The sequence below is a fragment of the Orcinus orca genome, chromosome 11 (assembly GCF_937001465.1).
Source record: "Orcinus orca chromosome 11, mOrcOrc1.1, whole genome shotgun sequence".
Taxonomy (NCBI): Eukaryota; Metazoa; Chordata; class Mammalia; order Artiodactyla; family Delphinidae; genus Orcinus; species Orcinus orca.
Genome location: NC_064569.1, coordinates 43,912,335 through 43,984,423, shown reverse-complemented (window position 1 = coordinate 43,984,423; position 72,089 = coordinate 43,912,335). Strand labels below are relative to the sequence as shown.

At 41.6% G+C, this 72,089-nt stretch overlaps 1 protein-coding gene across 1 annotated transcript; it reads left to right on the top strand.

Moving 5' to 3' along the window:
• Positions 1-14,833: 14,833 nt before the first annotated feature.
• On the top strand, positions 14,834-54,713 carry TESPA1 (thymocyte expressed, positive selection associated 1). Its single transcript, XM_033436107.2, has 11 exons — positions 14,834-14,992; positions 24,170-24,377; positions 25,522-25,564; positions 32,106-32,155; positions 32,722-32,775; positions 33,521-33,557; positions 33,831-33,929; positions 38,866-39,074; positions 40,639-41,435; positions 42,597-42,690; positions 54,147-54,713. The coding sequence occupies exons 2-11, from the start codon at positions 24,215-24,217 to the stop codon at positions 54,350-54,352; spliced, it is 1,752 nt and encodes a 583-aa protein (XP_033291998.1). The 5' UTR covers positions 14,834-14,992; positions 24,170-24,214; the 3' UTR covers positions 54,353-54,713.
• The last annotated feature ends 17,376 nt before the right edge of the window (positions 54,714-72,089 follow it).

The window sequence follows — 72,089 nt, the reverse complement described above, 5'->3', positions numbered from 1 at the left end:
CATAAGTTTGAGTTGATATAAAGCCTGTTTGACTTTACCCGTTACTTTTGTTAAATAAAGTTTGTACATTGCATTTATTTAAGGGTCTGCTTGGCCCACTGTCCCTTTTTGATGATGGTGGTTCATTCCCCCTAAAGTTATAATTAAGGCTTTATCTAAAAACTGTAGCTCAACAGTGGAGTTGATCGCACCAATGGCCAGAGGAGACCTTGTATAGATTATGTGTGAAGGACATCAGGCCCCTCTAAAGGGCCTGGGGCACAACCCCAATGGGGGACTTCCCTGGTGGCACAGTGGTTAAGAATCCGCCTGCCAATGCAGGGGACACGGGTTCGAGCCCTGGTCTGGGAAGATCCCACATGCTGCGGATCAACTAAGCCCATGCGCCACAACTACTGAGCTTGTGCTCTAGAGCCCTCGAGCCACAACTACCGAGCCCGCATGCCACAACTACTGAAGCCCATGCACCTAGAGCCCGTGCTCCACAACAAGAGAAGCCACCGCAATGAGAAGCCCGCGCACCACAACGAAGAGTAGCCCCCACTCTCCACAACTAGAGAAAGCCTGCGCGCAGCAACAAAGACAACGCAGCCAAAAAAAAAAACACCAAAAAACAAAACCCAGTGGGACGCTTCATTTCAGATGTTGGTGAAGAGACCTAATCAGATCCTTTCTTGGGAAATGCAAACTTAGGGACACGCAGACAGTGAGTTAGGAGAGCTCGACTTGTTTCCTTAATTATCCCTTTCTCCCTCTCTGGGCATCACAGTCCTGGCATTCCTGGACTCAGAATAATTGAGCTGCTGCTACCATGTGCTCTCCTGCTACTTTACTTCCCCACATAGCCTTATCGTAAACCTGGACTACTAAAGGAGATTTCTGTGAGTCTTCCCTTACTACCTGCCAAGGCCCAGTAAATGGCATGAGTCTAGGTACATTACTTGGCCAACAGGGCCTGCTCAGTCTTCATGCCCTAAACATACCTTACTATCTGTCCATTCACTCAGCCCATCTAAGTTCAGCATGCACTGTATTGCACCAGCTGTTGTGCAGAGAACTGGGAACATAGACATGAATAAGACAGAGTCTGTTTCCTTTGGGATTTGTATCTTATTGGGAAGTCCAGAGATGAGGCCCACGCCCACTCTACTGAAGGAGGGCCGTAGGAGTCCATTTCAGCCACAGAGAAAGAGCCATCTGCCACTTTCCTTTTCCTGTATCACACTTACTAACAGCCAAGGGCCCCCATTCTTCTGTGGTCAGAGTGGTAAGTCACAAGTCCTTAAGTAAAACACAGCATCTCATTGACACTAGGAAAAAGTCTACACATCTTAGTGCCTGTCACTATCTGATGCAAGCACTTCTCATGTCCATAATTACTACTTTATTTCTGAATATTCTATTCTATAGCTGCGGGAAACTCTTCACACTTCCCTGGTCTGTTCATGCCCCTTCTATACTTTTATGCCCCTTCTAACGTTATTTCCTCTGTAAGAACATCTTCCCCTAAATCACCCTTTTGGCTCACTCATACTTGATTTTCTGGAATCAAAACTTAGTTCAATCACACCTCTAGGAAACTTCATGATATACCTAGGAAGAGTTAGGTACCTGATGCAAGTTGAATTGTGTTCCCTCCAAAAAAAGATGTGTTGACATCTTAACCCCTAGTACCTTAGAATGCTATCTTATTAAGAAATGAGGGTCACTGAAGATGTCATTAGTTAAGTTAAAATGAGGTCATACTGGAGGAGGGTGGGACCCCATCCTGTATGACTGGTGTCCTTATAAGAAGACAGCCATGTGAAGACAGAGATACACAGGGGGTATGCCGTGTGAACACAGAGGATTGGAGTGATGCATATATTGGCTAAGGAATGCCAAAGATTGCTAGCAACACACCAGAAGGTAGGAGGAGAAAAAGAAGGATTTCCCACCACTCGCTTCAAGGGAGCATGGCTTGGCTAACACCTTGATTCTGGACTTCTAGCCTCCAGAACTGTGAGACAATACATTTCTGCTGTGTTAAGCAGCCCAGCTTTCAGTACTTGGGTGCAGCAGCGCTAGGAAATGAATACAGTGTTCTTCCTCTGTGCTCTCACCCCACTCTCCTTTTAAGTATCAGTGTGTCAGTCTATCTTCCTCTAGACTAAATTTCTCAAGGGGAAGGGCTGTCTTATTCACCGATGCTGGATCATTTCTAGAATAGTGCTTGATATAGAAAAGAGCCTGGGAAAATGAATGCTAAATGAACAAATGAAGCAAGGAAGAGGTACAGGAGATTGGTAACTATATGGGAAAGCATCCACGAGCCAGTCAGAGGTTTTTGTTTTGCTTTGTTTTTTTCTGGTTTTATTTTATTTTTAACAAATCTACCACCAGAATTTTTTTGCCTTCAGTTCTTTGGAAATCGTAGCTTCCTTCTTAAATGTGCCTCCAAAGGAAATAGTCCCGTATAAGAATAAGACATTTTTTTGTAGGAGGGATTATTACAAGCAAACTTGAAGAGGAAAGTTGATAACAAAGGAAGGGACCCTAACCGAGGGAACTCAGGTCTTGGAGAGGCAGAGTTGTTCTCCCTGAGCTAAGAAGACATGAATTAGGGGCCCCCAAAGATCTAGAAATAAAACATTATTATACTTCTCAAGACTCATCCTTCTGACTTGTCTTATTCCTTATGCTTCCAGGTCATGAATGTCCGTGCCTTTCTTGCCTCTGTATCTCTGATCCCTTCTCTCAGAATTCCTGTCCTAACTGTAATGGTTTTCTTTTTTTTTTTTTTAAATAGATTTATTTGTTTTTGGCTGCGTTGGGTCTTCGTTGCTGTGCACAGGCTTTCTCTAGTTGCAGCGAGTGGGGACTACTCTTTGTTGCGGTGTGCATACTTCTCATTGTTGTGGCTTCTCTTGTTGCAGAGCACGGGCTCTAGGCATGCGGGCTTCAATAGTTGTGGTACGTGGGCTTCAGTAGCTGTGGCGCACAGGCTTATTTGCTCCAGGGCATGTGGGATCGTCCCGGACCAGGGCTCGAACCCGTGTCCCCTGCATTGGCAGGCGGATTCTTAACCACTGCGCCACCAGAGAAGTCCTTTAATGGTTTTCTGAACAACTTTTCAAAACTTCACGCAAGGGTCACCTCTTCAATGATGCCTTTGCTGATCCCTGTCCCAAGCCTCTGTGCCAGCACTGCATGAAGTACAGATTTCTCAAAGGATCTGTCCACCTGCACATCTATACGTAGTTAGACCAATCATGCGTCCCTGCTCTTCTTCAAAGCAGGAGTTACGCCTTTCCATACTTTCATATCCATCTCATTATGGGGCGTATGGTAAGTGCACAACAAATGTTCATGGAATGAAGAAATGAAGGACTGGCAAATCTTGTCTCCAGGCAATTTGGAATACTTATTATGTTCCAGCCACGAAGACAAAAGTTGGCGGATAAACTGTAAAACAGTATTCTGTTAAAGAAAGTAGCCTTCTTTTCCACTTGAGACAGAGGTGGAAGAACTCAGCCACAATCATTGCAGGATAAGTGGCAATGAATATTTGGAGAAGAGACTTCGGAGTTGGGAAGAGGGGAAGGACTCCTAAAGGCAGGAGTAGAATCTCAGTCTTGAGAAATAGTTCGGTGCCATTCTTTCGTCTTTGGCCTGATGTTGGTGGCCACGCACAGCTGAGCTAGCCGGCAGGAGGATGGATGGGATTTAGGGAGGTCCTTTGAGTAAAACTCTCTTCTCTCTTTCTGATCTAATCTAATTCCAGGGGCCCAGATTGGATGGGGAAGACAAAACCACCCAGGCAAGAAGAGTCAAATGTCCTCAGCAAATATTGGCAGCGCTAATTTACTCCTCATTGGCTCCATACCCCAAAGGTGGGGGAAGAGAATTCCAGGCTGAAAATATAATTAGTCAGCCTGCTGGTTTGGGCTCTAATTTAATCTGGGCAGCTGTGCCAGCAGCCTGTATTAGCATGACACTGGGAGGCGGAGAATATAATTACTGAGCAATAGAGTAGGGGAGGAGAAGTGAGATGGTGTCCAGTTTGTGCCTGTGTTAGAGGATGGGGAGTGCAGGGTGATGTCAGTGGAAAGTGAGGATTCCCCTGGGAGAAGGGACGAGGAGAGAGACTTCTGTCCGTGGATGGACGGTGACTTTAATTTGGCTTTTGAGAAATTATGTGTGTGGAGCGCAGAATGTGTGCACGTGTGTTGGTGTGTTTTTTGGGGGGGGGGGTGGTGAGCTTGGTAGCTAGCGACTCGTCCACTCTGCATGACAAAGGTGAGCTTGAGAGTTGGCGGATGGGCCTTGTTAGCTAGTGTGGAGGGGAAGGGGACAGGGGACGGGAGTGTTGGAGCAGGTTGTGGTTGAATTCTGGACTGATATTCTCAGATACCTTTTCAGTGGGTCTGTCTAAATGGGGAAAGCAGAAGGATTTTAAATTTGTACACTCATTATCTATGTCTTGTCTTAGGCAAAAGAAATGTGATTGAAAAAAATACTTCATAGGCAATTTCATTTAGACCAAAAAGCTACCAGCTACTCATTTTACTTGGAGGATGCCTACTTTGTGCAGAGCTCTGGGTTAAGCAGCTTATACTTAAATGTCTTAAATTGTCCTTTGAAAGCTCAACAAGGTATTTGGTATTATAATTCCCACTTAACAATGGAGGAAACTGAGGCTCAGAGATGTTAATTATAATACTCACAGTCAGACAGCTAGTAAGTGTTAAAGGTACAATTTAAATCCAGGCCTGTCTGACTCAAAACACTATGCTATTAACCAGCAACCCAAAATAGGTGTCATCCTCTCCATATATATTTGGGGAAACTGAGGCTCGGAGTAGTGACATAATTTGCATTATCTCAAAACGTGAGTTAATATCACAACTGGAAACAGATCTTGGATCTCACACTATGCAGCCCTTTTGCATAAAGGACATATAAAGGAAAGAAGATACTATTTACCAGGAAAAGAACTGGATATCTTGAAAGATGTAGAAATAAAAGAACGGTTTTCCTCACCCTCAACCCAACGTTCTTTTCATCATAAGTAAAAAGTGTGATAACAGGGCTTCCCTGGTGGTGCAGTGGTTGAGAGTCTGCCTGCCGATGCAGGGAACGCGGGTTCGTGCCCCGGTCCGGGAAGATCCCACATGCCGCGGAGCAGCTGGGCCCGTGAGCCATGGCCGCTGAGCCTGCGCGTCCGGAGCCTGTCCTCCGCAGCGGGAGAGGCCGCAATGGTGAGAGGCCCGTGTACCGCAAAAAAAAAAAAAGTGTGATAACAAACAGCTAAATTCTTTGCTCACTTACTATGTACTGGGTGATATACTAAGCTTTATATACCCTCTCATTTCACTCCCACTACACCAGGGATGTGCACTATTATTGTCCCATGTTACATGAGAAGACTAAGGCTTCAAGGCCATGCAGCTCGTCCAAACTCACATCGCTGGTTAATGATGGCAGGGCAGGGATTCAAATCCTGACAGCCCACCACTCGCTTCATCACTGTCTTCCTGTGAAACACACTCTTCCTTCCAGCATCATCCCACCCTTCCCTCGGTGTCCTGACAGGTTTATCTACCCCCATAAAGTGACATAAAACTTCAAAACTCCACAGAGATCTTCCTTTATTTCAATCCTAAGCCAGTTCCCACTCGCATTTCAGCCTGTTATTTGGGGGAGTGGGAAGACATATAGATATTTATTGGGGCTCTTTTTCTTTACTCTCAGAGTTAACTTTTCCTGTGGCTTTTAACTTTTCCCCTCCCCTGCAATGTCCTGCAAATTTGTCCTCTGTTCTATATCCTAGGGGCCTCTTGTCTTTTAAGCAAAAAACAGAGGAGAAACCTGGTTCTTCCTTTGCTTTTGTACTTTGAGGTTCCATCACTCCTTCGGCTCTCTTGTTCCCAGGCAAAGATCTCCCCTGGGGGCCTTGAGAGCCACTGGGAGTAAGAAGGGAGAGAAGTCAGTTCTTGCCTCCCAAGGGAGGGAAGGAGGGAGGGAGGAAGGACAGAGGGAAGCTATGCTCCAGGGACTCTGGACAACCAATTAGCTGGAGGAGATGGCCCTGCCTGCCTGCCCAGTCCTGCTTGCTCAGCTGCTCAGCATTGGCCCTGCCCCCGAGAGAAGAGTGGTTCTTCTCTAGGGTCCCTGCCAATCTCATGGGCTCTGGCAAAGGAGCCAAGAAGGGCTCAGATCTGACCTGCATCCCAAAGCCCACAGGCACCACTGGGCAGCTCCACAGCCCACGTCCAGGAAGCCGGAAGAGGCGTCTCCCTACCCCTGAAATCCTCCATCCCTACAGCTTTTACGCCCTATGTTTTCCCCCCTCAGCCACCCATATCCTCTCCTCCCTCCTCAGAAGAAGGAGGGACAAGCTATAATTAGAAAAGTCTTCTGACTGAAAGTCAAAAAGGTGAATTTTGTCACTAGCTGTGCAACATCTTCCTCTATAAAATAAGACAAATGGCGTCTGCCCTTTATTGCCCACCATGCTGGGAGGAAAATGCATATTAAGAAGCTGTTTATATCAGTTACTGAGACAATGACAAGGGTTGCTCTTGGTATGGCCATGGCAATGAGTGGAGCAGAAGTGATACCGGTTTCATAATCAGACAGACCAGGGATGAAATCCTGGCCTTATACGGAGACCGCTGGAACTCATTTTCTTCATCTGTACGTTAGGAATAATAATGCCTGCCTTGAAGGGTTCCTTGCTGTGAGATTTAACTGAGTGGCTGCATTGTGAAACATCTAGAAGAGAGGTAGGTGGATAGTGAGAGCTTAAGAAATGTTTGTCCTCTCCCAGATTCTAATGGCCCCCAAATCCAACCCAGAGCTGTAGGCTCCTGCAGTTATCACTGTGCTGGTTGTGTCTTGCACAGGGGTGTCTGCCCAAGCGAGCAAATACAACCAAGGTGGGTGCTCTGAGATCGGGCAGCATTGACCTGGAAGAGGGTATTTTTTCCCCTCTCTAATCTATCAGGGTTGTCATGTGCTAGTCTCAAGGTTAAAAGATTTCTTGAAGCAGTTTAGAACTCCAATACCAGAGTTCTAGGCAGAAGAAGGTCAGTAACAGGAGTTAAAGATAGTAAAATCACTCTCTCTCACACACACACACACACACGCACACTCACACACCACACACAAACACATAATGCACAGACACAGCTTCCAGAATGATATTTCTAAACATGGTTCTAATTATATCCTACCCTACTCCATACATTTTTGGTATATTTTTGACTCTCCACCATTAAGAAAATATAATACTAAAACTAGTAAGTGAAAGTTGAAAGTTTGATAAGGAATAGGATGTTTACTTACTTTCAAAATATTTAAAAGCACTTATTAATTAAATAGGAAAATTATAACTTTACAATAAAAGACAAAACAAAAGGAGAATACTGCCTTGTGTTACCAATAATGGGAAAATTTATGCCATGGGCTTCCCGATGTGATGCACTGAGAAGGATGTTACATCACTTACATCATCCTGACCCATGAAAGTTGTCTAACCCAACGTTAATAACATGCAACTGCAAAAAAACCAACTTGGGGGACGCCCTGCAGGATAGAAGGACTATACTCTTCCCAAATGTCAAGGTCATGAGAGACAAATGGGAGTTGAAGAGCAGTTCCAGACAAAAGGAGACGAAAGAGACGTGAAATCTGTGTGCCGTGTGTGATCCTGCACATTATGGGGGAAGAAATGAAATTTGAATAAGATCTATATTAGATAATAGTATTGTATCACTGTCAAATTTCCTGATTTTGATCATTGTACTAGATGTGTAAAAATCAGTAGCTTTGTTTTTAGGTAAAGGGTAAAGGGGCATAACATCTGCAAATTATTCTCACATGGTTCAGAAAAAAAAAAAAGAGACTGTGATAAAGAAAAATATGTCAGTCAGGGTGACAGATGTCCTGGAGTTCTCTTTATTCTTCTTACAATTCTTCCATAAATTCGAAATTATTACAAAAGAAAAATTTACAAAATAAAACAAAGTTCAAACCCTGAACCATGACATCCAAGGATTTCTTAGATCTAGCCTCAAACTGTCTTAACAATCTTATGTTCCTCTCGTTCTTCGTCATACAACTCACCTTGGGCTACTTGAGTTTTCCCAAACATAACCTGTATTTTCCACCTTGGTACTTAATGTTTGCTCAGATTTGCCAGCATAACCTTCATTTTTTTCCTCAACCTTTTGAAATCCTATTGAACTTTTTGACCCAAATAAAAATTTACCCAATCTGAAGAAGAAACCCTCATTTACCCACTTTAGCCCCTAAATCCAGCCAGTCTCCTGGGTTAATTCATCATTTTGGGTTAGGTCAACCTTCTGAGCTGTGGGCTAGTTGCTGATGCCACCTAGTAAGTAACCACAACCGGAACTCAGAGAATTGGTATAGGCTGCCACCTGGTGGTCTTTAGGGAAAAAATTATTTGAAGAATTCATCTGTGAGTACAGAGGTTTGCGGGAAGGGAAACGTCAGGACACACAGATTCTGCTTAAAGTCTCATTTAATTCATCTGTGGGTTATCAAATCCACTCTACAGAAGTGGATTTTGAAGGCTAGAGTTAATATACATTCATTGTTTTTCCCAGATTTACTCAACAAATGGTAACTAGTATTATTAGAAACAGAAACTATTATACTGGAAAGAACCTTAAAGACCATTTATTTGTATCTGATCATTTTGTAGTGAAGAATCCTGAAATCCAGGAGAGATTCAGAGCAAAGCCTAAAGGACAGGCTTTTGGACTCCTCACTCTTTTAGCAAATGTAGGTCAAAAGAAACAAGTTCCTCCTGAGCGCAGCAAAAATGATAGTATGTGATTGTAGAACACTTTGGTTTAAATCTCATTCACACCCACCCTCTCATTTACTCCTACCTTCTAAGGTGGGCCTTGCCAGCTGCTAGGTCTGAGCTGGTAAGGGCAGGAGGGGCTCCAGAGGAGGGAACTGCTCCTCCAGGGAAGGAGGAGGGCAGTTGTGACGGGACCAGGTGCCTGCGAAAGATGAGATGTTTCCTGTAAGAGGTCGGTTAGAGCAACTCGCCTTTCAAAACTGGGGAGGTTACGCTCCAGTTTTACTTTCTCTTGTGTGTGAATCACTTCCTTTCAGATTCTCTCTGTGCTTCTCCCTGGTTCGTCTTCTCTTCTTTCTTCTCCTCACTTCTTCCTCTTTCTTTCTCTCTAACCCTAACAGAGAGAACTCTCCTTGGAGCCGAGACTCCTGCCCAGACCAAGGGCTGGGCTGGATGCTACACGATCTCCCTCTCTGCAGCAGTCCCTCTGATCAGAGGTTGACGGTTGTCCCACTTCCTCTGATTAAGTGACACGACGCGGATGAAGCATTTTGACATCTTTCCAGCAATCCTGGTGTGTTGTTCTACCCCCATCACTGGTGCTGCCCCACACCCTCCCGTGCCTGCCTGTCCACTCCGCCCACCGGGTCTCTGGTCCACTGTGTCTGGGGAGAGCAGTCTTGCTTTGGAGGAATGGCCTCAGGGCTTCGGAGCTTCCCTTCTGTAGAGATGAGCAAAGGACGTAGGCTTAGAAAAGAGGCCCCCGCTTCCTCCAATCTGTTTAACTCTTGCCCCCTCCTCACTGGAACCCAAGTTCTTGTGTTCTGCCTCTAAACCCTAACCCCACACTCAAACCCTACATATTTTCCCTTATACTAAATCTACAGCAGCCTCCAAATTCTACCTGCTGTTGTGGCTTTTCATGCCTATCCTTTTAAGGTTTTAGAGTGCTGGACCTAAAGACCCCAGCTTAAAACACTTCCCAAATCCGTGAGGTCACTTGCCTGCTGGCACTTGCTCCATAGTTTCTCGAAGGTTCAACCCACTTTAAATGCTCTTTCACCCAAACATTTTGATTGCATTTCAGTCATCCCCCTTGTTCTTTTCCTACCACCAGTTTTACCATTGCTATAAGTGTTGACTTTGTACCAGGTTCCTGATAGAGAGAGGAACCCTCCTAGAAGCCCTCTTTTCTTCTAGGTAGGGAGACCAAGCTGAAAATTATTCCACATTTCTCATTCCTGAAGTCCACAGGGCCCCCAAAGTCCTCTGACTCCCATCCTGTGAAATCCCCAGATCCCTTCTTCTCCACTCACATCCGTGGACCCCAGGCTCTGTCCTCCTCAAAGGGGTTATAAAACACTGAGCTCACTACGTGAATCACACTTGAGACCCCAGTGAGACCTTTAAATTAAACAGCGTGCTTCTAAATTAAACAGGCTTGATCAGATGAAAGCTAGGACATAGGCTTACCAGATAGTCAAACAATCTGTGTTCAAATCATCTGAGTATGACAAAAGACAGGAATGTCATTATTTAATCTAGAGAAGGCAGAACTGAAATGGATGTAGTGGAGGACAACTTCCCCATAAGTAATTTTCTTGGGATGTTCCTCCAAAACAAAACAAAACAAAAAGACTAAGACATTTGGGAAATAGAAATTCCTAAGAGAGTCACAATTCATATCAGCTTATTAAAAGCTTCGAGAAGTTGTACCTTAAAGAATCAGGTTTTTCTTTTGTTAACCATGTATTTTCCCAAATTATTTGATCACACAAGAGAGTAAGCCCTCTAGGAGATAGCATTTCATATTGTCTCTCTTTGTATCCCCCTGGATCTAGCTTATCTCTGGAACTTAGAAGGTACCCAATTAAATACAATTTAAATAGAATTATCATTTCAGATCTCTACAGGAACACCTTCTGCAGAGGGCTGTGACATATTGCTCTTTAGTTCTGCTGGACTTCCAACTAGGGAAGAGATAGCAAAACAAAACTAAGAACTTTCCTGCAATTAAGTTGAGTGATTCAGGGGAACGGGTGCGATAGAAAAGTTAGCAAATCCCATTTCTTGGAATCCTGTACTCACAGAGCACAGAAGCAGAGAAAAGGACAAGATGATCTCGGAGGACATTTTCTGGTGTAGAGACAGTTCAGAAAACTTTCAATGCCTTGACGAGTTGAACCCTCACCTTCTCCCCTAGGGTTCCATCCACGCCCACTCCCCAATTTTGAGCCTTTGGCACAGGAGGGAGACAAACTCACTCAAACTCCCACATTGGTAATTTGAAGAGACAGACTCGGTAGAAAATGGCTGTTTGCAAACCCGAGGGTGTGAAAAAGGGAAAGCTGAGAACTGAGATGGAAGCATGTCGCTTGCATCTGGGCCTGGGCAGGGAGGCCCAGCTGCTCGGCCCAGAGCAGCGGCTGTGAACAGCAGCTTCTCCATCCTGGGACAACCTCGCCAGGCAGCTGTCCTGGCTCTGCCCCAGGTCTGGCTGGCAGCCTGCCAACTAGCTCTCAGTTCTATAGCTTCAGAACTCATGCCCAGCCCCAGCTCATCTGTTTGATGACACCTCAGTGCTTACCTATCAGTGTTATCAGGTTACATGTCTGGAGGATAATATCATGCAAAAGCAATTTTTACTTAGCTTTGCAAAGGCCAACAGGTTTGTTTTTTTTTTTCCCTAACACATTCTCTCTTACCTTCCTAGTGATTTCTTACCAAAGATCCGTCACTTAATATTTTCGTTTTCTGTAATAAACCACACATGGGTACTTGAAAGAAGAGAAAAACAGTGTATGTACGTATTATAGGTTTCTAGACCCAAGAGAATCTTAGAAAATATTCCTCTGTTTGTCAGAAGAGGAAACTGATAGCCAGGGAAGATAAGTAATTGTCATATAGCTAGTGTTAAAGCCAGATGGCTTTTTTACTCCCAGTTCAGTGTTTTTACTAAATTTCATAAAGCACGGAGGGAGGCCACCCTAAGATGACAATCTGGCCATGTGATAAAGTGTTGAACTGATGAATCGCATGGGCAGCAGAGAGCTAACTCAACATCTCAGATGGTTTAAGGGTTTTTATTTTTAACCAAGAAAAAAAAAATGAACAAAATCTCCTAAAAACCTCCTGAAATCCTGAACTGCATCTAGCAGAAAAAGGACAGTTGGTCAAAGTTTCAGGAAGCCTGTGGAATATATGCTCAGAGAACTTTACAGTGTCAGCTGAGGCTCTTAATGTTATTAAAGGACAGAGGAAGAGTAGCTAAGAGAGAAATAGTCTACAACTGAGGAAGAAGACAAACAGAAGAATATTCTGGCCTTCTTTATCCTCCTGGGTATCATATAGCCTTCATCCTCATCTTTTTTTTTTAAATAAATTTATTTATTTATTTAGGCTGTGTTGGGTCTTCATTTCTGTGCGAGGGCTTTCTCTAGTTGCGGCGAGTGGGGGCCACTCTTCATCGCGGTGCGTGGGCCTCTCATTGTCGTGGCCTCTCGTGTTGCAGAACACAAGCTCCAGACGCGCAGGCTCAGTAGCTGTGGCTCACGGGCCCAGTTGCTCCGCGGCATGTGGGATCTTCCCAGACCAGGGCTTGAACCCGTGTCCCCTACATTGGTAGGCAGATTCTCAACCACTGCGCCACCAGGGAAGCCCCATCCTCATCTTTCAGCAACAGCTTATAAAGAAGCAAACATTTCTTTAACAAACAGAATCTCTAGAAATTTCCTTGTGAAATGGCTTCTTTAATCAGTAAGGTCACTTTGATGGATACAGGGATATAGCATTTCAATTGATAGATAAATTGAAAACGTTGTATTCAAGAGCCTTAAGAAAATAGCTGCAATTTGTTGAGCATTTGCCGTGAGTTCAGCCCTGGGCTATATGCTCTACATTCCTTTTCTCCTATAGCTTTGCAACCAGTCCTTTAAGGTTATCTTCATTTTGCAGATAGGAAGTTGAGGCCTGGAGGTGTTAATTCATGTGTCCAGGACCACAGAGTCACCTAGCACCAGGGTGCGACTCCAGAACTAATCTCCTAACCGTGAAACCACCCATGTTTATCAGAATGTTGGCATTATGGCTGGGACGGTCATTCCTGTTGCTGAACAGTCCTGTGGCTTCGGAGACGTTCAGCATCTTTGGTCCTCAGGCACTATATACCAGGAGCAGCTTCCTATCACGCTAAAAATTAAAATGCGCTATAGAGGTGGTACTTTCCCTGTCCCCAGCATGTTGAAAATAACTGTCAAGGAAATTAATGAATTTCAGAAACTTAAGGTTAAAAATAATTTTAAGAGTTCCATTAGCTAGTTTTTGTAGTTAATTTGTACAGAAAAAAATAATGTTAAAGAGACCAAGGGAGTGCTAGCATTGGCTTTTTTATCTGTTGATTTTGAGTTGATTCTCAGAAAAGCATATGTTTAAACGCACCTACTATGTACTGGGAAAATATGTTAGACATTTTTATCCCTACATATAAATGAATGTATTGTGTGTGTCTCTGTGTATTAGAGAGAGAGAGACATCAAGAATTATTATTTTAATACTACTTATCTTTGAAGAAAGTAATGTTTAGAGAACAATTTGCTGAGCAGAAATTTTATTTAGGCTTCTCCACGATACTATATATTGTGAGTATCCAATGAAGGTGTCCTGCTGGCAATTGGAAATGGAATTTGGGAACATGGTAAAAAGAGATCCAGCTGTAGTTATAGCCATACATTTTTTGGGAAAAAAAGAATGAATATGCGAAAGTCAGTCACAGTTACTTAGCACATCAGAGGTGTGTCTTGTACAATAAATATTATGATAAATATTTATAAGTAAATGACACAGGGAAGGAAACAGAATTAGGACCAGGAAAGAAAGATAGGAAATAACTTGAATGGTGCAACAACAAAGAAGAAAAAATATTAGGAAATATTGGAGAGATAAGGAGAGGTATTGTCAAGGATGCTGAATGCTGGTCAGAGGTGAAAGTAATAGAGGAATGGGAAAAAATTCTAGAGTCTAGTAAGTCTTCTTGGAACTGAAAGCCAATAAATTGAAGACATCTCCAGGATGTGACAGATTTTGGAAAACCTTCGGAAAGCAATCATTTATTTACAAAAAGAAATACTTCGAATTAGTTTGAGCATGAAAACAAAATATTAAGAAGTCAAGGGCTTCCCTGGTGGCGCAGTGGTTGAGAATCTGCCTGCCAATGCAGAGGACATGGGTTCGAGCCCTGGTCTGGGAAGATGCCGCGGAGCGACTAGGCCCGTGAGCCACACTACTGAGCTGCGCGTCTGGAGCCTGTGCTCCGCAACAAGAGAGGCCGCGACAGTGAGAGGCCCGCGCACCATGATGAAGAGTGGCCCCCGCTCGCCGCAACTAGAGAAAGCCCTTGCACAGCAACGAAGACCCAACACAGCCAAAAATAAATAAATAAAATTTAAAAAAGAAAAGAAAAGAAAAGAAACTTGCTTAAAAAAAAAAAAAAAAGAAGTCAACACAGAGAAACAGTTGCTTACAATGGTGCAGTATTTGAAAACAAGCTTCTGGGGAATTTACCAGAGTGTGAAAGAGTTACGAAAACAGATCCACTCTGGCTTAGAGCCCTCTCAAGGGTGTGATGGGGCTGTAAGCATCTTCTCTGAGATAAACGTGAGATAATTTTCGGGAGAGAGCCTTACCATTTTTAGACACCTCTCCTCCTGGAGACAGAAGCTTTATGTGAGGCAGTGGGGTTATTTGAGGCAGTTATATGGTTAGAAGACTTTCCTATACACATATCCTTAAATGAGCTGTACCTTCCCCTTAACAGGAAAAGATCTCCTGTTGTCTTGCAAAGACCACAGCAGCTCTGTGATGGGACGGGCTCCCTAGTGGTGAGCTCTGGGGACCGCAGATATTTTCTTCTACAGTCAGTCTGCAGAGCTAAAGAGCAGAGGATGTGGCCAGGATAGGAGGAGGGGACTGTACATATGTGAGTGTACGTGTGTGTGTGTTTTCTCATTTCCGCTTCCCCTTTCAAGCTGGCAACAGCATTTTAATGAAGACAGAGAGAAAGATACAATATGCAATATGATACCTTCTCCCTTTCCTCACCTCCATCCCAGCCGGGAGGGGCTGTGCCCAGCTCTGAGAACTGCTTTGCCTCAAACTCAGCTCTTTACCAGCGAACAGGTGAGTACAACTTCCACCTCAATTTTAAGACTGTACTGATTTAGGATGGTGCTGGGAGATAGGAGGAAACAAGTCAGAGAAAAATCAGGCTGCGAAAAAAATGGAAATGTCAGGAGAAAAGCTCCCACATCCCTGACTTCAACCTTAAAAAATACATCACTGCGCCTCTTGGAACAAGGTCTCTTTATTTTTTTTTCCTTCCTATTATCAGAGAGGTACTCTTTCTAGGGTCACAGAACATGGGGTTCCTTCGACGGCCTGAATTAATATTTAGGAATTTTTCATCTTTCTCATCTGAGAAGTTCCTCTCTGTGTCTTGCTGTCCTCACTTTTGCTGCGTTTCAATCTGATTCTCACTTGGAAAAGTTCTCAAGGAGAAAAGTTTGTTAGCTTCATCTGGGTCCCATTCTAGCATCCATAACTCTGACTCTCGGGAATACCTAGCCAGAATGAATTTTGCTTTTTGTGGGTATGACCACTTTCTTCAAAAGCTGTAGAAGAAAGTTGTTGAGGAGATAACTATAGCAACATGTACTAGGGTGAAAGGGGAGGGAGAATTTATACAACTGGACGACACCGGGCCGAATTTACTGGAAGGCTCAAGATCAATAACCCCCTGTCAGGTTTAGTGTTCAAGCCGTACATCTCAGAGATGGATCGATGAATCTATTGACCGCTTAATGACCTGTGTAATCCTGAGGAGGGATGGGGTCTGCTCCTCCAACACACCTGGTCTCAGTGGTAGCCAGGCTGAGCATGTCACCACCTGCATGAGTTTGGGGGAAGGTAGAGGAGTGGAAAGATCCTCTACGCTGGGGTTTTCCCGTGCCCTCCTTGCTACTGAACCCACCAGTGGGTGGAGGAGCAGAGGTGTGTCCCCAGTGTAGAACAAGGACACGATGAAAGAGCCCCCCAGAATTGATAAGACCCCAAGTGTTTGGAAGAGATCCCCAGTGACTCTGTCTACCGCAAATAGCCCTAAATAGAGAGGCAAGGGAACTTTCTAGACAGTACACAACAGCGCCCAGGATAGGAGGTTGGAGGTTGCAGACTTTCGACCTGTGTGTCCAATCTTGAGTTATTAGGCTTGAGTGATTAGAGCTAAAGATCTGGTCTAATTTTCATGTAACTTGAAACATTATTAGGAATAAAGTAAGATAGGTTTATTATCTATCTCTGCTGAGACTATCAGAGATAACAAGCTAAAGCTATCACAAGAGAGATAGAAAGAGATCTTACAAATGATTTTTTCTTCATGTGCATCCCAAGGAAACTCTTTACAACCATACTAAAGACACTTTCTCATAACTCCTTTGCTCTGCTGAAACTTAGATGGAGTCCAGTGATTAAGCATAATGTAGTAGCCATGGAGACCCAATACCATCATTTGGTTAATGATTCATATTCTGTTAGAAAATGGAGAGGAAGTTTGGTCCCAGCCCAGGTCATGATTCACACAGTAAGAGGAAATGATCAGACATCTATCTCCACTTGATAACTGCCAACTGTTCTGTTTACAGCCTAAAAGACAAGACAAAGGTGGGTATTCCAGTACCCACAGTACTGTGTGCCCTGCCCACACACGGGCCTACTGCAAAAAGGCTTAAACACAGGTTTTGAGAAGAAGAAAAGAGGGTGTAGATATTGTGAAAGAAAAAGAGGGAAGAATAAACATGAGTATCGGAGGGACAGAGCTTCATTACCAAGGAAATGAGACTGAAGAATTAAAGATAGGAATTCACAGAACTAACTCAATGATCGAGAAGTCTGCTTATTCTCACTCCTGTTTCTAGACAGAACTACCTGTAAACCAGTCCAGGCAAACTGATGTCTCTTATTCTTGATGCCTTGATGATGAAAGAATCTAGTGTCTCCCAACATGGACAGCACGTGATCCCTTTTTTCCAAATGTACAACTTTAATATTTCCTGTAGGAGTTTACAAGGTTCCCATAAAACTCATCCACATCATGGAGGTAGAAGTGAGTAAGAAAGAGGAGAGAAAAAGAGGCTGTAGATGGTCTTTTTTCGGGATTTATTCAGCTAAACTTATTTGTGGGAGGGAGGAGATGAAAAGAGAGAGGAAACGAGTTACAAAAGTGAGTGGGCATTTTTCTTGGTATTATTTATCAAATAGCATCCCTCTTTTCTCCTCAAATCAATTGAACTGCTCCCTTAGACCACAAGAAGTCTCAGGATGCAAAAATGCTGCACTCAGGGTAATTTTTGTTCTGATGTTCTTCCAAATGGCAGTGACATGGGAGAGGGTTAGAGATTAGCAAGACATTGCCTATCTGTGAAGGAGTGTGAGAGCCTGTTGCAGGGGTTGGGGGTATGGAGAATGGGGGGCAGTCAACCTGGCTTGAGGTGGAGTTTGTCCTTGTTGAAAACCGAGAAATTGGCTGTCCTGGGATTTCCCACAACCCCTTGCAAGAGTGGTGATGTCTATCTTGTCTGTGACTGCAGAAAAGATGCATAAGTTGCGGAAGGTCTTACAGGCCCCATCATGGAAACTCCGTTTCCTTTTTCTCTCCTCCCACGCTTGTTTTCACTCTCAGTCCCAGTTCACAGGCACTGCTGGGGTATAGGCACAGTACAGCCAGAAGAGAAGAGAGGTCTGTCTGATACACATCCCGGGAGGAGGCCCAGCGTGCTCAAGAGAAACCTAAGGCTGGGTCTTGGAAACCAAGAGTGAGGAGGAAGGCTGTGTGATATAAAGGAAGAAAGCACACACCTGGGACTCAGAACTTGTGTGTGTCCTGTTGATAACAGTTAATATTCTATGTGACTTAAGATAAGCCTCTCTCTCTCTTTCTGTCTCTCTGTCTCTCTCTCTGTGTCAGTTTCCTTCACTGCAAAATGAGTGATCAGGATTAGATGATCTCTCTGATCGCTTTAGGCATTAAGTAAGAACAGAGGGCCTATTTACCGCTTAGTTTTTATCTCTTCTCGACAGCATCATCCTTCTTTCACCGTCTGGACTTGACACACTTCTGTACCCTGCTCTGCCCACTCCTTCTCCATCCTTCTTTCCTTATTCCTGAAAATGTTCCAACTTTAGTGAATGGCTTAGACTGAGGGGAAATTAATAACAATAATAACTATATTTATTAAGCACCTCCTTTATACATCAGGGACTTAGTATGCATTATCTGAGTTTTGATTTTGAAACCCCAATAACCCAACAAGTTTGGTACACTATCTGTTTTACATATGAAGAAACTCGGGTTTAGAGGGGATAAGGATGTCACTGAGGACACATGCGCAGTAAGTAGGCAGAACTGTGGTTTCAGACAAGCTTTACTCTGATTGCACAGCCCCACACTCCTTCTACAGTTTTCCTCCTCAAGAGTTGGCCATCCTTCCTAGACCCCTTCAGAGTATCCCCTTGGTGAGACATCTGTAACTAGAGCTCATATTTTAGATTGGTAGGCCCATATGGTTGCTAAGATATTAAAATACGCTCATATCAAATTATGATAAATATTCATCACTCCAAGACCACTGAGTGCCCATCACTAACCCAGCTACCCCAGCTCTTCCCACAAGACTCCCCAGATGGCACCAAAAACTCAGTGCCAAGCTAGCCACACACTTGAAGGACCCAGTCACAGGACTGGGACTGGTATGACCTCTGAGTTGCCTGTGCCGCTCCATAACCATTGCTAAATGTTCTGAATGCCACAACAGTCTACAAGTAATGTGAACTTCCAGGCAGACTCTCTCCTCTGAGCTAGAACCTAGTTGGGCCCTCCCTGGCTGCTAAACCACTCTAAGCTTGAGGAAGGCAAAACTGCCTCATAACCATCTAGTTGGAGTCAAGAAGGAAAACTACACTAATAACCAAACAAAGCAACTCTTCCCTTACTAAGATTGTCGCAAAGTCAAGCATAAATTACTTTTGATTTATCTGCCTCTTCTATACTAGACTATAAAATGGAGAGTTCATCTAGCATGTGAAATAGAGAATCTACTAACATAGTTTCTTCTTCCTTTATCCTAAATTACATTTATCAGTGACACCTGCATGGTGATCTTAGGTTATTCTCTTACTCCATTATTAGTGGAAAGATGATACAACTAGAGTCAGACTAATGTGAGTTTAAATCTCAGCACCATAAGATCCTAAATATATGACCTTGGACTAGTCACATATCTCTCTGAGCTTCAGATAACAATAATTAGCTCCAAGGAGACTGTTGGGATTAAGTGAAGTAGTTTGTGGGACAGTTTTTTTTTTTTTTTTTAGATATACTTGACAATGGGACAGTTTTATGGATAAATATAAGGAACTCTATACATCTCAGTTATTATGAGTACCTATTGCTTTGAATTGCCCATGTTTATATAAAGTGAATCTCTGACTACATTCCTTAGAAAAGAGCCTGGAAGTAAGTGATGTTCTCAGTGTAGTAATAATCACATACCCATAAAGGTTTTCTCTGCTAGTAAAGTTACTGCTTCTGCTGATGATTTTAGTTGGAAGATATTCCTTTCAAAGCTCTGAAACAACTCCCTAGTCTTTTTTTTTTTTAAACTAAATTTATTTTGTCTACTTAGTTTTGGCTGCGTTGGGTCTTTGTTGCTGCGTGCGGGCTTTCTCTAGTTGCAGTGAGCGGGGGCTACTCTTCTTTACGGTGCGCGGGCTTCTCATTGCGGTGGCTTCTCTTGTTACGGAGCACGGGCTCTAGGCGCTCGGGCTTCAGTAGTTGTGGCTCACAGGCTCAGTAGTTGTGGCTCGCGGGCTCTAGAGCGCAGGCTCCATAGTTGTGGCGCATGGGTTTAGTTGCTCCGTGGCATGTGGGATATGCCCTGACCAGGGATCAGACGTGTGTACCTTGCATTGGCAGGCGGATTCTTAACCACCACGCCACCAGGGAAGTCCCCAGCTCCCTAGTCTTAAACCATTAATGGTGATTCCTCTTGTCTAACTTCAATCATGGCTGCTGCAATTTCTGCTTTGAACTATAACATTCTCAGAAAAAGAGAATTCTCTCCTACTGTACTTGATTGTAGTCAGATTCCAGAGCACTCAACAGATTGTGGAGAAATATTTTGGGAGTAAATCCCTAGAAAAATGTAGGAAAGAAGAAAAGACAGAGGACTGAAAATGATAGCAGAGGGGGAAAGGAGGCTTTGGGGTGGTTCAGGCAAGTAGAAACAGAACCAGCGTGGCATTCGTGTTGTTGTTTTTTTGGGGGTGGGGAGGTGCTTAGTGGGAATGTCAGAGAAAATATATCAGCAGGCATCAGACTTTCATCCCCACAGAAGATAGACTAAATGTAATATTATAATCTAAACCAGCATCAAGAAAAATGGTACTCAGATTCCAGAAGGAACTTTTGACCAGGGAATAAAAACCTACAATGAAAAATTCTGGAAAATATTTTTTTTTAGGACAAGAGAAGTTGGTAGTTTCAGCTTATAAGTTCAGTCAGATTTGTGTGGCCCTATGTTCTATCAATAAAGGGGTGGCGTGACTATGCCCCAGGCCTTTTTCCTCTTCATTAGAAGGTATCCAAAATACATGCATTAGGATTTGAGACCATGTGGAAAGTCGGGAACCCCTGGCCTATGATACACACTAGAGGGGGTTAATATTTCAGCAGCAGCATGACTCTTGGTCCTCTGCAGGTACAGTATCTACTGAGCCCCTTCTGTTGCAATGTACCATGCACTACCCTGAGGCAGGATTTAGGGGACAGGTTACAAGCAATGGTGGGTAACGGCCGGAAAGGTAAGCCACTTACGACTTGTTGAATGTGGTCTAGGCGCACGTGCTGGGTGCTAGTGGTGGGCAAGAGAACGGAGATGACTTGAGGAGCCCTTCAAAATGTAGAATGTGTTTGGGTAGAGAGGAAGGTGGCTGAAACTGGGTAAGCTAAAGCAAAGAAGCAGAAAAGTTCAAGAAGTGCTGGGGGTCCTTGAGCTCTCCTGACTGAATCACACTCCTTGGGCTCCTTCTCAGCCTCCCTCATCCAGGCTCACCACCTTCCTGGGTCACTGAAGGTTTTAAGTCCAAGAACCTCATAAGTCAGTGTTAATTTGAAAGGGAATTTGTTAAGTGGCAAGTAACTCCAGAGGCCACTGGGCCGTTTCCTAATTCTTACAGGAAGAACTACACAAATGCATTTTTTATACAGGTATTATTCCTACAAATATTTCAGACTCAATTGGAATAAATTCATAAACAATGATATTAGAGGCGAACTTTTACAACATTGAGTCCCACCAATTCATTTTCTAGAGGTTGAAGTCAATGCCCAAATAGAAAACCTAATTGACTTGCCAGAAGTCAGTTAATTGGACAGAAAGTCTAGAAGAACGCCCAAGACTCCTGACTCCCATCAGTGCTCTTTTCACGGCACCAAACTCCATTGTACCTCCAGGTGTGTGTTTTTTGTATGACTCGTTTGGAGGAAATCTCTCCATGCCCTCTGTCTGTCACAAGGACCCTCCATGCTCTCAAAGGTGCCATCTTGACAGCTGTGTGCATCCGTCCTTCAGTTCTTTCTAACACTCTCACTGCCGACGTGCGTGTCTGATAATCACGTGCCGCTTCCTCCAGATTTCCACAGAGAACACCCGGTTTCTCATCTCCAAGCAGCACAGCTGTTACCGCTAACCAGACAATTCTATTTCTCCCAGCCTCCAAATCCTGCTGTACTTACAGTGTTCCCCCATAATGCCCTGTGAACAGGTCTCTATAACCCCCGTGTGGCAGAGATTGGGGAAAATCAGTTAGATTCTGTTTTAGGCCTCAGGGACATAGCAGTGAACAACCCAGACAAAAATCTCTGTCCTTGTGGAGCTTCTATTTTAATCAGAAGAATAAACAATAAATTGCATTAACAAATAAAACATAAAGTATGTTAGTGATAAGAACAATGAAGAAGAAAGTCAAGCAGGGAAGGAGCTCAGTGGAAGCGCCTATCATCTGGAGGCTGTGGAAGCCAGGCCTGGCTTCACGGAGAAACTGGTTAAGAGTTGGGCTTTCAGGTTAAGGGTGCCAAAGGCTGGGAGGGAAGAAGAGGGAGGGGAAAAACACGGGGAAAGCCTAGGGTTGAACGGGGGATAAGCATTTTCAGGGGGCAGAGGGGAAATGAGCCTGTGTGAGTCTGGCGTATTTTCAAAGATGTAGGAGGAGTGTGGGACAGATTCACATCACAGAGGATGCTGAAACCAAAGTAGAGGCCTCCATCACTCATCTCAATTAGTGAGATTCTGACACTGTGCTAGGCTGTAACATCCTCATTGAGAAACTGAGCCCAGAGAAAGGGATTGAATTCGCCAGGGCTGTACCATTAGTAAGTGGCAGAATAAAGTGTGGGAGTTGAAGGTTCCTTCCTTCTTTCCTTCTTTTTCTCCTTCCTCCCCTTCTTCCTTTCCTCCTTCCTTCCCTTCTTCCTGCCTTCTTCTCTCCCTCCCTCCCTCCCTTCCTTTCTGAATTCCTTTTAAATTCCCCTGATCACCAAATTAGTTCTTCTTGTGACCTGAAGATTTCTTGTGATTTAGGTGAGATTCATTTGCTCTGGAAATTAAAGACAATAGGCAAGTTAGCCTTTGATATTTTCTTCTCCGGACTGACTGACACCAACATATTAAATATTTTGGATGGAGGTGCAGTACTAGGTAAATGCACACTAACAAGGCTTTTTAGACTCTTTCCCTAAATTCTTCATAGTGGCAGTTTCGTCCTCATGTTATCACCTCATAACAGCTCTGGCCAAAGGACAACAAATTCTCTCTGCTACCCCTCTTTGTGGCTTCACTATACACCACAGACTCCATTCAGTTGTTTAATTTCCCCTTAAAGGCACAGGCAGTGGAGAAAGGGCCGGGTGTCCAGGGTTAATAAAGTTTCATAGTGCCAACTGCTATCTCTCCTTGGGGGAGAGACATGCCTTAGGCTGGACCTGCAGTAAAAGAATTTAGATCAGACGGCAGTAATTATGTACTATTTTTCTCTGGATATGTTTTGTCTGTCACAAGCAGAAACGTCCAAAAGAATTTTATTGCCCTAGGAATGCATTTTATGTTCAGGACTTTCTTTTCAAAAATAGGTATTTTAGTGCCTACATTGTTGAATGCTTCACTGATGATTTTGTTTTTAAGTGTCTGAGAAGCAGAAGTCTCTGGAAACTGGCACTCTTCTTATTTATTTCCCCCTTTTATTTTTCCTTACTCCAGCAGTTAAAGGTGTAGCCATGAGGATGAAGCGTTTATGGCAGCTCCAGTGACAAGGGCTGGTCCCACCTCCACCTGTTCACTGTGAGGACTGTGAGTGCAGCTGGTGGGGAAGAGGCAGGAGGACAGAGTATAAGCCAATGACTGTACATTAGCCTCAAGTCTTTTTAAGCTCTATTTGGATAATCGAATGATTCATCCTCTCTGTCTTCCTCTTTGAATAAGTGGCTCGTGCCATCAGAATATATCTCTTGGAAGAATACAGAGGTGTTGATTAGGCAGTGTTAAATGAAGTATTAGCACACTGATGAACTGGACAAGTAACTCAGAGCCATGGAGAAACCCAAGCTGATGAATTAGAAAGTGATGATCCTGAAAGTGGTAACTGCTAATTGCTTCAGGCAATGTCTCCTTGTTGTTTTTATTATGGGGTTCTCCCCACCCTCCTCCCTACTGCCCCCAGAGAAATCCTGCGCTAGATAGGAAACAAAACAAGCCCAGAATGACTGTAGTTAGACTGACATCCTGGTTGTGAGACCTTAGAAAATCCGTTTAACCTTTGAGATCTGAGACTTCATGTATCTTTATGAGGATCAAATAAAGTAAAATTTACACATTGCAAATTTAAAGATATTTTAATTACAATGGAAGATTCTGGGAGACAAAATTCTTAAGAACTAAAGAAAATGTTTTCTAATACAGCATTTCACCTATCATGAGAAGTAGCAACTCTCAAGTCAGAAGCGCTTTCTCAGTGTCCCTTAAATCATGTGATATTTCCAGTTTCCAAACTTGGAAGACCTGGTGTTTAGATTGCTCAGCGCATTCCTTTCTTTGGAAGATGGAGGAGGAACCAGACATCTCCTCCCTCCTCCGGAACGGGCAGAGGGTTACGCTCCTTTCTGCAGAGCTGGGAAGTTGTGGGGACAGCCCTGGGAGTGGTGATTACTGACCAGAGGATGAGGCAGCAGCACTGTGTTCCAACTCACAGGACAGCATCCCTGTGGCGGGAGGCCCTGAAGTCTGAACCAGCGCCATGGAGGGCTCTGTGCTGAGCCCCACATCCTGGGAGAGGCGACGGGCCTGGCTCCGACAGAGCCGGCACTGGCAGACCCAGGTCCTGGAAGAGGAGGCTGCCGCAGCCCTGCAGGGTGTCCCAGATCCCGAGCCTTCTGGCCTGGATGATGTTTTCCAGGAAGGTAAGAGGCCATTAGACATCAAACAGACTTGCACGTTCTCTTGTGATATGGAAAACGTGCCAGATGCCCAGGTCTGCAGTGCGGGCAGCGGGTCCTGGGTTTAGGCTAGCCCCCACCACCACCACCACCACCACCACGAGGCTTATTTTGACTGGGTTAAATGAGTTTAAGGGAAGATGAGTATAGTAATATGAGGCATGAATTATGTGAGAAAGAAACAGCGTAAGATTAGGAAAAAGGAAGAGGCACACTTTTGCCTCGTCCTGAGCAGCTATCTGTGAGGATCCGAGGCCAGGGTTCTCTATGAATGTTTGGAGTGTTTCTGTGTCTGTGTAACAAGGTTACACGCAATCTGGGTGCCTGGACTCTGGCTGCAACTCAGCTGTGTGACGTGACCTTTGGCAAGTCACTCACCGCTCTAGGACATGCTTGTCTAATTGAAGTATTAGTACCTGAAATAGTAATAGTACCTTTCCCACATGACTCTCAGAGCTTCTTTTAGGTTCCAATGACGCTGCAGACATAAGAGTAAAAAGTAAAAAATAAATTTAAAAATAAATCTTATGTAAGTGAACCTACCCTCGCTTATTTGGTAGGAAACAAAAAGCACAAACGCAAAATTGTGCTTTTTATTTTCTTTTTTTCTTTTCCTTTTTTTTTGAAGAGAAGGATCTATTCCTGTTCCCAAACCTTGGGGTATTTTCCAAGTTTCTGGGAGAAAGGGGGCACAGAGGCAGAGAGAGAAGAAATATCCGTTATTTATTTATTTTTTTTTTCGGTACGCGGGCCTCTCACTGCTGTGGCCTCTCCCGTTGTGGAGCACAGGCTCCGGACGCGCAGGCTCAGCGGCCATGGCTCACGGGCCCAGCTGCTCTGCGGCATGTGGGATCTTCCCGGACCGGGGCACGAACCCATGTCCCCTGCATCGGCAGGCGGACTCTCAACCACTGCGCTACCAGGGAAGCCCTATCCACTATTTTTATACACGGGTATATTCCTCTTTTCTCTTAAAGAAAAGTTTTATGGGAACAAAAAGGAGTCATGAGGTGGCTTATATAATGATGTTTGTGGAATGGGGTGAATTTCAGGGAGGAAACGTGATTTCCTTCAGTTTCCACGGCGATCTGATGTCTGGCTTTTCTAGGGAATCCAATCAACAAGATTGAAGACTGGCTGCAGGATTGTGGGTAAGTGCTGGCGAGGCAGCTGGACTGAGCGTGGTTGATGGTTGGGTGTGTTAACAGGCTCTGACTCTTGAGAACTCAGAGCGCAGGGACATGAATTTTAATTGGGCGTAATGATTAGAAGTGAGGTTGAAATAAGGGAGAGGGGATTGTAAAGATTTGGGGTGGGTGTGGGGATTGGTGCTATGAATCAAGTGCATCTCTGGGCTGAGACTAAGTTAGGGTGAGGATCTGGAAGTACAGGCTGGACCTGGTCTAAAACTAAGAAGGATGGAAATGGGTAGCCACAGGGGAGAGCTGGGCTAAATTCCAGATTCCTGCTCCATTGCTTTTCCCTTCAGACTGGAGTTTTACACTGTGTAACAAAAGAGGACTTAGAAACCTAATTGTTCTTATGGTCAGAGTATTTCTTCATTATGAATCATTATGTTGTTTATTTCTATTGAAGAACACACGAAGAGGGGCTAAGGGTTTACCCCAGTCATTCAAAGCAGTGATGAATTGGAGCAGGTACTTCAAGGCAAAATGTAGTACCTCTTTCCTGAGAAACACTTTAAAATTTGAAACCCTACACGCCCTCTGCCTGTACCATTTTAGGTTCAGTCTACCCAGACCCGGAGGGAAAGCTTCTGTGACCTATTTAAGTGTGATCATTTGTGTGATAATGAATTCTCAGAACTTATAACTCCCTCCTACTCTTTATTTCCTCTTCAGAAATGTTTCAAGCTGTATATAGCCTTTCATCTAAACTTGTTTATTAACATATGAATAAACCCATCCTGGCTTATTTGGTAGGAAATAAATAACACTGTATAATCCAAGGTTGTTTATTTTAACTCTGCCCTGGGAGGTAAGGCAAGGAAGAATTTATTTTGTGTTTTTGTTGTGTACAAAACATGTTGTCTTTATTGTCATAATCTGGTTCAGAATTTCAAAGTTTATTAAGGGTAATCAAAATATAGGGAAGTGAATGGATGGTGGTAGTGTTTGCAGGTTTGGGTGTGTGAGAACTGTCCTAGGATTTAAAATGCTTCTCCAGATACGTACAGGAGAACCAGTGGGCTCAGTTACTGTCTTTATCCCATTAACTATTCTTCAGTCTTATCAATTCAAGTCAATAATTAATTACTGACCGTGCGTTTGCTAACTGTCTGATTGTCTAAATGGCCTAGAGGGGTGCCAAGTAGTTTAAAATATGCTCCTTGACCACAAACATACTACATTCTAGTTGAAAAGAATAAATTCCCAGAAATACAAGATTGTAAATTCCAGAAATCACCTTTCCCTACCTATATTCTACCAGGATAAACCCTGAACCAAAATTTATGATGAAAATGTAGTCTGGTGAGTGGAAAGGCTCCAAGATTTGAGCCTAATTCTTGTGCTAAGCATCTGTATAACCAGCTGTAAGCAAACAACTGAAATTCTATCTCAGACTCCTCTTCTGTAAAGTGGAGAGCTAGAATAATAAAGTTCCAAAAGATTCTTGTGAGATTTAAATGATCTATGTGTACAAGTGCTTTATACTTTGTAGTAGTATGTGAGTGGTGAGTGTCAGGGAGGAAAGAATTTTCCTCTACCCGTCTTTCTAGGTCCTTCTTTAATTCTTTAATCTGAGAATTAAATTGACATGAGACAGATTAACAGGAGAAAATCAAACAAAAGTTTAAACATGTATACATGGGAGACACCCCGGAGAACTGAGTAACTCACCAAAATGGTGAAACCCTCCCCTTAAATACCATCCTCAGCTAAAGACAAAAGATGATATTGGGGATAGTGGTTTGGGACTTCAAAGGGGAGGAAGGCAATTGACACGGAGATGGAAAAGCAAATGTTTGGTAAACAAACATTTACTGGACTATGTAAAGACAATGGGATACTAAGCAGACTCTGATTTCCAACACACCTAGTTCATATTCTCTAGTGAGATCTCTATTCCTGTTACAGTCCCTCTATCCAAATTCTTTAGGCAGCTAAGGCAGAAGGTCAAAGTTTCTTCCTGAGTCTTTTGAGCCTTGGTTGTCTTCAGCTTGAAATAGTCCACATGCCAAAGAGACATTTCAGGGTGGCAAATTTTGCTCCCCTACATGAAGTTTATAAAGATGAGTTTTACGCTACTTTAAAATTTCACAAAATAAGTCCATCTATCTATTTACCTGGCATCTATCTGTATCCTTTTATTTATCGGAAAAGTGTGTCCAGATAGGATGCGTATCAACTTTAGGACAGTGATTACCTCTAGGAAGGAAGAAAGTTAGGAAGGAATGGGAGTAAAACTTCTCCTGAAAATATCTAACTATCTGAGGGCCAGTTCTGTCAGTTTTCCCAGAGCGCAAAAGTGCCTTCTCCTGATCTTTGCCCTGAAATTCCTTCAAGGTGTATTGTAGGTCAGCGATTGCAGTGGCTAATGACTTGATTCTTGTAGAACTGGATGGTGGGCAACATTCTTCATTTTACAATCCCTTCCCTTTCAGTCTTCATTTCGACCAAGCTTTGAGAGGCATTTCATGACCAGTTTGTCCCATGGCACTAGGAATGCTTATTCCCAGGTCAGGTGAGGACTTCTTTGATAGGCCACTCAATGTACTATTACTGGACCAGGCCTTGTTAACAGTAGCCGAAAGCCTCTGGACCACCTGTCTTACTGGTCTGTTATGGTCCAGGAAATTGTTTCCTCTTGCTGTTTCTTCCTATATCTAGACTTACACTATCACTGATCTTATAGAACTACATATTTGATCAATCTTTTCAAGTCACCTAATCATCATTAATTTGATCTGAAGCTCAGTCACACATACGGTAATGCAAGAAAAAATAATCTTTAAAAATAAGGTTACAAGTAATGTAGCTAGTAACATTAATAGGTCATAAGTAAGTATTGAAGCTAAGAAATTCTATTAGGTGCTGCCCTGTATCTCCCCAGGTCATCTGACCAGTCTGTTCTGCACCAGTCCCTATCTTTAAGGGAAATGACATATTGGAATTGTACATAAAGTTCACCAAAGATGTCTGCACGTACAAGGCGAGAGGTGGGTCATCACGACCCCATACGTAGGATTGAGAAAGAAATATCATCTAGGGCATTACATGGCTGGTGCCAGAAGAAGAAAAAATTGATCTCTACGGTCGAGCAGATATTTCTGCCATTGCAGAGGTCTGGTTAATGCATAATGCAGGTGTACAGTGCACACCAGAGGGGAGGAAGGAGGCCAAAATGGGCAGAAAAAAGATTTGTTTAAATTTTTGTCTTGCCTTAAAATGAATTTTTATTTCATCAGTCTCTGCAGGCAAAATCTATGGAAATTTCTGGAAGAAGCTAAAAATAGCTACATGCTTCTTCTCACAGTCCAATCCTCCTCCCTACTCTTTGTTTATGAATGGGGTATACAGGAAGAGCAGTAGCTTGGCTCTTCTATGTCAGACTTGAAATGATGCTAAGGGACCTTTCAGCGCAAATGCGGAGAGGAGCAGCTGTGGATCTAGTCTCTAGTCATTGATTTTATGTCCTAAGCGATAACTCATGAAAGGCCTGGGACTTGGATGAGGGACATGAAATTTCAAACCACCATGCTCAGAGGAGCTGAGCATGGATCAACAGATCCAGGCCTATGTCCATACTTCTGTGGTGTATTCCACATACACACAGAAAAGCATACCATCACAAGGGTCAGCCTGAGCTGGTCCTCATATAGAGACTATGGACATGCCTGGTAGGGCACAGCTAGAAAACAGAAATGAAAGATGCACACCCAACAAATATTGTGTTACTAAATTTTGCTTTGGGCAAATAAGGAATTTTATCAGTGGTATTTTTTAATGTAAATTTTATTGAAGTATAGCATACATATCAGTAGCATTTTTCTTTTTAATATAAATTGTCGTGCAACTCAATGGATGTAAATTGCAGCTATGCTAGATGAATAAATTCTAGCGACCTGCTGTACAACATAGTGCCTATAGCTAACAATATGGTATTGTGCACTTCAAAATTTGTTAAGAGGGTAAATCTCATATTAAGTGTTCTTACTTCCAAAAAAAAAAAAAAATCAAAGGGAAATAAGGATACTCTGGGAGTTGTTGGACGTGTCTGTTAGTTCGATGGGTGATGGATGGTATCACAAGTGTTTACCTATGTCCAAGCTCATCAAGTTGCACACATTAAATATGTGCAGCTCCTTGTGTATCAATTATACCTAAATAAAGCTGTATGTAAATATAAATATACATATGTATACATATAAATATAAAATAATAGCAATATAAATTGTGTTGAAGTATAAAGTGTTTACTGAAAAATAAACGAGTCTTAAATATACGGTTCAATGAATTTTCTCAAAGGGAATATAGTGATGAAATCTGAAATAGAACATCACCAGCACTCCAGAAGCTCCTTCTGTCCCCTTCTGTTCACTGCCCTGCTTCCAAGGGTAACCAGTACCCTGACTTGTAGCATCAAAGATAAATTTTGTACTTTTTAAACTTTATATAAATAGAACCATACAATATGCACTGTTTTATGTGTCTTTTTTTTTGTTCAGCATTATGTTTGTGATGTTCATCCATGTGTTTGCATCCAGCAATAGCTCATTCTTTTCCATTGTTGTGTAGCATTGTCTATTGATCATGCAATTTCTTCGTTTTACCATAACTAGAGATTTGGAGGTCTGCCCATTCTGAGTTATTATAAACATTGTTTCTTTTGGTGAACGTATACAGGCATTGCGTACCTAGAAGTGTAACAGTAGTGCGTTTTATTGTAGTTATAGTAATTGTAGGCTTTAGTAGTTGCATTACTGTGTAGCTACAGCACAAGCATTAAATGCAACAGTAGATCTCAGCATTCTAGTAGTTGACTATATTGTTATCATAATGTGTTTTAATAGTAATAGGAAATATTAATTTATACTAGTATTTGTCATGTTATATATACACTGACACGTTTGTAGTATTATAATATATATCTTTATGTAATTATATATTAGGAAGAGAAGTATGTATTTGTAGTTCTAGTTGTGTTTATTAGTTACCCGTTCTTAATTACCTTGAGTATCATTCCACATTTTATAGCATATATTGACGTACAGTTTTTCTCATGAGGACATGTAAAAATCCAGATTTTAGACAATATTGTTGATTTTTTCATTATTGAAAGGAAAGTACCAGCAAAAGATGTCTATATATGTAGGGATTTATTTTGTAAAATTAAACACAGCTCGTTCTACAGACGTTGAGTCTGTAAGCCCATTTTCATTAATAAACATTTCGTGAACTGATACTCCAATAGCCTGAGAGGTGCCTAGATCTCTGGAGACTGATAAAGGAGAAGGCTCGTTTAAGACCAGCTCCAATGGATGCTCTCCAGGCAGTTTCCCTGTTAACTCACTTGAACAACTCTTCTCTATTCCAGCCTCCATTTGAGATTACATTCAAAGCATCATGTGCAACTTCCATTTTTGAAACTTTCAGGAAAGCCAACTATAAAACTCACAACATGTCGGTGTTTGAAGTGAACTTAGATAATGATAATATCTAGGCATCTAAATCCCCTTACTTAATATTTGGGAACATAGCAGCAGCCAGGAGCCAGGACTGGAGTCCAGGTGCTCCAGTCCCTGTTCAAAGCTTTTTCACAGACAACTGCAGTCACCCGTTTGAGACAGCGAATTTCTTCCTCATTTAAGTTGTTTCTCACTACCATGTATGCTGAATTCCAATTGTTCTTCCTGTGGAGACAGTAAATGTTTGATAAGCCCATATCTCAAAATGTAGAAATGTAATCTCTAACCAAGATGCCGTTCCTGCTGCTTCCTGAAAGATGTGATATTCAGCGACAATGGGGCTCAAAGAAAAGGAAGGAGGTGTAGGTAGATAAGATGACCTCCTAAGAGTTTTTTCTTAGTTTCAATATTTGTATTTCTGATGGAAAGTTTATGGCATCCAGACCCCTGCTTCTGTAAATATATTTCTCCAGTTTTGCTTCCGTATCTTTCCTATTTCCTAGCTACTGAAGAATCATTGCTAAACTGACTTGGGACACTGTTTACAGCACAATGGCAGCACAATCTAAAATACAGCACCTTGGCAGTTTATGAAGTTTTATGTATATATATATATATGTGTGTGTGTGTGTGTATCATACTGATAATTTCCTTGGGATGTAAAATTATTTTATGTAAGAAATTGTGTTGTGTGTCTCTGTGTTGGCAAGATCTCTAACAACTCTCAAATCCATTATCTAACAAATCTCAAATCCATTATTCCTGCTTTAACTAATTCTATTTATTATTAATTAGGATGAAAATGAATAAATGTGATGAACAAAAAAAATAAATAAAATAAAATAAAATAAAATACAGCACCTTCTGACTACCTCTATGGATTTGTCAGTCAAATCATCACTCTCCATTTTCTTCAACATAAAAGCAATTTAAATACTACTGACTCTCATTGGAAAATTACGTGAACTTGTGGGAAATATTTGAAGAAAAGCCCTTTCGAAAATGTAGTGATTTAAACCTATGAGATTCTTTTTGGTTTTTAGATACTTTGAAGAAGGGTTTTTTGAGGAAGCAGGACAGCCGATCCACAACGGTAAGCAGAGGCTCTGTTCTTTCTCCTCTTGTTCCTCTACCTTAGACAGTGACACGGCTGTGTGTGTGTGTGTGTGTGTGTGTGGATGTAGAGAACAAACGTATGGACACCAAGGGGGAAAAGTGACGGGGGTGTGGTGGTGGGATGAATTGGGAGATTGGGATTGACATATATACACTAATATGTATTAAATGGATAACTAATAAGAACTTGCTATATAAAAAAATAAATAAAATAAAATTCAAAATAAAATAAAATGTGTGTCTATATATGTATGTGTATGTGTGAGTGCATACCCCCATGTGCCAATTCTTTGGCAGAAGATTGTGTACATGACTATGTGATATAGGGGACAGGTTAATTATAGGTGAGTTTTTACGTGATTTTTTAAATCAAAACATGAATGTGACTTCTGAGTTAGTATCTGTGTGGCTGGGGTAGTTTTTCAAACTTGTGGATGTATGATGTAATTGTGTGGTTGTAGATGTGTATACTAATGTGTGATTGTGTGTGTGCGTGTGAGTCCAAGCCTGATTTTCTGCAGCCTTTGCCTTATTATCTGACAGGGTGCCCCAGCCATGGAACCAGCTTTGAAGATGACTTGACCCTCGGAGCAGAAGGTAAGTGGCGCAGCTCTCTGAGGTTGGAATTGAGGAAGAGGCCATCTACTGGATGAATTAAGGATAGAATGGAAGGGGAGAACTGCAGAAAGAAGCAGCCCATCCCTGGAGTCTTATCTGCAGGGAAAGAGCCATCTCGTATGATCTAATGGAAAACTCAGAAGGTGTCACATGCCCAGAAATACTTCCTCACCAGCCTATCAAGACATCTACTGGTCCATCATTGGAGCTTTCCTTTGGCCCCTGAATATATAAAATCACCATAAAAGTGGCTGCCCAGACATCTTTGAGATGGTTTTCTGTATAGGAAGCCCCAGGCAGTCTGAGTACTGGGCGTAAGAGAGAGACTCCATTGGAGGAAAATAAGGGCTGGGATAAAGGATGGAGGTACCGCAACCTACCAGTGTCTTCTGGGACCCGTAGAGACTCACGTGGTGAGGCAGGAACACTAGCCTGGGTGCCTGAATGACTCTGTCCTCCTCAGGACAGAGAAACTCTTGTCTGGACACCAGGCATGGTTCAGAAGTTCAGAGGCTCGGGGCCAGTTTTTCTCTGCTATATTTGTCCAGGTCTGTGTTTGATAATCTTCAGATACTTACATAAAGAACAGAGTTCATAGGATTCAGGGGCCTATAGTAGTGGCAGAGGGGAGCAGAGGGGGCTGAGTTTTATACTCGGAGGGACAGCTTAGGTGATTTGCATTTTCCCTTCTAACTTTTTCTTTGCCTTTCTGTTCCTTGTCCAGCCACACTGTTGGCCGCCAACAGCAAACTCTTCTCCAGGTAAGTGTTCGGTTGAGCCAGGCTGAACGATGTCTCCTTCAGGACCTACTGAACTGGGGTGGGTGTCAGAGTCCAAGAAATTAAAAACAAAGAGCTGAAGATTCACAATAGAGGGTGAGATTTCCAACTCGGAATGAGACCATAGATTGAGTTTTTACAGTAGATGGTTCAAAGGTACCCAGCATGGAGTGACAATGCCCAGCAGGGCATGTCTAGGAACCAGGGTGCAGACTGCTCACAAGATTAGTATGACTTCAGCGTTGATCCCTGCAGGAGCTTCCTGGAGACAGCCCGGCCTGGGCAGCTACTGGATCTTGGCTGCAGTTTGGCTTCCAGTAGCATGACTGGTGGGACCAACAAGACTAGTTCAAGGTAGGTGCCAAGTTTGGCAGGGGTGTAAGGGCGGGGAAGATGAGAGGTAGGAGAGAATGGAACTAAGAACCGTTGCCAGTTTTTTTTCTGGGATATACTGCTAGAGCTTTTATGTAGTCACATACTTGACAAGCATAACAATATTTGCTTGAAGAATAGCAGGGATGCAGAGGAATCTGCTGCTCAGAGCTGGATGCTGTGTGTAAAATACAGGTGTCTCCTCCCCTGAACCTTGTACCCCAAGAGGTGTAGTATCGGTACCATCACAGTTCCTGGACTTATAAGTACTCAGTAAACAATCAATAAATGTATTAATTGATTGATTGATTGGTTGATTGAGGCAATAAAACATTGATTCATTCAGATAACTTTGTACCCCCAAATGCAGGCCAGGCAATGACTGTGTGGAATTTGAAGATGAAGCAGACAAAGAGTTTGCCCGCAGGAGCCCACCAAGCCTATAGGGTGAACAAAATACACACACAAATAACTTTAAAGCAAGATGGAAAGTGATGAAAACTAGTGTGCTATAATAAAAATTGTTTGAACCTTAGCCCTGGCAACACCCCAGTTCAGTTAACACAGGATCTCTGGAGATGAGACTCAAATATCTGCATTAAAATTTTTTTCGAAGTATATTTGATTTACAATGCTTCAGGTGTACAGAAAAGTGATTCAGATATATATATACACATATATATGTGTGTGTATATATATATATATATATGTGTGTGTGTATATATATATATATATATATATTCTTTTTCAGATTCTTTCCCATTATAGGTTATTGCAAGATATTGAGTCTAGTTCCCTGTGCTGCATAGTAGGTCCTTATTGTTTACTGTTTTATATATCGTAGTGTATATGTGTTAATTGCAAACTGCTTATTTATCTCTCCCCATCCTCTGCTATCGCCTTTGGTAACCTTAAGTTTGTTTTCTATGTCTGTGAGTCTATTTCTGTTTTGTAAATAAGTTCATTGGAATCATTTTTTTAGATTCTACATATAAGTGATATCATGTGATAGTTATCTGTCTCTGTCTGACTTACTTCACTTAGTATGATCATTTCTAGATTTATCCATGTTGCTGTAAATGGCATTAGTTCATTCTTTTTTATGGCTGAGCAATATTCCATTGTATATATATATATACCACATCTTCTTTATCCATTCATCTGTTGATGGACATTTAAGTTGCTTCCATGTCTTGGCTGTTGTAAATAGTGCTGCTATGAACAATGGAGTGAATGTATCTTTCAAATTAGAGTTTTCATCTTTTCTGGATATGTGTCCAGGAGTAGGATTGCTGGATCATATGGTAACTCTGTTTTTGGTTTTTTTGAGGAATCTTCATACTGTTCTGCATAGTGACTGCCCAGTTTACATTCCCACCAACAGTGTAGGAGGGTTCCCTTTGTTCCACACCCTCTCCAGCATTTATTATTTGTAGACATTTTTTTTTTAATTTATTTTTGGCTGTGTTGGGTCTTTGTTGCTGCACGTGGGCTTTCTCTAGTTGCAGCGAGCGGGGCTACTCTTCATTGCAGTGCGCAAGCTTCTCATTGCAGTGGCTTCTCTTGTTGTGGAGCACAGGCACTAGGCGCATGGGCTTCAGTAGTTGCAGCATGTGGGCTCAGTAGTTGTGGCTCTTGGGCTCTAGAGTGCAGGCTCGGTAGTTTTGGCTCACGGTCTTAGTTGCTCCACGGCATGTGGGATCTTCCCCTACCAGGGATCAAACACATGTACCCTGCATTGGCAGGCGGATTCTTAACCACTGTGCCACCAGGGAAGCCCTGTAGACTTTTTGATGATGGCCATTCTGACTGGTGTGAGGTGATACCTCATTGTAGTTTTTTTTTTTTTTTTTTTTTTTGCGGTACGCAAAAAAAAAGGTACTGCTGTGGCCTCTCCTGTTGAGGAGCACAGGCTCCGGACGCGCAGGCTCTGCGGCCATGGCTCACGGGCCCAGCCGCTCCGCGGCATGTGGGATCATTCCGGACCGGGGCACGAACCCGTGTCCCCTGCATCGGCAGGCGGACTCTCAACCACTGCGCCACCAGGGAAGCCCCTCATTGTAGTTTTGATTTCCAGTTCTCTGATAATTAGCAATGTTGAGCATCTTTTCATGTGCGTACTGGCCATCTGTATGTTTTCTTTGGGAAAATGTCTATTGAGGTCTTCTGCCCATTTTTTAATTACGTTCTTTGTTTTCTGATATTGAGATGTATGAGCTATTTATACATTTTGGATATCAACCCATTATCAGTCATATCATTTGAAAATATTTTCTCCCATTTAGTAAGTTGTCTTTTCATTCTATCAGTGATTTCCTTTACTGTGCAAAAGGTTTTAAGTTTAATTAAGTGCCATTTGTCCATTTGAGCTTTTGTTTCCTTTGCCTTATGAGAGAGATCCAAGAAAATATTGCTACAATTTATGTCAAAGAGTGTTCTGCTTGTGTTTTCTTCTAGGAGTTTTATGACTTCTGTTCTTATGGAACAGTGTTCACCCATTTTGAGTTTATTTTTTTATACAGAGTGAGAAAATTTTCTAATTCTTTTACATGTAGCTCTTCAATTTCCCAGCACCACTTATTAAAGAGACAGTCTTTTCCCCATTGGATACTCTTGCTTCCCCATTGTATACTCATGCACTGTAAGTGCATGGTTTTTTTTTCTGGGCTCTCTATTCTGTTCCATTGATCTATATATCTGCTTTTGTGCCCGTACCAAACTGCTCTGATGACTATAGCTTTATAACCGGGTCTGAAGTGGACACAAGTCACCTCTCCCCCCCGAGGTGTGCTGGCAGCTGTCACCTTAGTGGAAGCTGTGGCTGGAGATGGAAGGGCTAGAGCCAGAGCCTGGTGTGAGCCAGGGCTTCTCCTGTGCTCAGTGGCTCACAGCACCCTATCCGGGGCAAGACTGTGTCCTAAGTTGTTGGAGCAGAATTCCTGAGGGTCAGGTCTGAGCTGGTTCCATTCCCTCTGAGTGTGTGCTCTCCTGCATCCCAGCATTGGTACCTTCGCCCCAGAGGGGAGCAGGGCTGGAGCAAGAAGGGCTGGGGCAGGTGCCCATTGCAAGCAAGGGCCCATTGCGGAGCGGTCCTGGCACACGAGTCAGAGTTCCAGACCGCTCTCCATCTGCCTCTGCTGGGAGCGCCAGTAATGGCTGCCATTGCCCGGTTCAGATGTAGCGCCAGGTCCAAGCCAGCTCCATTGCCCACAGCTACACACTCTTCTCAGTAATGGCAGCCTTCACCCTAGTGGAGAGCTGCACCATGGAGCAAGAGGGACTAGAGTGGGTGCCCCGTGTGGGTCACAGGAAGATGGCCAAAGTCAAGGCACTTTCAATCTGCTTCCTCCTCCTTGTCTCAGGGAGTCAGCGAGCGAGCGCGCTCTCTTCGCGAGCAGAGTATAGGGTTCCTGCAGCCCTCCTGTTAGTCCCACTGGTTTTCAAGCCAGCTAATGGGACTCCTCTGCCCAGCATCAGACCCTAGGGCTGGGGTGCCCAATTTGTGGTTTGAACCGCCCACTCCCCAGGGAGGATCTCAGAGCCCATGTAATTTCCCCTCTTCCTCTGTGTCCCCTTGCAGGGATGCAGGTCCTGACCTGACTGTTTCTCTACTCTTCCTACCCAATTCCATGTAGATCTTGCTTTACAGCCTTGGCTGTGTAAGAGTGTATCAGTCTCCAGTGTGTTTTCAGCGAGAGTTGCTCCTCATGGAGATGTATTTTTGATCTGTTCGTTGGGGTGGGTGAACTCAGCGTCTTCCTTCTCTGCCACCTTGATCTCCCCCCTCCTCGGTGATCTAGTCGTATGCCCACAATTCAGATAAGGAAACTTAGGATCATGAAGATAAAATTGGCAGTTAGGGGCTTCCCTGGTGGCGCAGTGGTTGAGAGTCCGCCTGCCGATGCAGGGGACACGGGTTCGTGCCCCGATCCGGGAGGATCCCACATGCCGCGGAGCGGCTGGGCCCGTGAGCCATGGTGCATCCGGAGCCTGTGCTCCGCAACGGGAGAGGCCACAGCAGTGAGAGGCCCGCGTACCACAAAAAAAAAAAGAAAAAAAGAAATTGGCAGTTAGGAGGAATGCAAGAGAATAGATCCAGGTATTCGAATTATCCAGCTATTACTTGAATAAGATGGTCTCGATTTAGATCAAAAAGCCCAGCATCCTTTCTGAAGAGAGTAACAGTGATTAGTCAAAGCCTCCAATAATTCACAGCTCTCCTACCCACATGGTTGTTTGGAGCACATAGTTGGTGAGCTCTAGTGTCACCCAGCTTGGTGCTACCAAGCTTTGGATGTAGACATATGTTGGTGCCATACCGAGAGAGAGACAGAGACGGAGAGAAAGTGTTTGGTCTGTAATGCAGGACTTCTGTCCTGAAATTGTGCTGTAAAGGGGCCTACTTCTCAAAATCAGGTTTTGAGCATACCCGTATAGATAAAATTTTATCCTCAGGGTGAGAATAAAATGAGTTTTATGTTCCTTACCCACTCATTGCCTGGGTGTTCCACACAGCCATTGGCACAAGCTGGGTAGCAGGTTACAAAGCGCTTGGCAAAAGCCAGCTGTGTCACAGTGTGTGCAAGCGGGAACTGACAGGTTAATAACACAACTGCAAGGTTTCTTTGCATCTAGACTGCTTTTGATTTTTCAGGTCCCTTTCAGCAAATTTTCATTCATCTGTAATCACTGTAGTCATGGCAGAATCTCGTTCAGTTTTTAAACCAGGGCGAGATTGTAATTCCCATGTTTCAGACAGAGAGTTTAGATTCAGAGCAGTGAAAGCTTTTCTCAGTCACAGTGGTAGATGGAGAAATGGCCAGAAAGGTATCTCAGTCTCCTGGCACTTTTATTGGATAACTCTGGATTACCCTGTGTCTCAAAGCTTTGCTTGTTTACCCAAACCCCCTCTTTGCAGCATCTCAGAGATTCTGGACAAGGTGCAAGAAGATGCAGAAGATGTCCTTTTCAGTCTGGGCTTTGGCCAGGAGGACCACAAAGACACTTCTCGAATTCCTGCCCGATTTTTCACCACTCCGTCTCAGGCCAAAGGCATTGATTTCCAGCTCTTCCTGAAGTCCCAGGTGCGGAGGATTGAGATGGAAGACCCGTGCCTCATGCTGGCCAGTGAGTGTTACCACAGATATAAGCTCAACTTCTCTCCCAGCCTGCAGTCATTCACAACAGGGATCGGTGGCTCTAAATACTACTTTCTCTTGGTCAGCTTCACTCGACCCTTTGTCTCTTGTGTCTGTTTCTTCCTATGCTGTCTTCAGTGAAGATAGAGAACTTTGACTTCTCTTCTCTCTCTTGAAGAAATTGTCTTCAAGAGACCTCATATCACTGTTACTTTCTTTAGATCTTCTCTCTTTTAGCTGAATCAAATAGGAACAATGTCTTTAAATCTTGTCCCCATTTTCTATTTCTCAGTTGGAATTATTGAATGTTCCCCATTTATAGCCACTACATTAAAATCATTTCCATTTAGGGCAGTGGTTCTGTTAATTATGTTAAATTGTGCAGGAGTTAATAAAACATTCATAGTCATAGGCTTTTCTTCCAGAGAAGGAAGGGCTCAGGAATATTTATGTTAAGTAAGCACGCCGATGATTCTTATGTATAATACTTAGACCACGTCTAGGGAAACAATGGTTTAAGTTGTCCCAATTCCATACTAAGGAAAGATATGAGAGGGCTTCTCTACCTGGATGAGGGATAAAAGTCTCTATTTTATTCTATATGTTACAATATATTTCAAATTATATTGTTTTACAGCCCCCCAACATAGTGTTTCTGACAGTGCTGTTTCAGATTCTTTGCAACAGATTCAACTTAAAAACTTGGTAAAACTACGCTTCTGAGCTCCACCTGCTGGAACAAGGATTTTGAGTTGGAGTATTTGCACAAGCACTTTAGATGATTCTTACGCACACTAAAGATTGAGGATGATTTATTGAATTTATTTTATGTGCCAAGTACATAATTAGTTGTTAAATTCTGGAAGAACAGCAGCTAGGCAAGAGAAACATGATTCTTGCCTTTAGGACACTTACAGTTTAAGGGATATATGGTTTATCACAGTGCTTTTCCAACATGGGTGTATGTATGAATTACTGAAGGATATTGTAAATGTGTGGGTTACAGTCTGAGAGTCTGTATTTGCAATAAATTCCCAAGTAATGCCAATGCTACTGGACTACTGGCCACACTTTGAGAAGCAAAGTCTAGCAGAAATGATATAGTTCATCTAAATTTCTCTACCCCTGTCCATTGCCTAGTAATTGCTATCCCTCAAATTTGCTGCTATCAAAGAAGACTTCTATAACCCTAAAGTTTTCTTACTAAGAAAATAATGTTAGTTTTGCCCTTTTTAGTCATGTTTGTCATCTAAGGCAAACACAGTGATAGAGACCATTGTATACTGACAGCAGAAAGGATATGCTAAATCAAGATACAGAAAAATTTTTCATCCCCTATAGAATTAAGTTTTGGACTATTTGGGATAGGGAGTCAAAAAGTCAAGGTCAAGAAAGAATCCTGGGTGTCAGAAATCTAAATGGGAGAAACGCTGGTAGGGAAAATGGCACCTTCTTTCTGAATTTTGGGTTTTAGGAAGGCTATTGAAGGGAAAGATTCAAGAAGTAATTTGCTGATGACCCCTAGACTCACCATCTTCAACCCTTGCACTCAGGCAGGTTTAAGCAAGTGCAAACACTGGCCGTCACCGCCGATGCCTTCTTCTGTCTCTACTCCTACGTATCTAAGACCCCTGTCCAAAAGTTCACACCATCCCACATGTTCTGGAATTGCAACGCAACTGATGTGCCATCCATCAAGATTCTGGCCCCAGAACCTGAACCTCACTCACCCAGAGAGCGTCTCCGGAAAGCCATCTCCAAGATGTGCCTGTATACATGCCCACGAGATAGGCTGTCACCACCCGACCACACCCCCAAAAGGAACAGTTTAGACCAGGTGGTGTGGGAAGTGATGGACAGAGTGCGAGGAGAGAAGTTGGTCCTCCAGCAAGACCCTGGGTTTGGGCCAGTCCCACAGGGAGATCCTGTGCCCCCCATCAGGGGTACAAAGCTGCCCACTTCTTCCTGTCCATGTGCCCTCTGCTTTAAAGAGGAAACACAGCAGGGGATGTCCACATTGCAAGAACCATCAGAAACTCTGGATTCTAACCCCTGTTGCACACATTCTCTGCCCAGAGCAGATCTACAGTGGAGCACAGACCCTGCACAGGTAAAGAGACAGCTGTGGGGTCTACAAGCCACCAGTAAGGAAGCCCATTCAGCCAAGGATGAGACCTTCTGGAAAAGAAAGAGCAGAGCAAGAAAGAGTCTGTTTCAGAAGAATCCCATGGGCAGGAAGGTTAAATCACTGGACCTGTCCACCATCCAACAGAAATGGAAACAGGGCCAAGAGAGAACAGAACTGCACCGATCTCTAACCCAGCAGCTGCAGGACACTTTGGACTTGGAGGTGAGTGGGTTGAAAGTGAGGGAGAGGCTGGCAGAGAAAGGCTCTGGATTCCTTCCCTTGGGTAAAGGAAATCCAGGCTCGTTTTCCTTGCCAGATATATCAATTCTTTTCTATTTATTTATTTATTTGTTTTATTTTTTCAATTCTTGAATTATATTCAGAAACCTTTGGGAATGGGTTAATATACAAGGAGGGAGAAAAAGAAATGAGCCTGGTTTCTTAAGAGTGCCCAGGTTTCTAGCACTATTTTTCTAATTCCTTATCTAATCTGATCTTCACTGAAGTTTCTCATCAAGCACACCTGCCCCTGTCATTTGTGGGATCCACACAAGAGTACAGATAGAGGTTACACACTAGGCTAAACATGATTAAATAAAATCTTCTCTTCTACCTTGACAAGCATGTAACCGCAAAGTCCTAGAAGTTCAGGTTCAAATCTAGAATTCTCACTCTTAGGACTTCAGTGCTAGAACATGGCAGTGTGGGCAGAGACCCTCCCCATCCTGTCCCCTTCTCTTCCCATGGCCAGATCTGCCCTGCACCATAAGGGATTTTGCACTACATATGTGAACACCCCAGCCTGCATATACAAATGCCACAAACCCCCTACCCACACATATAACCACCATTAGTCATCACTCAGGCCTGGGAGTGCATACACTAGGAGAAAGGCTGGTCTTTGAGAGAACAGACACGAGGCAAAGCCAATGCATTTCCCTGAAACAGGCTTGGGGCCATTTGAATAGCATTTGGGGGTATTCTGGGTATCCAGAGCATGGTCTAGAAGGGGTAGTACAAGATCAAAGTGGACACATCCTCTAGGTCCACCAACTCTTCATCCCATGAGCTCTCTAAAACTTGGAATTCTTCTTGCCTGGGTCTATGGACAGTACTGCCATCAAGTGCTAGAGTCTCGAGGAAAAGCCCCTCAGATCCTTGCCACAAAGAGAAGCCATGATGATTTGCAGTGTCATTTGCATGTATGTCACCTCTCATTGAATGTAGAGCTGTTCCTGCCTTCCTCACTACCAGACTCCTACCACAAGAGAAGAGGCCAAGTCTCTCAAGTACATTCAGCCTCTTTCCCTTACAGCTATCTGCCATTCTGCACTTTTCTCCAACACTGGCACTGACTGAGTTCTGCCGGGATCTTGGTTACAGGTGCAAAGCAACAGTGAGGAGGAAGAGAGCCACTGGCCCAGCAGATCCAGAAACCACCACCTGTACCAGACTTTTGCTGGCAAAGACTCAGGAAGTAAGTGAAGTGGATCTCTCTCTCTCTCTCTCGTGTGTGTGTGTGTGTGTGTGTGTGTGTGTGTTTCTCAAACCTCACTGCACATTGTAAGCACATGGGAAGATTTTTAAAAATACTCACAGTGAAGTGTCCCACATCCTGCCTTCTGATTTAATTGGTATGGCATGGAGCCCAGGGACTGATTTTTTTTGTTTTAAAGCTCCTAGTGTAATTCTATTATGGCTGGATAAATACTTTTCTAGATCAGTGGTTCTCAAACTTTAGCATCAAAATCACCTGGAGGGCTTGTGACACTACAGATGGCTGGGTCCCAACTCCCAGAGTTTCTGATTGAATAGATCTGGACAGGGCCTAGGAATTTGCATTTCTAACAAATTCTCAAGTGATGTCAATGCTGTTGGTCTGGTGATCACAGTCTGAGAACTGTTGCTCGGGGGGAAAATTCTGTGTAACCTTAATATTCAAAATGTAGTCTGCAGATCAGCAGTATTAGCATCATTTGGGATTTTGTTAGAAATGTGGAATCCCAGCCCTTCCCCACCCCCGACCTAATGGATCAAATTTTATGAAGATCCTTAGGTGATTTACTTGCACATTGAAGTTTGAGAAGCATTGTAGTTTGCAACAGGTGAAGACCAACCAGATGAAGACCAACCATGGAGATTTATACCCCAGCACCTGCTTTTAGCTACTTTCTAATCAGCCCAAATCATAGGACTGAGGCAAGAGTCCTCAATGTATCTCACATGTATGTTCATTTAGGCTCTGAGTTCCATTCTGCAGCTAGGGTCTGATGTACATAGCTCTCCTTCTCTCCTCAGAGAAGGACAATGAATCTCACGTAGGTAGTTATTGCAGCTAAAATGTCTTTCCTCTAGATATGAATTTCGAGTATTAACTCTTTCAGAGCTTTCCTTTATTTTTTGAAAATTTTGACTAAAGATTTATTATTTAAACTAAGCAGAAATTAATCTCCTGGTACTTCAACTGCCTATCCGCTAGGACCACAGAGAATATGGCATCAGAGGTAATGATTTTCCCAAGATAGGAAGAATTGAAATATTTCTTGAATTAAGTAAATGAATCATCTTGCTTAGGGTTCCCTCCATTTTGAACGTCTTAGTACTATTTACTGCACTTCCTAGTCCAATAGCTTTTTGTTTAACACCAAAATTTCATTGTTACTGGTCCAGAATCACAAAGGTCTTTGTGATTCTAACTCCTTTAATTCTAATTATCTGTGGGTTTAGGGTCCTAATCACTCTACGTTCTCTCCTACCCATAACTTTCATCTCCAGATATATAGCTTGTATGTATCAGTCACTCACAAAAGAGGTAAATGTCAGAAGACAGCAATCTACTATATGTAGTTGAAAAAATTTAAGATATGGAGTCAAATGACCTACCTCCTACTAGCTCAATAATCTTGCCAAACTCACTTAACTTTGTTTGCTCCCATGAAACCTTACAGAGAGTTTGTGTAGGTAATGCACCATGCTGGAATAACCGTTACGACGTTGCTGTTGCCGCTGCTACTGATTTTAGAAAAGGTAATCATGCGCAAAATATTTAGATCAGTGAATCCCAATCTTACAGGCTTTTTAAAAAATTGCTATTTCCTGGACTCCACCTAATAAAATTAAATACAAATCTCTTAGGTTTGGACTTGGGCATTATTGTTTATTCTTCTTTAGAAGTTTCCTAGTGTTAGCAGTTACCTATTTTTGCATAATAAGCCACCCCAAATGTAGTGACTTAAAGGAAAACTTATTTATTATTTCTTGCTGTTTAGTGGGTTTACTGGGGGGGGATTCTTCTGCTTGGTTCATCTGGGTTCACTTATGCAGCTGTTTTTGGCTAGTTGACTGGGCTGGACTAGAAGGTCTAAATGGACTCACCCTATTGGCGCTAGCCTTGGTGCTGAATCTCTCTGCTGACTGTCAGGCAGGCAGGCAGGCACTCTCTCCATGTGGTGAGTCATTCTTCAGTAGTCTAACTTGTCTTTCTTACGTGGATGTTCAGCAAAAACTGAAGTTGCAATGGCTCTTTTTAAGGATACGTTTTAAGTTGTACAGTGCCCCCTCTACCACATGTTATTGCTGAAATCAAAGCACAAAGCCAACCTAGATTCAAAAGGAAGGAAAACAGACTTTACTTTTTAAATAGGAGTGGCAAAGTCACACTGTGAAAAGGCAGTGTGGAATGGGAGGGTTGCTGTGGCCATCTTTATAAACAGTCTCTCACAGACAGTGATTCTGACACCCCATGAGGGTTAAGAAAGACTAGTTTAATTAAAGGGCTTTATCCTCACATATTAAAGTTGCCCCGAGGGTAAGCTGTCATTCTAAAGCTCATTGAAACTCAGCCACAGCATACAAAATTTGAAAAGAAAATTAACTGCTAAACTTATCAAGTTCGAATAGAAAATGTGGAGTATATGCACCACAGCTAGGTTTCCCTGCCAAAAATTTTAATTTAGTCTAAAATAGCAAAACAAAGCTTTGCTCAAGTGTTACTTGTCCAGCAGATGTCAGCCTCGCACAAGAAAATGACGATTTGTCCAGCAAAGCAGGCTTTGTAGGATCTATATGATTATACCTTTCTGGACAATTCATGTAATACCCAAAACGTCAGTTCCTCTCACAAACGTCCCATCTTTGACTAAAGGTCAGTATACAGAAAGATTGGAATTGAGTTGCCAGGGAGGAAGTTTCTAGGAGTTAAACATTTCAAATAAGTAACTAGATGTAACTAGACTCCATTTTCTGCTAGGTGATGGGATTTCATTACAGCAGGAGTTACTGTGTTTAGAGATGCTATATTTCACTTATTCTAAGATGTACATTTTTCTGCACTTGAATATCTCTGAAATAGAATGAGTCTAACAGTTGGCAGTGTCAACCAATATACTTGTGTGTGTGTGTGTGTGTGTATATATATATATATATATATAAAATACATATATTTGTCTTCTTAATGGAATACAAAATTAATTATGTCTTACAAACAATGTTTTATCAGATTCAATGAAACACAGTAACTTTAGAAATTCAATGCACTTAGCCTCTCAGGTAAATGAGGAGGTGATTTCATAGATTTTCCTTTTATGATTCCCCTAGAAAAATGAGAGATCTCTTCTTCACTGACACAGACTTCAGCTGAGGCAGGGGGTCACAGTGGTTCCCAAATCATTCCAATGTTCTATGAGTTTCTTTATTAATCTTCTCACAAAGCTATAAGCTATCTCTCTCAATCCACTCCTCTATCATCCTTTAAGAGATCACATGGAGTGGGAAGTAGCTATGAAAACAGCTCAGCACTGGCAAGATTAAAGACTGCATAAGGAACACGGATAGGGAAATTCACTCACCACCATCAAAGGCAGAACTAGGTGGGACAGTTCCTCAGATCTACTGCCCCTTCCAGGATCTGTAATTATCTCCCAGGATCTCTGTATCTAGTCCCAGGTGTTAATCTACTACTTGTTGTCAAGCATAGGAGAGGTGCAAGCATGGATAGAAAGTGGTAGCAGCACCCAGCCAGCAGCTGTGTCTAGTGGTGTGGTCCTCATATTTCACAAAGACACTCACTTGAAGAGGCAAATAGGGGTTGGAACCCAGCTCTACTGAGCTTACCTTCCATAATCTCAAGGGTCTTCTTCTACTGAGAGAGAGTTTATTTTTTTCCCCTAATTTATCTATATAAGATGAGCACCTTTCTGTAATTAGCACAAGGGCACATTTTCTGTTAAAAGAGGATCTTGTTCCTAGCTATCAGCTTTCATCCCTCCCACTCCATCTTTTAGTCTCTTCCAGAGAAGTCTTAATCTTCCTCCAAGTTCCTGGCAAAGAATGACACTCATCCCTCATAATTTGCACCTTGCTCAAGAATTTCAACTTCATGGCCCTTTTATTGGTGCCCTGTTGCTGAAATTTAAATCATTTGACCTTTACCACATTTATGAGAAGCATTGCTAAGGAGAATATTTTTATTTTTATTTTGTTGTTGTTGTTTCTTTTACCAGATCTGAGGTAGTACAGCATAATATATATCCTGTTTGTGAAGTGATCATATCTAGAAGTGAGAGGTTTCATTTTATTATCAACACTGCTAGCAGCAGTGGGAGAAGAGTCAGGAAGGATTAGGTGGGGAGGCTGGTGCAGAGCACAGGATAAAGAAGAAAACTAGTCTGAGATAATCCCAAATGGTGGGTAACTCAACACACTATCTGTCTGTACTTGGTGGAAACTCTGTGAGCCGGTAGCTACAGACTTGCTCCTTGATGAAAGATTTTGCCATATGATAATATTAACAATAACAAATATATATAGTGCTTATTACATGTCATACACTATCCTTAGCACTCTGTGGGAATTAAATCATTTAATCCTGTGATATAGGTTGCTTTATTGTTCCCCATTTTATAGATGATGACCCTGGGCACAGTTATTTTTATACCAAAATAAATTCTCAAGAGGAACTATCAGATAGGAAGTGTAGAGAGAGACAAGAAAAGGGAGAGGAAAGAGAAAGAGGACTATGAGAATGTGATAATTATTTTGCTGCCTCATTTACATTTCTTACCAAGGTTGTTTTGTGTCTGTGGGGTAAATATAATTAAAAACAAAACCTTCTGCCACCCCAGAATCCCTCTCCGGAAAGGTATAAGAGAAAGAAAAAAGTTATGTTTTTGAATAAACATTACACCAGAATATGATGTGCATCACAGGCAAAGGGTGTGCTAAAGAGATTGCAGAGACAGAAAGGGGTCTTACCCTCTTATATATCCAAGAAGATACAACCCATTACATACATGTTGTCAAAACAAACAATAACTAGTCCTCAAGTAAGAGGACTTGACAGCACCATTTTTCACACATAGTTCATCCTAGATTCACCTGGTAACTGAGGTGGCCAACCATATTAGCTTATTGCCTTTAGCCAAAGGAATAATAAATACCTCTCATGTTTTTATGGCAGTTCGTGGTTTTGCAGTTGGAGCCAGGCATCTAAGTTAGACTGGGGACTGGGAGATGGGGGTTCTATGATCCTTGATACATTTCAAAGCAATGGCTTCCATATCCTTGAGAGAGACATTTCTGGTTTGTAAAGGTTTCAAGGGGCTTATTTAGCCTTTAAAAAAGATTTACATACATTTCAAAGAAACAAAGAATTTACAAGTTTCCTAAAGAGACATGTTTTAACCTGCCAGGTGAGTGACCTGCCCCTGCGCACTACACCCCCATGGCCCTACCAAAGTGGCCAGGTGAGCACAGCCCACACAGGGAATGCTCCTTGAGTCAACCTAGTTCTGATGGCCAGTAGGATTGCCTTTCTGGGCTCCACAGGTCTGAAACAATTAGAGAGATAGTTCTTGGCAGGCTACCACCCGCAGGGCACTGCACAGACAGCAGACTGAAACAACCCCCAGTCTTCCCATGCAAAAGGCCTATTTACTTGTCCTGGAGCATCAGCCTGAGAAGTAGAGTTCAAGTTAACCACACATCTAGGTGCTACAGAAGTGTTCTCAGGGAACATTAGCCAGTACTCTCACTTGACTTCACTACAGCTCACCAGTACCTCCCAGAAAGGTGCTTATACACTCAACTGGAGCCCAGAATTTTGCAACATTCTCAAAGGGACACCTCCGGGTTCTTGGTCTTGATGCCAGCAGAGTCTACAATTTCAGTCCTACAGGACCTTATATATTTGCATATCTTAAAAGCTGCTGCCTGAAGGTCTAACTTTCAATCAGCCCCAAACTGAGATCCCTCCTCTAGGACACTCGGAGGTCCTGGCACATTCTCAACAACTGGGACCTACCCAGAATAAATCAGGCTGCTTAGACAAACACAAATGTTTGAGAGACAACAAGCTAGGGAAAGGTTAAATGATAAGGTTCATCTCCTACACAAGGCCATTCCTTCAAGACTGGGAGACGTAGCTATTTCACATAGAAACAACACAGAGAGTCAAGCAAAAATGAGGAGTCAAAGAATATGTTTCAAATGAAAGAACAAGATAAAAACCCAGGGAAAAGAAAAAAAACACCTTAATGAAATAGAGACAAGTAATTTACCTGATAAAGTGTTCAAAGTAATGGTCATTAAAGTGCTCACCAAACACAGGAGAAGAATGGATAAACACAGTGAGAACTTTAAACAAAGTTATAGATAATAAAAGAAAGTAGAAAACAAACATCACAGGTTTGAAGAATACAATAACTGAACTGAAATGTACACTAGCAGTGTTCAACAGCACACTAGATGAAGCAGAAGAAAGAATCAGTGATCTGGAAGACATGGCAGTGGAACTCACCCAAGAGACCAGCAAAAAGAACAAAGAAATTTAAAAAGTGAAGATAGCTTAAAGGACCTATGAGGCAACATCAAGAGGAATAACATTTGAATTGTAGGGGTACCAGAAGGGGAAGAGAGAAAGGGGCAGAAAACATATTTGAAGAAATAATGGCTGAAAATGTCCCTAACTTGGTGATGGAAACAGACTAGATGTCTGGATCTGTCTAGATCCAAGAAGCCCAGAGTGTTCCACACAAGATGGACCCAAAGAGAGCCACACCAAGATTATAATTAAAATGTCAAACATTAAAGATAAAGAGAGAATCTTAAAAATAGCAAGAGAAAAACAACTTGTTATGCAGAAGCTAACCTCCATAAGACTGTCAGCCGATTTCTCAGCAAAAACTGTAGGCTGGGAGTGGCCTGATATATTCAAAGTGCTGAAAGAAATAAACTTCCAACCAGTTAATACTCTACCCAGCAAGGTAATCATTTAGAATTGAAAAGAAGATAAAGAACTTTCCAGGCAAACAAAAGCTAAAGGAGTTCATCACCACTAAACCAGTCTTGCAGTAAATGTTAAAGAACCTTCATTAAGCTGAAAAAAGGGGGCACTAATTACTAACAAGAGAACATATGAAAGTGAAAATCTCACTGGTAAAGGTAAATATATATTAAAGGTAGTGGATTAATAACTTATAAATCCAGTATGAAGGTTAAAATACAAAAGCAGTAAAAATAACTAGAACTAAAATAATTAGGTAAGAGGTACACAAAATAAAAAGATGTAAAATGTGACATCAAAAACACAAAATGTGAAACAACTACTATATAGCAGAGGGAACTATATCCAATCTCCTGGGACAAACCATAATGGAAAAGAATATTTTAAAAGAATGTATAATGTGTAAAACTGAGTCACTTAGCTGTACAGCAGAGATTTGTACAACATTGCAAATCCACTATACTTCAATTAAAAAACAAAAATAAATAAAAATAAAACCCACAAAATTTGGATGGGGGCGTTAAAATATAGAGTTTTAGAATGCATTCAAACTTAACTTGCTATCAACTTAAATATATCAAAACTGTCAACAAAGTGGGCATAGAGGGAACATGACTTAGCATAATAAAGGCCATATATGACAAGCCCACAGCCAGCATCACACTCAATGGCAAAAAGCTGAAAGCTTTTCCTCTAAGATAAGGAGCAAGGAAGGGGTGACCACACTCACCACTTTTATTCAACATAGTACTGGAAGTCCTAGCCAGAGCAATTAGTCAAGAAAAAGAAATAAAAGGCATCCAAATTGGAAAGAAAGAAGTAAAATTGTTACTATTTGCAGATGACATGATTTTATATATGGAAAACGCTAAAGCCTCCTCCAAAAACCTGTGAGAACTAATAAACAAATTCAGTAAAGGTGCAGGATACAAAATTGATATACAAAAGTCTGTTGCATTTTTAAACACTAACAATGAGCTATCAGAAAGAGAATTAAGAAGACAACCCCATTTATAATTGCATCATAAAGTAAATTAAAATACCTAGAATAAATTTAACCTAGGAGGTGAAAGACCTCTACACTGAATACTATAAGACATTAATGAAAGAATTGAAGAAAACACAAATAAATGGAAAGATATTTTATGCTCATGGAGTAGAAGAATTAATATTATTAAAACTTCCTTACTACCCAAAGCTATATACAGATTCAGTACAATCTCTTTCAAAATACCAAGGGTATTTTTCACATAAATCAAATACACAATCATAAAATTTATATGGAATCACAAAAGATCCTGAGCAGCCAAAGCAATCTTGAGAAAGAAAAACAAAGCTGGAGGCATCACACTCCCTGATTTCAAACTATACTACCAAACTATAGTAATAAAAACAATATGGCATTGGCATAAAAACAGATTGATGCAACAGATAAGAGAGCCCAGAAATAAACCCACCCAGGTATGGTTAACCAATTTATAACAAAGGAGGCAAGAAGATACAGTGAAGAAAGAAGAGTCTCTTCAATAAATTATGTTGCGAAAACTAGACAACCACATGCAAAAGTATGAAACTGGACCACTATCTTACACCATACATAAAAATGAACTCAAAATGGATTAAAGACTTGAATGTAAAACCAGAAATCATAAAAATCCGAGGAAAAAAAAAGCATAGGCAGTAGGCTCCTTAACATTGATCTTAGCAATATTTTTTTTTTGGCTCTGACTCCAGAAACAATGGAAACAAAGGAAAAGTAAATACATAGGACTATATCAAACTGAAAAGCTTCTGCACAGTGAAGGAAACCATCAACAAAATAAAAAGGCAACCAACTGAATGGGAGAAGATATTTTCAAATCATATACCCAATAAGCGGTTAATATCCAAAGTATGTAAGAACTCATATAACTCAATTAATAAGAAAAACAAACAATCTATTTAAAAAATAAGCAGGATCTGAATAGACGTTTTTCCAAGGAAGACATACAGATCAGGTCAATAGGCACATGGAAAGATGCTCAACGTCACTAATGCAAGTCAAAACCACAATGTGATCGCACCTCACACCTGTCAAAATGGTAAAAAAGACAACAAATATCAAGTGTTGGCAAGGATGTGGAAAAAAGAGAACCCTCATGAACTGCTGATGGGAGTGTAAATTGATGCAGCTGCTATGGAACACAGTATGGCGGTTCTTCAAAAAATTAAAATTAGAACTACCAGTAATTGCTTTTCTGAGTGTTTAGCCAAATAAAATGAAAACACTAATTTGAAAAGATACATGCACCCTTGTGTTCATGGCAGCACTATTTACAATAGCCAAGATATGGAAACAACGTGTGTCCATCAATGGATAAATGGATAAAGAAGAGGTGGTATATGTATACAGTGGAATACTACTCAGCCATTAAAAAAAAGAAATCTTACCATTTTCAACAACATACATGGACCTCAAGAGTATAAAGACGCAGACTTACTAGAGAATGGACTTGAGGACACGGGAAGGGGGAAGGGTAAGCTGGGACAAAGTGAGAGAGTGGTATTGACATATATACACTACCAAATGTAAAATAGATAGCTAGTGGGAAGAAGTCACATAGCACAGGGAGATCAGCTTAGTGCTTTGTGACCACCTAGAAGGGTAGGCTAGGGAGAGTGGGACGGAGGGAGATGCAAGAGGGAAGAGATATGGGGATATATGTATATGTCACTTTGTTATAGAGCAGAAAATAACACACCATTGTAAAGCAATTATACTCCAATAAAAACGTCTTTAAAAAAGTATTATGCTAAAGGAAATCAGTCTGACAGAGAAGCCAAATACCATATGATTGCACTTCTATGTGGAATCTAAAAACAAAACAAACAAAACAAAACTCATTATACAGAGAACAGATGGGGGTTGCCAGAGTTTAGAGGAAAGGAAAAAGGACAGGTGTGAATACAGTTACATTGGTTGTCTGGAGAGGAGGTCAAGAAATATATGCTTACTGGTTTCTCTCTTTTTCCTGTTGGGTCATCATTAAAAGCATGAGGCAAGAAATTTGAGGAGGATCATAAAGATTTGAGATCACCACTATGGAGAAAGGACAAGAATAATATTTATTAATAGAAATATGTATTAATAGTCGATTGGTGAATAGCATTAGGGCTCAGCTCAAGGTGCAGAACATGGATTGGGAATAATTTTGTCATTTTCTCCAGCAGTGCTCAGCAGTCTATACAAAAGAATAAGAGTAAAAGCATAGGTATACTTTTATAAGTCTAAACATTAAGAAGTGAACTTTTTCAGGAATCTCATTTCATGGTGAGAAGAGCAGAAAGCCTAAGTCACATGACTTTTTGATCCCATTGCTGCTGCTGCTAATAATAACTGTAAATATTACTTACAGTAGTGAGAAACATTTCCCCAGGTAGGGTATAAAAGTTTCTACCAATCCAGTACACAAAGTTGTCTCAAAGATGCATGATGTGGGCTTCCCTGGTGGCGCAGTGGTTGAGAGCCCGCCTGCCGATGCAGGGGACACGGGTTCGTGCCCCAGTCCGGGAAGATCCCACGTGCCGCGGAGTGGCTGGGCCCGTGAGCCATGGCCGCTGAGCCTGCGCGTCCAGAGCCTGTGCTCCGCAACGGGAGAGGCCACAACAGTGAGAGGCCCGCGTACCGCAAAAAAAAAAAAGATGCATGATGTGACAAACAACCCAATCAAAAAATGAGCCGAAGACCTAAATAGACATTTCTCCAAAGAAGACATACAAGTGGCCAACAGGTGCATGAAAAGATGCTCAGTTTCACTAATTATCAGAGAAATGCAAATGAAAACTACAATGAGGTATCACCGCACACCAGTCGGAATGACCACCATTAAAAAACCCACAAACCATAAATGCTGGAGAGGATGTGGAGAAAAGGGAACCCTCCTACACTGTTGGTGGGAATGTAAATTGGTGCGGGCACTATGGAGAACAGTATGGAGGTTCTTTTAAAAACTAAAAATAATGTTACCATATGATCCAGCAATCCCACTCCTGGGCATATATACAGTGAAAACTCTAATTCAAAGAGATACATGCACAGCAGTGTTCATAGCAGCACTATTTACGATAGCCAAGACATGAAAGCAACCTAAATGTCCACAGACAGATGAATGGATAAAGAAGATATGGTATATATACACAATGAAATAATACTCGGCCATAAAAAAGGATGAAATAATGCAATTTGCAGCAATATGGATGGACCTAGAGATTATCATACTAAGTGAAGTAAGTCAGACAAAGACAAATATCATATGATATCACATATGTGGAATCTAAAAAATGATACCAATGAACTTATTCACAAAATAGAAACAAACTCACAGACATAGAAAGCGAACTTATGGTTACCAAAGGGGATAGTGGGAGAGATAAATTAGGAGTTTGGGATTAACAGATACACACTACTATATATAAAACAGATAAACAACAAGGTCTTATTGTATGGCACAGGGAATTGTATTCAATATCTTGTAATAACCTATAATGAAAAAGAATGTATGTATAACTGAATCACTTTGCTGTACACCTGAAACTAACACAACATTGTAAATCAACTATACTTCAATTTTTAAAAAAATGCATGATGTGTTTCTTTTAAATTCCCATTGCAGGCTTTTACCACCACCACAGCACGTGCTCTGACGGCAGCAGCTTCATAGAAGAGCCTGACTCCCACCTCCTCTTGCAGGAGGCTGTGTGGCCTCCAATATCCAGCTCCTGCTCTCTGGCCCTACAAACTCCTAATCTCAGTAGGAGAAAAGCAGCATGGTACACCGGGCAGAAGACCAGAGTAAGAGACTTGGAATCTCCATCCTGATGCTATCATGAACAGCATGCACAGAGACAGACCTTAGGCAGTCACTTCATTTCTCTTTGGTTTTTCTACTCTGTGGGTATTAGAATACATGATCTACATGATAGGGACAGTGGTAACCTGGACAAATACTTAATTTTCTCTCAAGCTTTGACACTGCCTAGGACAGTTAGAAGATTTAAGGATGATCAAATTTGAGGAACAAGGGTTGCTACTGGAATACTCTCAAAGGGCTCAAGCTAAATGAGGAAGCACAAATCCCACTTTCAGGCCCTGAAACCTTGGTGCAGCCTACAGTAGGATTCCCTCTGAGCCTCTATTCATCCCTCTGTGCTCCCAATTAAATTCCAGGAAGTCGTCCACCATACAGGTGTCCTGTTTTTCTTCTTGAGGCCTCATCCAAGGAGATACTCTTGGAGCCTCCCCACTAAAACCCTTTTCTCCCTGTATCCTAAATTTTGGATCTTCATAAGAAAAGAGATGAGCGGGATTCAGAATCCCTCCTCTTGGCCATTGCAAAAAATTCACAGTATTTTCTGCTGGCAGAAAACAATACAAATAAAAATATGTTTTTAAACCTTGGCTTTTTTTTTTTTTTTTTTTTTGGTACGTGGGCCTCTCACTGCTGTGGCCTCTCCTGCTGTGGAGCACAGGCTCCGGACGTGCAGGCTCAGCGGCCATGGCTCACGGGCCCAGCCGCTCTGCGGCACGTGGGATCATCCCGGACCGGGGCACGAACCCGCGTCCCCTGCATTGGCAGGCGGACTCTCAACCACTGCGCCACCAGGGAAGCCCAACCTTGGCATTTTTAAAAAAGAATAAGCAGTTGTGGTTTGTGTCAGAAGGAAAATGTTTTGTCAATAAACAGAGCTTGAACACTGACAGGACTCTACCAGGCTATATGTGGTATATTTTAGATATATTCCTTCTCGAAGAAAATTTTAGTAGGGAGGGAGAGGTCACACACACACGCGCGCGCACGCTTACAGTAATGTATTACTTGGTTACCTAATACACTGCAAGATAGTGTATGGTAGACAATTAGAATATTGCCTACCATACCAGTAAACAAAGGATGTCACAGTCATCAGTGACTGCAGCCCTTCAATGTGAGTCGGTGAGCCCTGAGGAAACTCAGGATATGAAAACACAGGATACTGGCCCCAGATAGCTGAGGTGCATATCAAAGGAATGATTTCAGTGAGCCCATATTCCTGCATCTTCTCATACATAGAAAAGCACGAAATTCCTTAACTTGACATATCTGGTTTTCTTTAATTAACAGTAATCTTTTGATGTTCCCGACTACCTGCGCTTTGTTACAAAACTCCTGTGTATCCTAGCTCCCCTCCCTGGCCTCCTCAGAGCGGTACTCTGAAGATTACTTGAGATTCTGCCTCCCAGGCTTGAAGTCCTAAAAATTCCCGCCAAATAAAACATAACTCTCAGGGCTTCCCTGGTGGCACAGTGGTGAAGGATCCGCCTGCCAATGCGGGAGACATGGGTTCGAGCCCTGGTCCCGGAAGATTTCCACATGCCGCGGAGCAACTAAGCCTGTGCGCCACAACTACTGAGGCTATGTGCCACAACTACTGAAGCCCGTGTGCCTAGAGCCCATGCTCCACAACAAGAGAAGCCACCGCAATGAGAAGCCCGCGCGCTGCAACAAAGAGTAGCCCCCACTCACTGCAACTAAAGAAAAGCCCAGGAGCAGCAACGTAGACCCAATGTAGCCAAAAGTAAATAAATAAATTTATTTTTAAAAAAAACAGCTCTCAATTTTTAGGTTGTGAATAATTTTTTAGTCGACCATAGCAAAGATCAGGAGAAAGGGATTAGACAGAAAGGATAACCATGAGTGTTAAAGAAAAAAAAATCATACCAGATATTATGAGCAAACAGAACTCTATTTTATTTTGATACTATTGCCAGTCATAGAGCATAGACCAGTCTGGTTGCCTAGCTGGGTGGAAACAAAGGGCTGGAGAGTTTTTAAGAGCTATAGTGCAGGCTTCTTAGACCACCTCTGTTTGCTAATTGTCCTTACCCAAAGGAAAAGTAAACTTTCTGGTATCTTCTTGACAGGAGGTAGTTTTGCAACTTGGAACTAGCCCTCCTCCCCCCACCCCTAAGTTAGGCTCCTACCCTCCCACAGAAACTGGGGAAACTTATCCATTCTTTTTTGGATTCTTTTGCCATATAGGCCATTACAGAGTATTGAGTAGAGTTCCCTGTGCTATACAGTAGGTCCTTATTAGTTATCTATTCTATATATAGTAGTGTGTATATGTCAATCCCAATCTCCCAATTTATCCCTCCCCATCCTTTCTCCTCCACTGGTCAGCATAAGTTTGTTTTCTACATCTGTGACTCTATTTCTGTTTTGTAAATAAGTTCATTGTATCATTTTTTTAGATTCTACATATAAGCAATATCATATGATATTTATCTTTCTCTGTCTGACTTACTTCACTCAGTATGACAATATCTAGGTCCATCCATGTTGCTGCAAATGGCATTATTTCGTTCTTTTTTATGACTGAGCAATATTCCATTTGTGTGTGTGTATACACACACAATGGAATATATATATATATATACCACATCTTCTTTATCCATCCCTCTGTTGATGGACATTTAGGTTGCTTCCATGTCCTGGCTATTGTAAATAGTGCTGCAGTGAACACTGGGGTGCATGTGTCTTTTCGAATTATGGTTTTCTACAGATATATGCCCAGGAGTGGGACTGCCGGATCATATGGTAGTTCTATTTTTAGTTTTTTAAGGAACCTCCATACTGTTCTTCATAGTGGCTTTACCAATTTACATTCCCACCAACAGTGTAGGAGGGTTCCCTTTTCTCCACACCCTCTCCAGCATTTGTTATTTGTAGACTTTTTGATGATGGCCATTCTGACTGGTGTGAGGTGATACCTCATTGTGGTTTTGATTTGCATTTCTCTAATAATTAGCAGTGATGAGCATCTTTTCATGTGCTTATTGGCCATCTATATGTCTTCTTTGGAGAAATGTCTATTTAGATCTTCTGCCCATTTTTTGATTGGGTTGTTTGTTTTTTGACACTGAGCTGCGTGAGTTGTTGGTATATTTTGGAGATTAATCTCTAACACCCTTTCAATGCTGATTTCTCTCTGCCACAGCTACTCCCACCTCACCCCCATTGCCCTCACTGCCATCCTGGGTCACCTAGGAAACCCTGTGAAAGGAGAGGAGCCAATCTGGGATGTAGGACACCCACAAGAAGCAGGCTGCTCATACTTGCAGCCCCACATGGCAAAGTGACAAGTGTCCATATACGAATTGCAGTTTCTAAGTGAATTCTAAGTATAGGCTGGGGAAAGACAGGGTCATTACAGGGAGCTGGTTCAAAGGAAAGTAATGTGGGTGGAAAAGGCTTTAGGAGATGGCTTTTCTGGACTACATGAAGGCCTCTGGAGGCTGCTGGGTGGAAGAGTGGGGAGAGGGACCACTGGAATGGGGATAAAGGGACCAGAGGTGCTTAGCTGGTTTGGAGAGGGTATGAGCTTTCAGAGTTGCCAAAATCTGCGGATTGGGTGGGTTTTTCAAGTTATCCCTTCCCAGGTATCTGGCTCTACTTAGATTCACAGCTCCAGAGTGCAACAAGGATATAAACCCTACTTGGGGCCCCAAATATGAAAGCCTGTACCCTCATCATTCACTAGCCAGCTGTATGATTTAGGCGTGGTGTTTAACCTCCCTAAGTTCTCAACTGTAAAGTAAAGTTACCGAGGACTGTCCTGTCTAGTGTACTGGATGGGAATAAGCAAAGTAATGGTATAAAAGTGCTTTTAGCACAGCAATGTTTATTCTAGGAAGGATTCTAATGAGACAGAAAGCCCTGACTCACAGCATCAGAATGTCAGTAAAGTGAGGGGTATGTTTAGAATCTAGACACTCACTAACTGTGTTACTTTATTCATGGCTATTGCAATATGGAGAGAGGCCAGAACTAAGCCTGAACTCAACTCTGCTGAAGCAGGAGTGATAGTTTTTAAGGGTGAGAGTGAGCTAATGGAAAAGCACCAAGGACCTTAGGAGGTGGCCATAGGCCATCTGTATTTGCTAACTGGCTTTATCCAAAGGAAAAATCTCTCTCATATCTTTGTGACAGGCGATAGTTTTTCAACTTAGGGCTAGGCACCTATGATGTTAGGCTCCTACCCTCCTACAGAAACTGGGATATAAAGGTGCTAATTCTCTTTCGATGATTACATTCCAAAGAGAGGCTCCCAGGTCCTTGTAAAAGACAGTCCTGAGTTGTAGAACTGGGAAGAGACTTGGAGATTTCTGTTTCAAAGGGGTAGAGGAATAATTTACAATGGCAAGGGTTTTTTTTCTTTTCTTTTTCTTTTTTTTTTTTTGCTGTGGTGGGATTTTATTTTCTTATTATGTTTTTCTTTTTTTTTTACTTTTTATTTTTATTTATTTATTTTTTAAACATCTTTATTGGAGTATAATTGCTTTACAATGGTGTGTTAGTTTCTGCTTTATAACAAAGTGAATCAGTTTTACATATACATATGTCCCCATATCTCTTCCCTCTTGCGTCTCCCTCCCTCCCACCTTTTTTACTTTTTAAAATTGAAGTATAGTTGATTTACAATGTTGTGTTAGTTTCAGGTGTACAGCATAAGGGTTCCATTATATATATATATATATATATATATATATATATATATATACATTCTTTATATATATTTCAGATTCTTTTCTATTATAGGTTATTACAAAATATAGAATGTAGTTCCCTGTACTATACAGTAGGACTTTGTTGGTTATCTATTTTATGTATAGTAGTGTGTATAGGTTAATCCCAAACTCCTAATTTATCCCTCACCCCCTTTCCCCTTTTGTAACCATAAGTTTGTTTTCCACATCTGTGAGTCTGTTTTATAAATAAGTTCATTTGCATCATTTTTTAGATTCCACATATAAGTGATATATAATATTTGTCTTTCTCTGTCTAATTACTTCACTTAGTATGATAGTCTCTAGATCCATCCATGTTGCTGCAAGTGGCATTATTTCATTCCTTTTTATGGCTATTATTCCACTGTACACACACACACACACACACACACACACACACACACACACACACACACACACCACATCTTCTTTATCCATTCATCTGTCCATGGACATTTAGGTTGCTTTCATGTCTTGGCTATCGTAAATATAGTGCTGATATGAACATTGGGGAGCATGTTTCTTTTTGAATTAGAGTTTTCATCTTTTCCGGATATATGCCCAGGAGTGGGATTGCTGGATCATACGGCAACTTATTTGTAGTTTTTTAAGGAGCCTTCATACTGTTTTCCACAGTGGCTGCACCAATTTCATTCCCACCAACAGTGCAGGAGTGTTCCCTATTCTCCACACCCTCTCCAGCATTTATTGTTTGTCAACTTTCTGATGATGGCCATTCTGACCAGTGTGATTTGATACCTCATTGTAGTTTTGATTTGCATTTCTCTAATAATTAGTGATGTTGAGCATCTTTTCATGTCCCTCTTGGCCATCTATATGTCTTCTTTGGAGAAATGTCTATTTAGGTCTTCCGCCCATTTTTTGACCGGGTTTTTTGTTTTTTTGATATTGGGCTGCATGAGGTGTTTGTATACTTTGGAGATGAATCCTTTGTCGGTCGCATCGTTTGCAAATATTTTCTCCCAGTCTGTAGGTTGTCTTTTTGCTTTGCTTATGGTTTCCTTTGCTGTGGAAAAAAATAAGTTTGATTAGGTCCAATTTGTTTATTTTTCCTTTTTTTTCTTCTGCCTTGGGAGACAGACCTAAGAAAATATTGGTACAATTTATGTCAGAGAATGTTTTGCCTATGTTCTCTTCTAGGAATTTTATGGTGCCATGTCTTATATTTAAGTCTTTAAGCCTACAATGGCAAGTTTTCAAAAAAAAATGCTCTAAGAAAATGGAGATCAGGAGCCTAGAATCAAGAAGAAGCCTGCCTAAAACTCAGTTAAGTTGAAGGGAACATTAAGGCCATCTTGTTCAATACTAATTAGAATAATATTTACTCCAGAAGCTTGCTGTGAGCATCAAATGAGTTATTTTCTGGAAGAGCAGAGCAGAGTGCCTGGCACTTATTAATCATGAGAGAAGGGTTTGAAATTATTATTATTATTATTTTTTTTTTTGCGGTACGCGGGCCTCTCACTGCTGTGGCCTCTCCCGTTGCGGAGCACAGGCTCCGGACGCGCAGGCTCAGTGGCCATGGCTCACGGGCCCAGCCGCTCCGCGGCATGTGAGATATTCCCGGACCCGGGCACAAACCCTTGTGCCCTGTATCGGCAGGCAGACTCTCAACCGCTTCGCCACCAGGGAAGCCCTGAAATTATTAATATTATAAATGATATCTGAGATTTCTTCCATTTCTGAGGTTTGTTAATTCTTTAGGACCTAATGACTTTAATACAGAAAAACGATATTTTCTCATAAAACAACTGTAAGTCTCAGTTTCCTGGGCATCAGTTTGTATTCTTAGGCAGTTTTCCAAGGTGAACGTTTAATCTCCAGTCACTTTCCTGCCCTTGCTCAGCACACATTTGCTGCCTATTCTGACACATTCACAGCCCCTAAGGTCTCAAGACTTCACAGTTTTTATAAACCAAACCAAATTAGTGATGTGACTCTTCCAGGGGTGGAGAAGGCTGATGTTTGGTGCTTATTAATATCTAATGCAAAATGACTATTATATTATCTGCTGGTTGGCATGATCATTTTCCCTATACCCACCTCTTTGTTAGCGTGAGGATGGGAATTAATAGCCTGAGGGTATCTAAGGAAGACCTCTGCTTCATCCATCCTTCCTCAGTCCTGTCTCTACGGGGAAATGTTTCCATAAAGGGCTATAATAGGACACCCGAGCTTGGACAGCAAATGGCTCAAGATGATTCTAATGACACAGTTTTGTAAAGATTTTCTATCCTAAGAAAATTTCTTTCTCAGATTTTAGTGCATGATAAAGTTACCATTCTTTAATACAACTTTCTCCTTCCATACGTTCCTATGGCTATACTTGGTCACCAGGAAACAATCATATGCAAGCAGATGATTTCTATGCATGAAAGCAAACAGTAAATCATATATATATAATAAGGCATTATATTATTTCTTTTCATAAGTTGTAATTTAAGGCACAGCTAGTCTCTTTTTATATCCTATACCACTTCCCAAATGTACCTGTAAATTCAACTTTTATACTATAATCAAAATCAAGCTTACTGTATTTATAGCATTTTAAGAAAAATGCGTTGTTCAGCATTTTTCCCTGTGGCCTCTCATTAGTGAGTCAGGATGCAGTAACCTTCAGTAGTTACTGCATGCAGAAGAAGTAGAGGAATGAACACAGGACTGAGAGTAAGAAATGTTAGCTTGTGCATTGTCATGGCTGTAAACCTGCCTCCTGACCCCGGACAAGTCTCTTTCTCTCTCTCAGCCTCAGAGTCCTCCTCAACTCCCTATTACAGCTGTAGAAGCCCCTTTAATCCATATCCCCCTTTCCTGCCATAATTTTTCTCTACAGAACTTACACTACTTCGCATTCTATGTTTACTTCCATGTTTATTGCCTCTTTTTCCTTAATAGAATGTAAACTCTGTGCAGGAAAACACTTATCTGTTTTGTTCACTAATGTCCTCAGGGCTAGAAAACCACCTGATGCATAAGCGTCACTCTGTTTCTTAAATAGATGAACAAATGAGGAATGAGGAGACCAGATTAGATGATCTCAAATCTTAACCATTGAATCTTTGATTTAGTCATGAGGTATTTCACCATTTGGTTTCATTCCACCTTGTTGCATCCTCATCCTCCCAAATGAACTGTAATAAAATACTTCCACCATCTCATGAACTTAACAGTAGCAACAAAGATTTAGGTTAGATGCAAAGCCTTCCTCATCCATTCAAATAAATTCTATGTTAGCTCTTACACCAGAAACGGCTCCCAATTTGTTCCTTATATAAAATTTATCTCCCAATATATATTAAAACTACTAGAAGACAGGCACTGGGACCTTCTCTTTATCTGTACACCCAAAGGAAGAAAGTAAGAAATTTGAAAGTAGGGCTTTAGTGGCTATGTAAAGAAACAGTAGGACGAAAGTCTGGGATTTGTTCCCTCCCCTTGAGGATCTTAATACTTCAGAAGGAAGAAAGAATACTGCTCTACCAGGCAAAAAGTGATCCTGCCTAGATGCAGAGAGATGGATGAGATGAATTTTCTAAGTTGTCTGTTGCCAAAAGTGCCTAAAAATAGATTGGACTATTTCAATCTGTCCAGTGGGCATTAGGATGATTTAGCTGAAGAGAGAGCAGATTGAGTGAGAACTGAGTCATTGCTTACATGTGTAAGCCACATTATTACCTGCAGAGAATGGGGAACAATTGTTCTTCCCTGCTGAAGAATGGGAGGAGAGAAATGAGCTAAGATTTCAGCAGAATGAAGTTAAGACTAAACCCATGGGGGCACTAACTCTCAGTAATAACCATAAGGCAACATACAGTGATGACTGAGCAAGATGTTACAGTGAATTTCTGCTTTGGAACTCCTTGCAAACGAAAGCAAACCAAAATTCTTCAAATAATTCAAAGGGCTGTGAACTCAGAAAACTTCAAGAATTCATGGCAATTGGGAAATGTCCCTTAAAAATCACATATGCTTGTAGGCAGGGTGAAGTATTGGAAGTGGAAAGGGATAATTAATCCCAGATGACCAATTTTCCAGGTCTTACCCAAGAAAGAAAATTGGTTCAAACCCCTTGGTCCCTCAATGTGGCTATATCCCTCTTAGGATGCCTATGAAGGAGCTGAAATATGAGTGTTTTATGGTGCATGTGAGGAGCATCGGTTGTTTAAATGTCAAAGGGGACATATTCAAGAGCCAGGGGTCTTCTACTGAGACAAGAACTCTGTGTTTGCAGGTGTTGGCAATTAAGAGGGAAGATGGTGACAAGTAGGAAAGAGAAAGCTCAGCTAAGTCTCATTTGAACAAATGCTCAGGCCTCTGTGGTCACACCCACATTCATCCAGAACCTGAAGACGTAAGTGATCATTAGTTTCATTGCTAATTTTTACTATTGCTACACATAACAATAATTAACTATTGCTACTAATACAAAAACATTTTCAAGACAAATACCTCTATCACATGCCAGTCACTATTCTACAGGCTGATGAGTACTTTTTTAAATGCCTTATGTTTGTGCAACTTCGTTCTAATAGAAATGACTTTGATTGTATCAAAAATCTCAAATGGTCTAAGGTAATGATGGACATGTACTGTCTCATGTGCCCGAGAATTTAGAGATAGAGCTGTCTTCAGTTGAGGCTTGAGTTTATAGCTCAAGTAATGGAACAAAGCAGCTTATTCTTTCCATTTCTTGCCTCTGCTTCTTTGACAATTGTTCTATTTTCAATTAGTTTTGCCTTTCATAATCCAAAAATGGCTGCCACTCAATCCTGGGCTAAATGCTTCCTCAAGTACATGTAACATGAAGAATAAATCTCTTCCCCCTATTTCAATACAGAAGTTTTTGGCTTCAGTTTGATTGGTTCAACTTAGGTCGCTTGCCACTCAACAACTAGGACAACCTAGAAGAAATGGACAAATTCTTAGAAATGTACAATCTCCCCAGACTGAACCAGGAATAAATAGAAAATTTGAACAGACCAATTACCTGTAATGAAATCAAAGAAGTAATTTAAAAACTTCCAACAAACAAAATCCAGGACAAGATGGCTTCACAGGTAAATTCTATGCAACATTTAGAAGAGTGAACACCTATATCCTTCTCAAACTATTCCAAAAAATTAGGAATAAATCTAACCAAGGAAGTGAAAGGCGTACACTCTGAAAACTGTAAGACACTGAAGAAGAATATTGAAGATGATAGAAGTAAATAGAAAGATAGCCCATATTCATGGATTGGAGGAATATTGTTAAAACGTCCCATCTGTCTATCCAAGGCAACTATGTAATGCAATCTCTATCAAAATACCCATGACAGGGCTTCCCTTGTGGCGCGGTGGTTGAGAGTCCGCCTGCCAATGCAGGGGACGCGGGTTCGTGCCCCGGTCCGGGGAGATCCCACAGGCCGCGGAGCGGCTGGGCCCGTGAGCCATGGCCGCTGAGCCTGCGCGTCCGGAGCCTGTGCTCTGCAACGGGAGAGGCCACAACGGTGAGAGGCCCGCGTACCGCAAAAAAAAAACAAAACCAAAACTTCAATGACAGAAATCAAATAACCTTAAATAAATATAGGTATTTCTGTTCATGTCATTGAAGAAATAATAATTTTAAATATCCATTTGTCTGTACCTTCACTCTGATCCTAGTCAACATTTCAGAAGGCTTGTTGTTAAAATTAACAAATAGATCGCAAAATGTATATGACAAAGTAAAAATGTCAGGGAACAAAAATAATCTTGAAAAAGAAAAGTTGCAGGAATCACACACCTGATTTCCAAACGTATGCAGCTATATTAATCAGGTCGTTGAGATATTGACATAAAGATAGAAAAATTGGTCAATGAGTAGAATAAAGAATTATAAAATAGATTCACACATTTACTGTGAATTGGTTTTTGAGAAAAATGCTAAGGATATTCAATAGAAGAAAGGAAATTCTTTCAACAAATTATGCTGAAAAAACACAGAACTACCTATATGATAACAAAAACATGATTCATATCTCATACCATACACAAAAATCAAAGACTAAATCATAAACACTAAAATTATAAAACATCTAGAATTAAACCAAAAAGTGCATCTATCTAAACTTAGGGAATGCTAACATTTTTTAGATGGAAAATGATAATAATAGGAAAAAGAAAATTGAAAAACTGGATTTCATCAAAAAACATCATGTTTCTTGATCACTTCTGTACATTAAATAGTAGTTCATAGTAATAGTACAGTTCATACCTTGAGAAGAAATACAATCAAGTGGACCAAACTAATGATGAATTGGTTGTTCCACACTTTAATTTTATATACAAGATTAGTCCTTTACAGGATAAGCAAATCCTAGTGGAGCATGAGTGCCCAGTTAATACCCAATACTGAAACCCACTTACAGAACCGTGGTGCTAACAATAGAGGTCCAATGTGATCCACTTGCCAGTGTCAGGTCATTTCACCCACAGCCATTATTAATCCAATATTTTCCTGTTAATATTGGATGCGTTTTCTTCATTACATCATTTCTTTTTATTGTCTATCATATCTAAATTCTTCCCAGAGGGCAGGAGCTTAAAACATTGTTCACTGCTTAAATAAGGAACTTTCAACTCTATGCAGTGAAAAGATTTACCCTTACTTTCTTTCATCAGTGTTTTGGTATCTGCAGAGCCTGCTTGAGACTAACTTCCAAGCAGGAACATTGTTCTCAGTTCAAGAACTTGCATTGGTAATTCAGTCATTTTATGCCCCAGACCACTTGGAATGATGTCAGGGAGGTTCTTTGAGAGCCCTATTTGCTACCACCAAGCAGCAATACAACGTGTTTCTGTATGAGTGGGTCACTCCCTGAAATTTCATTCTTAGCACACTCTTAAAAGTAAACTTCCACACTATGAGGGAGCATTTCTTAATGGCCCTCACATATTTGACTGTCTGTCTCCCATCATCCAGGGCACAACCGGAATGCATAGATATTTATGGCCTCAGAATAGTGTGACGGTCTTCAAGAGTGAGGCTACTTTTACCAAATACCATTGAGAAGCTAGCATCTATTTTTCAAATGGTCTGTAAGAAGAATCTGCATCGGGTAGTTTTCAAATCCAAAACCCAAGAGAACTTTGCAAAGAAATCCTATTTGATTTCTGCCAGAGGGTTAGTGTGCACATATATGTGGCAGAAACTTCTGTATGAACTGTCAGACCCTATGGGCTCCTAGAGAAGGCCTGGGGCCCACTCTCAGTAAATCTGTTAAGGATTTCTGCTTAGGGTCCTGCTAAAGTTCAGATTTCTACCTGGTGACTTTGTGAGAGGAGGCGAACAGGATTCCTAGGTTAGGAATATGATTTTGCCAAAACCAGAAGAGTCCTACTGGTCTCTGCCCATCTTGCTTATTAGCATGATCAGAAAAGCATGACTACATGTTGCATAATGTGAGCAATGTCTCTGGTTGCTCCAACACATAATTCCCGGGAATTTCACAAATGGAACAAGGCCTTGAATATGACCTGAAAACCACTACCCTCTAGTTATCATACAAATAGGAAAGGCCTCAATTCTTTAGAGTTCATTCCTCTGAGGAAGCAATTAACATGATATGTACTAATTTGCCCTTAATGGTTATTAATTCCAAATCTTGTCTAAGTAGGTTATGGCAATATGCTAATAGACTCAAATATCTCTGGGGCAATACAATCAATGTATACAAACTCCAATCTATAAAAATTCACATTGTGCCTGGGTGGACTGAGAAACTATTATGGAAAAGAAGGTGTTAGCTAAGTCTCTAAGGGTTCACAAATCCCTCTTGGCCTGTCAGTCTTCCTAAATAGTCTTTATAATATTGTTGCCAACCCAGGCCCTTGGACCTTTAATCAATAGAAATACGTTAAGTGGCCAGACTAGAGTTCCAAGCAAGGCTTTATTGGGACTCATTCTGTAGCACAGGGGGGTAAAAACAAGTAACAGATACCCTTGCCCACTCCCCCAGAGGAGCTGCTTGGGTCATTAAAGGAGTAACAATGGAGCAGGTCCATGTGTTGGTCAGGAAACACAGCTTAGATTGTCCACCCACCCCCTTGGTGGTGCTGTGTGCAGGGATCATGCATAGTACCCTGCTTTTGCTCCAGGCACCTCCGAAGTGGCATTTGATTTGTGACTTTTTTGTATGTTATTGTTCACAATTGCCCTAACTACACGTGTCCCTTATAGTTTCTTTGTATTCTGTTGCTCCAGGAGACGTTTGTCCAGGTGCAATTAATCCAGCAAAGGGTCCCAGGTTCCAGGTCCCAGGTCCCAGCCTATCTCAATGTCAGGTATAGCTGAAACAATCAGTGGACACATCTTTTTGACCTTCAATCGTCTCCACTGTTACTAAGTGGAATTATTAAAAAAAAAAAAAAAAGATTTAGTAAGCATCAAATTCCAACCTCAGTCACCTCCTGGATCGACCATTGATATTGTTCTTGAGTTTTGCACTGCTAAGTTTACTGATGGTGACAGATCAGGCAATTCTATCTTTTTTTTTTTTGCGGTACGCGGGCCTCTCACTGTTGCGGCCTCTCCCGTTGCGGAGCACAGGCTCCGGACGCGCAGGCTCAGCGGCCATGGCTCACGGGCCCAGCTGCTCCGCGGCACGTGGGATCTTCCCGGACCGGGGCACGAACCCGTGTCCCCTGCATCGACAGGCGGACTCCCAACCACTGCGCCACCAGGCAAACCCGACAGATCAGGCAATTTTAAGGACTCCCATTAACCAAGCCTCTGAGAACTGGGCAAATTTGAACCCAGCAAATGTCCAAAGTGAGAAGGACAAAAGTACCACACCTTGCTCTTATATAATGTTCATCTCAATTATACATTCAGGTATAAAATCTCTCCAGCCAAAACCCACCAGAAACACAGCTATAGTTCAGGTGGGTTGGGTTTAGTACTCATTGCAGTGGGGAGTACGTAAACCATGGGGAATTTCAGAGAGGTGCCTTAGTCCAAGGGTGTTAGAAAGGACTTAGGGTGTGGGCCTGTATGAGGTGATTTGGGGGAGCGGGGAGGGGTAGGGAAACAGGCCTCTGCTTTGGATTGGTGACTTTAAGGGGGCATGAATAATTCTGTCACTGGGTATCTTAACAAACGGTATCTAGAAGAAGAGACTAGAGTGAGGCTAAAGCTGTAATACATAATGAACTCATTATCGAGGAGAGGGTGATACTTAGTATTTTGTGGTTTGCACAGTGCACTTGTTTTTGTCTGTACTGAAACAAAATTATGAATTTGTCAAAATTATGGAAGTCACTGTGTGCCCTTCTCTGATGTTGGTGTTTTGTGAGATTGTTTGTCTCCAACAAGAGAGCACCATTTCTAAGCTGTGAGTCCAGGTCAAGCCCTAACAATTCCAAAGCCCAGGAGTGTCAGGCCAGTTCCCTGACCTCAGGAGCTGCTTCCCTCACTCTCACCTGCTAAGTCACTGCAAATATGAGAGTAATTATGGGTCAGTTAATAGCAGAGTTTGGTGGCATCAAAGTGAATATTTTTAACTAGTAAATGTTGATTCACAGCAATGAACAAAGCACACAAAAATTCTATGCCATACATCCTATTGCGGGAATTCATACATTAAGAAGTAAACAGAACGGAAGGAAGGAAGGAAGAAAGGAAGGAAGGAAGGTGGGAGGAAGGAAAACAGTACGCTGCATGTCAGGTGATAAAGCCTAATAAATCACAATACAAGAGAGAAGAAGGAAAGTATTGTTGGAATGGAGAGTGAGGTTATAATTTTAGATAAAGTAACCAAAAAAGGCTAATTCATTCCATAACATCAAACTAAAATTAAGTCCAATTAACAACTGAAATGAAATCCATAATGTATCCAAAACTTTTTATTAACTGCCCTTTCCCATCACTTATTTATTTTTATATTTTTTCATTATAAAAATTAAAATAGAAGTGTATGTAAGAGAGTAAAAGTCACCAGACCATCCAACACAATGAGATAACTGTATTAGTTTGGAAATTATATATTTCCTAAACACTTTTATGCACATAGGAACATGTGCTCCTAGTGCCTTTCATTCTACACTATCAGTTACCACTACCAAAAAGCAAATGTTAAATGAATTCCTCCATATTCCCATTATCATATGTGACTTATGCATATCATATGCATATAGAAACTTCTTTCTATACTCAACTTCTCAGAAATCAAAGTCAGCCACTATAGATCTATATCATTCTTTTTATTGGCTTAGTTATATGATAATTTTCTCTAGCATTACCTGTTGATGGGAGTTAATGTCATTTCTAGTGTTTTGCTGCTACCAATCATGAAGCCATTGATAGACTTTTTTATGTACCCTATTTACCAAAAATTTTATATCAATGCTAAAGATCACCAGAGGTTTTTGAATAAAATTATATGCATATTTTTGATAGTATTTTTTATCTTTTATAAAAATCACAAAGTTTTCCAATCTAACACGTGTTTTAATTTTATTCATTATATATATATATATATATATATTTTTTTTGTGTGTGTGTGTGTGTGTGGTACACGGGCCTCTCACTGTTGTGGCCTCTCAGTTGTCTACATTATGTTCTGTTTTCCTATTTGTCTATTCTTGCATGGTACCACACTGTCTTAATTATTGTAGCTTTATATTGTCTTTTTTTGTTTGTAGGTCCTTATTGGTTATCTATTTTAAATATAGCAGTGTGTACATGTCAATTCCCAACTCCCGATCTATCCCTCCCCTTCCACTTCCCCCCCAGTAACCAAAAATTTATTCGCTAAGTCTGTAAGTCTGTTTCTGTTTTGTACATAAGTTCCTTTGTATCATTTTTTAAAAAAATATTCCACATATAAGCACTTATATGGGCAAAACAGAAAAGCTTCCAGAAGTTAGAAGAATATATTGAGATGGGACCTTGAGAAGGCAGCAGAAACATAAAAGGATGAGGGCTGGAGAACAATGCCAGAAGGCTATCTAAATCAGATTCTATTTGAATGTAAAGGTGACCCAGTAGGAAAAAGAAGTAAAAATGTTGAAACAACTTTGGTCTCCAATTGTATTTGTTATTAAAACAAAGTGAATTCTCTCTGGAAATGAACAACACAGCCTCCCAGACACTACATGGCATAATGGATAGAAGAAAATGGTGTCAAATAGAATAGGTTTTCTATTTCTATAATACTGTCTTATAATTTACTTTCGTTTTTATTTTACAATCCCAATAAATAAAAATTTGTGCTACAAATTGATGTGTAAATTACACAATACCTATTGTAGCTGCTGCATTATTTAAAGGAACGTAAGCCAATGTGAGTCTCCCCCAAAATGGGAAATTAGAGCTCTTGTCTTTCTAGAGGAAAAAAAAAATCTAATTAATTGAACCAAAGAAATACAGTGAAAGCATAATGTATCATTAAGAAGGTGATAAAGAAAATGGAGACACACAGAAAAACTTCTAGGAGGCTGAAAGAGAAACTAAGGCATATCCTGAAAGGCTTCCATGCTGTTTTCTTTTATAAACTGACTGTAAGCCTCACAAGCCGTTTGTCCTCACGTAACACAGCTTTGATCTGTGTACGTGCAGACTGTCAAGAGTTTGTTCTGCTAATATTTTCTTTGACACCAGTGTTGCCCAATCCTGGCAGCAATGATCTAGGGTAAAGGACAAAATTGTAAGGAAGTGAATAAGAATTTGGTGGACATAATGGTTCCCTAAGGTCACCTGAAGCCTGAGGTCTGGCTTCTAACTCTTCTAAGCCCTGAGTCTCTACTGACTTCCTTGAGCTTGAGAAATAGAAGAGAGAGCTAGGAAACAACTTGTGTCAGCCTCTGTTGTGACTTTGTTAAACCAACATTCAACTAGAGGCTTAGGGTGTCAAATGGTGAGCTGTGGTTCAACAAAAGACCACAGAGGAAATTGAAATAGAGTGGAATCTAAGGAAAAAAAAAATGTCATGAAGAACCTAGGGGTAAGACGGGAATAAAGACACAGACCTACTAGAAAATGGAGTTGAGGATATGGGGAGGGGGAAGGGTAAGCTGTGACAAAGTGAGAGAGTGGCATGGACGTATATACACTACCAAACGTAAAATAGATAGCTAGTGGGAAGCAGCCGCATAGCACAGGGAGATCAGCTCGGTGCTTTGTGACCAGCTAGATGGGTGGCGTAGGGAGGGTGGGAGGGAGACGCAAGAGGGAGGAGATGTGGGGATATATGTATATGTATAGCTGATTCACTTTGTTATAAAGCAGAAACTAACACACCACTGTAAAGCAATTATACTCCAATAAAGATGTAAAAAAAAAAATGATATAGAGTTTATTACAGGTCCTGGAGGAGGAACACAGCACACCTAACGGGGCCACACAGGGAAGTCAAGGCTGGGTGCAGGCAGAGAGAGGGCGGCAGGACCTGGGCCACACGCCTTTATTAGGGTCTGTGGGTGGAGTGCTTTGGGGTGCCTGAGCTAAAGCCCGAATGGTCAATTCAAACCAAGAAGAGCGGGGGTTTGGTAAACTCTCCAGGGGTCTCACCTAAGGGACACCAGAGGAAGGGCCCTGGGAGGCAGTGGAGACTTGCTCACAAGGGCTGCGGGGGAAGTCATCTCAGGAACTTACTTTCGCTTGTGGCTGTTATCTGAGGTGTGCGTTTGCGGGAGGGGTTCATGTCAGTCCAAGTCCCCTGCGGGCTGCCTGGCCACACGTGGAGTCGTTAGCTAAACTCTCACCGGTCCATCCTGTGATGTCTCAGCATCAGGAATAGCAATCACTTGTGTAGCAGATAGGTTAAAAGACATAATTTTTTTCTGAGATCTCGGCAATGTACATTTAACCAAGGCAATAATGATGAAGCCCTTCATGAATAGACTTGCTTCTGTTTGAAATCCAGTTCTTGGCCTTTGCCCCCAGGTGAATGGAGAGATCCCTGAGAACAAATCAGGAAGCTCAGGGAGTGTGGGAATTTGTTGAGATATTTTAGTTATATTATACATGA

What these genes read in the sequence shown, in the direction of transcription:
- TESPA1 (XM_033436107.2), top strand. Translation starts at nt 24,215, where the DNA reads ATGGAGGGCTCTGTGCTGAGCCCCACATCCTGGGAGAGGCGACGGGCC. An exon ending in GACTGGCTGCAGGATTGTGG is followed by an intron (nt 25,565 to 32,105) that starts GTAAGTGCTGGC and finishes TTTGGTTTTTAG; the next exon opens with ATACTTTGAAGAAGGGTTTT. An exon ending in AGGACACTTTGGACTTGGAG is followed by an intron (nt 41,436 to 42,596) that starts GTGAGTGGGTTG and finishes TCTTGGTTACAG; the next exon opens with GTGCAAAGCAACAGTGAGGA.